This window comes from Strongylocentrotus purpuratus, unplaced genomic scaffold (genome assembly GCF_000002235.5).
Source record: "Strongylocentrotus purpuratus isolate Spur 01 unplaced genomic scaffold, Spur_5.0 spur5_scaffold_2, whole genome shotgun sequence".
Taxonomy (NCBI): Eukaryota; Metazoa; Echinodermata; class Echinoidea; order Camarodonta; family Strongylocentrotidae; genus Strongylocentrotus; species Strongylocentrotus purpuratus.
This window is the reverse complement of record NW_022145605.1, coordinates 33,698,563-33,759,713: the sequence shown is the minus strand read 5'-3', so window position 1 is coordinate 33,759,713 and position 61,151 is coordinate 33,698,563. Positions and strand designations below refer to the sequence as shown.

The 61,151-nt window shown below is 37.5% G+C and overlaps 2 protein-coding genes across 2 annotated transcripts; one reads left to right on the top strand and one right to left on the bottom strand.

The window, feature by feature from the left end:
• Positions 1-1,967: 1,967 nt before the first annotated feature.
• Positions 1,968-29,411, bottom strand: LOC578618 (probable nuclear hormone receptor HR3). The gene is made up of 6 exons (XM_778776.5): positions 29,068-29,411; positions 15,359-15,860; positions 12,665-12,753; positions 10,034-10,172; positions 8,260-9,210; positions 1,968-7,412 (listed from the first exon to the last, which is right to left on the bottom strand). The coding sequence occupies exons 2-6, from the start codon at positions 15,660-15,662 to the stop codon at positions 7,174-7,176; spliced, it is 1,722 nt and encodes a 573-aa protein (XP_783869.1). The 5' UTR covers positions 15,663-15,860; positions 29,068-29,411; the 3' UTR covers positions 1,968-7,173.
• Positions 29,412-39,654: 10,243 nt separating this feature from the next.
• On the top strand, positions 39,655-41,481 carry LOC115926488 (tripartite motif-containing protein 2-like). Its single transcript, XM_030991243.1, has 2 exons — positions 39,655-39,855; positions 39,946-41,481. Exons 1-2 carry the CDS (start codon positions 39,655-39,657, stop codon positions 41,479-41,481), a joined length of 1,737 nt encoding a protein of 578 aa, XP_030847103.1.
• Positions 41,482-61,151: the final 19,670 nt, after the last annotated feature.

Below are 61,151 nucleotides of genomic sequence, written 5' to 3'. Positions count from 1 at the left end.
TTTTTTTCCCTCTCTTTTTTTCCCTCCCCTTTTCTCTTTTTCCCGACGGCAGCGCAATTTTACCGACAATATCCTGACAGGTGGGGGGGGGGGTGTCGCACCCCCCCCCCCCCACACCCCCCCCCCCCTTTGGCGACGCCCCTGCCCAGGACAACTACCACCGTACAACTATCCCCAGACAACTACCTCCTAGGACAACTACTTCCTAGAGTAGTTGTCATAGAGGATTGCTGTCGTAGGGGGTACTTGTCTGGGGATAGTTTTCCTAGGGGGTACTTTTCCAGAGAGTAGTTGTCCGGGGGGTAGTTGTCCAAGGGGTAGTTGACTGGGGTGGTTATCCGGGGGTGAATGTCCAGGGGGTAATATTTTTTTTACACGCTGGCCTGGAGCCGTGCACTCAAGTGGCAATTTGTTCGAAAGCTGTATTTCGCCCTCTACGATGGCCGATCTCATTATCATCGTTATCAGGCGCTACAATAATCATAGTTTAGGAATAAAATTGCATACATGATATACAACATATGCGAAAATTAATTAGTGTGGTTTTGGGTAAAAAGAAGCTGTTTTAGTTTAGTTTGAAATGTTTCTAGACACTATGCTTCCGAAGCTATGCAGGGTAGCTAGTCTCAACAGAAGTTGTGCAACATGTCCAAAAGCGCATTCATGAACCTGACCATGGTGGGGGTGGGGGAGGGGGGGGGGGCAACGAGCGTCGTGGTTGTGGCAGACGAGTTGGTTTTTTATAAAAATTGAAAAAGGGAGAAACAGATTAGTGAACGTGTTGAGCAGTATTCGAGTTTTTGTAAGTAAAACACAAATTGGCAACACTGACGTATCTTGCGAGTTCCTCTTCAAGGCTATGTTCAGAAAATTTCGTACATTTTCATTTTCTTATTTATTGATGAAGGAATAGATTTGTTTCATACAGGGGTTGTCTAAAAACATAACTGCAAATATTATATTAAGGGTGATTGTAGGACTGAAAATTTTCTTGAGGTAAAATAAAATATTTAAGACAGAGCAAAGGGAAGGGGAGCTCGCCAGGGCGCCACCGTGAGTCGCCAATTTGTGATTAATTGATCGCACCTTCGAATATTCATAACTTTCAATAAATTTCAAATCGCTTACTCTCAATGTTATGCTTCTATTACAACCAACTTAATATCAGGGTGGCCTTCTTCTTTAAAGTGCGGGTAACATTGTTGAAGGTTGATGAAAAAACTGCGTAATTTTTAAAATAAAATGTCACTTATTTTATTCCTTCTTCTGTAGGCCTACTAACCCTCTAACATGCAAAAGACCCTGACAAAATTCTCAAACCACAAAGATATCTATGGTTTTCTTTGAAGGCGCCATTGTGCGACACCCTCTAACAGTACATTTTCCCAACCATTTTTTTAAATTTTCCCAACCGTTTTTCCATGAAAATAGGACACATAACAGGCTTTTTGATTTATTTCAACACATGTTTGGAATGGTATGCAGATCCAATTCATTGCTTTGTGACGATTAACATTCGCCTAGAATTATTTTTTCTCTCAATTGTTCTCATTAATAATGGTCTGTTTACACTCAAACTGTCATATTATCTTAAATGTACATCTTGCATTGAAGGCTCTAACTTAGCACCATTTTCTCTCATCTCAACAATGTTACCAAGTTCCTTTAAAGACCGTCAACACTACTGGGCCAGAAGGGATTAGACCACACAGCGAGGTCACTGGCAGGTGGCTATCTCATTAACTCAGCTCTCAACTAACATAAGAAAGAGAGGATCGTGGGGGACCAACAGGCACCGATTGGGGAAGTTTTCTATATAGAGGGAACAAGTAGCTTCAGTGGGACAGTGGGGCTTAAAGTAAGGGTATGGAATTGATCGCGGAACCCATTGACCAAGCTGGCTTTTTTCTTATTTGTAACTACTACGAAACAGATACACAAATGAATGATGTAAAGAAAACTTAGACTTGGGGATATAGCATATCTTTTAATTCACCACTGTATCCATTGTTATAAACCGTTCAGTTTCCCGTCGAACAATTTCTCCAATTTACACACGCTCACAAACGAACGAAGAAAAACAATCTCAAAGAACAAACGAACATGACGAAACAAAATAGGTAAAACGAGAGAGGAAAATAGAGAGACGTGGGGGAGAGAAAGGATGTGTGGGGGCGCGTGTGTGGGAGAGAGGAAGTGAGGAAGAGAGGGAGAGAGAGAGAGAGAGAGAGAGCGATAGCAAGGAGGGCAAAGAAAGAAGTAGATACATGTACAAAACATAACATTTGTTTAGTTAAATTGAAGTTATGTGATCATTTTTATTAAACAACAAATACAATTGAATGGAGTTCTTACATTTTGTTAGTCATTGAAAAAGTTAAATGGAATTCATTGAATAACTCTTATACAATGTGTGTTTTTTTTGTGTGTGAAGAAGGCTAACATACTGCAAAATTTATCCCATGGTATTTTTATTAAAATCTTTGGTAACTAGTTAGGATCATGTTCATGAGTTACATCGATACCATGGACACTGCATTAAGTTCAAAACAGGTTACCTATGAATTCAATTTTTGCTTCTCAATTACATTAAAAAAATGAAACCAAAATGGCAATGATACAATCAACGATCCCACAAACAAACTTCAATCTTTGACTGAAAATTATTTATTATCCAATCACCAACAAAAAAAATGTGGCCAAAAAATGGGAGCTTTCAAGTTAGAAAAAAAATCACATAAACTACCTAATACATTTAGAACTACCAAGAGAAATATGAAAACTACAATTCCCCCATGAAATTGTTATAAAAATAGCATCAACCGTAAACTTGCGATACAATTTAGAACCATCACATTTATGTAAACATGGCTTGACAAGAACCACGGTAATTTGTGTCATACACAAAGTCAAGATAATACTCTGAGAGTTGATCAAATCTCAAGTTAAGGCCTAAATATTTACCAAAATATATACAAATAATATACAAGGTATTATGTCAATAATCGCGTGTCCTTCACAAGGAATCGATTTGAAAATCATTAAACGTCAAACAGTACAAGAGTCGTGGACTATCGTTTTCGTTAAGGATGTGGCGAATGGGGTCGGGGGGTGGGGGTGGGGAGGGGCTATACACATTGTAGAAGGATTCAGTTAAAACATTTTTGTTTTTTTAATAAGAAGGGCATAAGCTGACGTCACTGTATATAATATAAACAGCTGCATTTACTTAAACACTATATAAGCGGGCGAATCATGAACTATTATCAATAATACATTTAGCAAGCGATAGAATAATACATTTTGTTTGCAATATCATACTCCTAATTCAAATATCGTATGAGTAAATTGCAATTAGAAACACACAAATATATAAAATTCCAATGATTTTACAAGGCATATGCAAAACACGATTATCCAATGTATTATATACATGTCATGAAGGTATCGCAATGGACATAGGGGGCTATTATGAGTATACATGTCCATTCGTAATAATACTATGGTTGTGAAAAAGATAAACGGGGGGAAAACGAAAGAAAAAAAGAAGAACACTTGGCTATTTTACGACAAAAGAACAACGAAAACAAAGGAGAATCAGAACATATAAAGTGTGATGAAGAGTGAAAGGGATCTAATTGCGTTGATACTGAAATGAATTAACTCAGTATGTTGATAATCTTGTAAACATGCACTTAATATAACACACACATGCAACATAATACTATCATAATACTGATAAGTCAATCAATAGAATATTTGGTATAATTAAAAAAATGTCGAACCGGAATAATCTGATTCTTTAAAAGATTTTCATAAGCTGCAGGGACAGACTACACCGAGATTGGGATACACGTACAACACACACACATTTATGTACAGAAATTAGAATTCACTTTGAATATATGCCAAAACCGCGCAGGCGTGGAAAGTTGAAACTTCCTAAAGCTCACACACATATCACATTATCAATACCCTATGCTCATACCCTGACTTTAAAGTGCATAATAATGAATATACAAGATAAAGGATATTCAAAGGTACCGTATAGTCTGTGAAAACCTGAACATTGGGATGCTTCACAACTCACAAGGTGAATTCCTACACATGCATGCACCCCCACGTTATGTTCCATTTGTTGCTTAAAAGAGTAATGAAAATAATCGTACCTACATTAGTATGGCGTGCATGATATTCTCACATGGGTGATCAAGGCCCTTTAAACAGTACCACGTTTATACATTGGCTTTTACCCAGCTCATCGAAGGCGCTGAAAGCATTTAGGGAACCTCGGACGGGTCAGCCATTTACTACACCGGGGTGGAGAGTGGCAAACGTAGATCGATGTTCAACCAAAAGACTTGAACCACGAACCATGTGATCCACATAGTAGTGACGTATCCACTGGCTAGATCATTACACCTCTGCACAATAAGGCGCGTTTACCAAATTTGAAATAGCAGTATTTTGAATTTTCGCAACAAAAGTAATCATATTTGGTGATAAAAAACAAGTTCACCTCAGAATGTAATCAAAATAGAACAAAAAACGGAAAAACGTGAACTCATTATACTTGCTTTTCAAGTTGTTAAGGATATTGTTACTCTACGTCTGTTCGATTATGAACTTAATTGATCTCTAAATCAACAGTTTATATTATCATATACATGTGTAAAACAGAATCTTTCAGATCGTAAATGGAAAATCTTATCCTTCACAAGACCAAAAACTATACAGTACCTTCAAAAGACCTAGAACGATTTATTTACAAGTTATACATCTTCGTATATATCTATATATAATAAACATTGTCTATAACTACACGCTCTACACTGTGCGAATCAGCGACTGTACGATCTAAAAACAAAACATAACTGAACCAGAGATATTTTACATAAAATTAAGTATTCAGCATAATAAAAATGATTTCAACAGCTGGTTCTTAATAGCGCTCATATCTGTCAGAGTTGACCCTCTCACGCTCCACAATGATAACCACCGCTTTAGCAAGGCTGTCAATAAGGCGCTCTAGCATTATTTATACATTTTAAAAATTAAGGAATTAGTCCTGCCGGGTACCCATTTACCTCACCTGTGTCGAATGTGGCAAATGTAGATTAATGTCTTGCCAAAGGAAGTTTGTGCTGCGGGCCTTGTAGTTCTGAGTCTGGAGACTTAACCACTAGACCACAACACTTATACATCAGCGTTGCAGATGATGAAGTTATTCATTTATTTATTTTCTCATCAGCAGTATATTTTTAGTTTTTTTAGTTTTCCATCGTAAAATGAGTTGCCACTAGGCTATATATACATTCAAAAATATTATCAACATGTGCATAATGTGTAAATTTTTCATTTGATCTAGGCCTTCAAAGTGTAAATATCATTGTCGGTTCCTCTACCACTTAGTAAATTGCATGGCGATGTCGCAATCGAACCCAATAACAGCTCCGACAAGTCGGTTTCCAATCCTATAATCTGATAAAGAGTACGTTCACCGCACACTGTACGATCCCACTACGATCCGGTTTTGAAAGAACTTGCAATAATATTCGATACGAACTTTCAATCATGTAAAATCTTCTGTCATAATGATTCAGAAAATAAAGGGATTTCTTGCCTCGTTGGAATATAAGTACTAAATCGGCTCAGAATCGTAGTGACGTCAGATCTGACCTTCATACCGACTCAAACAGTTCATTGGACTACAATTCCGTTTGTTAGTATTCTTATCATTTTCAAGAAGGTAATTCAGGTAGATGAATTTTGATTAGATTTCCTATCTATAATACAATTTTCATTTCTTCGAAAATCGGATCGCACGACGATCGTGTAGTTTGTGTTGGGCTTAATGCGAGGGAAAAGGCAAAATAACTTCTCCGAAAAAGATACAGAATATCCTGTTACCATTATTTTGTTGCTTTTTGGTCTCTTTCTTTTTTGGTCGGCCCACGAAATGGAAATGCTAAGTACTATACTGTAACTATCTATATAAATAATAAACGTTTAAAAAGTGAACATTGAATTAAATGCAAAAGCTATTATAGTAGGCAAGGGAAGGGACTCTCCAAAATAATTACATCATAAAAAAACATTACAAAATATTGTAGCGCGCATTACGAAGAGTTTAAACAAAAGTTAATTGGACATTTGAGACATTAATAGATTATAAAAGTGTAGACTGTCCACAATTAAAACACAGTTTGAATAAGGCTCAGAAGCATTCTGCAGGTAAGAAATGGCTTTTTGGACTAAAATTTAAGTCCCCGAAAACGGAACATGAATAGGCCTAACTCTTTATCAGAACAGATAGTTAAGAAATGAGAGTGTATTATTTCATAATAAAATAGAAATTCAGAGAGGTTGCGGGGATTACGAACTATGCATTTGATACATGGAACGTCCACAAAAGAGATAACCCATACACCATAAAATATGATCAAAAATCTATATTGTTAAACAATGAATAGTAATTTTTTATAACGAAATGTCAACTGAATTTCGACAATGAGTCATCCATAATTTTAATTGAACAAAACACCTTAAAACCAACAGAAGTGGTTTTGGTTAGGTCCTTGATAACCAGAAATATGGTCAAACATTCTTTGCCTTCAGTATATGAAATCTTCTATAAAGCAGTGATCATAATAACACAAATTCCAGCTATGGTTTAGCTGATAAAAACACACAACACAGGTACAAAAATATGATCGTCCGTTTTTTTTTACTAAAATTCGGCCAATTTTAGTCAATTCTAACAAAGGAATCTAGACTGAGGTTCAATTTTCCATTTGTTAAACATGACTTCCAGTGACGGCCACTAATTCGGGGCAGTGCCGAGAAATCAAAATGGTGACGAGGATGACTCACTCAAAGAGCCACCGGTTTACTCAAAGACCTCATTGGTAATACACAAAATGAAATAATCTGCTTGAGTATATCCTCAAATAACTCAAGGACCATTCAAGAAGTTCCAAGGACCATTCAAGAAGTTCCAAGGACCATTCAAGACGTTCCAAGGACCATTCAAGAAGTTCCAAGGACCATTCAAGAAGTTCCAAGGACCATTCAAGAAGTTCCAAAGGCCATTCAAGATGTTTCAAGGACCATTCAAGTAGTTCCAAGGACCATTCAAGAAGTTCCAAGGACCATGCAAGAAGTTCCAAGAACCTACTCAAAGACCTCCTGATGCAGATCGCTGAACATCCCCGGCATCTTCATCTTGAAGTTAGAGACGAGGTTGCGATGGGCAACGTTCATCTCTCGAAGCATGGGAAGAACGATGAAGAGCTGCATGAAGGTGTCGTCGGGGTCAACTCGTAGTGAGGACCTGATCTCTCTACGAAGGGCTTGCGCTACGCGGTTCTGTAGAACCGAAATCGTGTCGCGGTGCTCGATATCCTCACCGTCTGCAGAAACAAGAGAGAGAGAGAGAGAAAATTTTGACTTTTTAAAGAGTATGCAAGCGATGAGGCATTCTTTCAGCAGAAGATATTACCGCTTTGCCCATCATTTCGATTACCATATTATTACCCGCTAATCAGGCATGCAAAGGCAATTCGTGAATGTGTCAGTAAAACACGATGCTTGTATAAGATTCGAACACATGTATATATGAATGTTGTTTAAAATATTGTTTTGACTGTAAGATGAGATACTGCCAGTAACCAGGCTTTGGAATAGGAATTACCAGTTTACCCTAGAATAATCCATCGTTCGGATTAATTATACTAAACATACATCAGAATAATAACCCCTTTTCATTCAATCTTGTAGTCCCAATTCTGTCCGTTTGTACATATTTTTTTTGCTTTAATCATCATTTCCCCCTCCTTTACGTCCCGCACAAAATGTGAAGTCTCTACTGATCGCGCGATGCCAGAAAATACACCAGCCGTCTCCGTTTTATTTTTGAGGTTGTGTTATTTTCTCAGCTGATTGGGCGCGCGACACTGACACAGTCCAGGCAGTATATATTTTTTTTTATCTGGCAGCAAACCATGTCCTTTTTACCAATTGGTCATTAGCTCATTATGTGCCTTATACTTGACAAAAGAATGGATTGAATATTACCACTGATGTATTATTTAATATGAACAGGGAAACAGAGGAAGGAAAATAAACAACCTAGCTAAAGCAGGCTACTTGTGAAACGTCATCATTCATAGATGATGGAAGACAACAACAGAAAGAAGAAGAACAAAATCAGGTGTTATATTACCCGATTTTAATTGTATGACAAAAATTAGCTCTTACCTGGAGCGAGCATGACCATGGCACATAGCAGACTGGTTTCCCGCGATGACAACCCAAGACTCTGTATTCTGTCGTTGAGTCTAAAGAGAGGTACAATTGTGCCACTGAAGGGGACCATCTTCAGTAATTCCATAGGGAGGATGAGATGGGGGTCGCCCATGACGACGAACAGCTCGTTCCGTTCCACGAGATGCGAGGAGTGGACCAACACCATCTCGAACATGTTGTTCTTGATAAGTGCCGTGCGGTCCTGAATGGGAAGCTCTGGGAAACCAGGAATTCGCTTGCAGAAGGAAACGACCCTCCTGATGATATCGGTCATGCAGCCTAGCATGGAATCCATCAAGGACGATGTGGGCATTTTCACCACCATGTGACACCCTTGACGTACGGAATCCATGTCTATTGCTGGAGGCACCTTCCGTTTGGGTGTGTGGACGCATTCAAACATGAAACTCTCCAGTCGGATGCGATGGATATCCGCAGCAAACTTCTCCAACTGAGGATCGTCGATGACATTGAACCAGGCGCTCGTCGGCGACGGAAGCGGGACGGACGATACGTCTTGCCACTGGAGCGACAACGGCGACTTCAAGGACATTGTGTGGATGTCTTCATCGGTACTGTTGCGCTTCCGAGATTGTGGCTCACATTCGTCATGCGTAGAAGAGGTATCTGTTGGCGCAAAGACACTTCCGGCAGGGCTGTTCAGCTCCATGCTGTGCCGTGAAGACTTGGAGCTAGCATCGAAGAGCGGGGAGAAGTCACCGTAGCCAGACAAGGTTGGAGAGGAGATCTGCTTGGGTGTGTTTGGATGGGAAGAGCCATCGTTTGGACTGCAGATTGGGCTGTCTAGACCCGAGTCTGAAGATGTCGAAATTGGACCGGATTTGGGTAAGTGCTTCGCGATCTGGGCCTTGAGCTGTTTTGAACGGCGACCAAGTTTGGAGGCTAATGAAAAAAGATAACCACACACACATTTACATTTTTTTTATTTTTTTTTATTTTACAGCAATGACATTAAAAGAATTATAACCTTCAAAAATAGACTCTCACTTTACCTTTGGCTTGGTTGTCGGGTAACCTAGACAGCTTTTTTAGGTTGCCTAATGGCAGTTAAAGTGATCACAAATAGCGACGTTCATAATGTGGGAAAGATCTGTTACTCAATTACAAACAGTGGCGTAACTACGGGTCTCGTGCCCCCATTGATAGCATACAAAACCGAGAAAGGGGGAGCAATAGAGTCAGAGACAAAGAGAAAGAGAAAGAGAGAGACGAAGAAGGTAAGATGGGAAGTGGACAGATAAAGAAGATAAGTCCACACCCCATACCGCCCCCAATTAAAATTGGCCTTGATATTATCCTTGATTTCATCCAGATATCCACCTATTAAGACCGGTGGTCCCCCATGATGCATTTGCAACATCAATATCTAGGCTTAAGCTTAGCCGCTGGTTATATTTTCATTTTTTTTTTAAATGTTGTATAAGGATAATAATTATAAAATGGAAAAAAAAAAAAAAGTGAAAGATAACAATTATAATAATAATACGCATTCTTTACCAAGGGTAGCCTCATCAGTTTTAATACTGTTCTACCTTAGGTCCATGCAATCATTATTACCCCTGCATTATGCTAGTCATGCTTGTTACAATGTGTTGACTTGGTCTACATACACAAATAATGAGGTATTTATATTTGAAACACCCACATGTCTTGGACTTGCCTACAGCCACAAAAATACTGAGGTCTTTATATCTTAAACACCTACCTGTCTTGGACATGCCTACAGCCACACATTTCTTCCAGCGGCAGTACATGCAACGGTTCCGAGTCTCCTTGTTAATCACACACTGTTTGGTCGGGCAGTTGTAGCTGATATGGTTCGAGCTGGCACGAGCGAAGAAGCTCTAAAAAAAAAAATTAAAAAAAGATGAAGGATGATCATTGGACAGGCTCATAATTCAGATCAGTGTGACTTAAAGAAAAAGTTGAGTTCTGGTCATGCGATTGCATTGTGAAAGAAACGGTGAGAAATCGATCAGAAAAGGTTGATCATCTAGCATATAAGTATTGGTGTGTATTGGTATAAGTGTGTATTGGTGTGTACTGCAAGGTTCTGGAATCATCAAAATGATGACAAATTTGGCCCAGTCTTGGTAAAGTTACAAGCATTGTACACAGAAATATGTATATGGGACTACACGAACATGTGGCGAAAAAAATCCTTCCCGATTGTTATGCTGTTACATGAAATATTTAGAATATTAAGGCATTTGAAGAGCCCTGCTTTTCAGGTAACATTTGTTATCTGAATGTTCTTCCGGTAAGTTCCAGACATGCATAAATAACAATAATAACGCTCACAAATTATTGTTCACCTCTTCCCAGAACTCGACCTTCTCGTTAACTATATGCTAACAAAAAAGTATAGGGCTAGAGTACACTGCCACCCCAACCCCTACCCCATGCAGTGCATAACCCAAATACTGGACCCTCGCCGTACCTGACCCCTCTAGTTGCAAATGCTTTGCACAAACATCTAAATAAACAGAAAATAATTAACGGATGAGGCTTAATGGTTTTGATTTGAGCAATAATTAGAATGTATATTACAAATCATGTCGGCCCCGTTGTATAACACTTAGCATTGATGGTAACTTCCATGGAAACTTTGATTTGAGTGGTTGTTGAATGCTGTTGCCATGGTAGGTGATATTCATTTTATGGCAAAGTTACCATCAATGTTGATGCTAAAAGAGCGATTCATGTATTACTCTTTTTCATTCCATGCAGACCTATATCGAAGCTGTAGGGTTTTGTTTGCATTTCTTGTGCAGGATAACAGTTCCCAGGAAAAGCAAATCATCAAATCAGTATGTCTGACCTTCGACAATAGTGTACTCGGCACATCGAGCACAGCTCAGGAGGACATCAAGGCTCTTTAGAGCCCATCATACACTATACGATCTAACTACGATCTAACTACGACTTTTTTTCGGAAGAATTTGCAATAGCATTTTATATGAACATTTACACTTCTAAAATATGAATGATCGAGGATCTGAAATAGTCATATGATTAATAAAACTTAACTTTCAATGAAATCCAAGCCTCATTGGAGGAGTAAAAGCTGAATCGGCTCAGAATCGTAGTGGCGTCCTACCATCAGTAGTGCGATTGTCTACGATGTGAAGCCGATTCGGCTTTTATTCTGACTTCAAGGCTTTATTGCACTAAAATTACAGTTGTCAGTATTCTTATCATTATTCAGAACCTTAATCAGAACGACGATGTCTGTTTAGAATTCCATATATAGTATACATGCTATTCCCTCGAAAATAAAGGGTCGGGAAGGCTCAGCACTAGGGAAAACTGGACATCGCGCAGTTTCAAGAATCTAAGTGTAAACTCCGCATTGGACCTCTAAATAGCCTTTTAAAAAATTAAAAAAATTAACCACTTCGAATCTTCAACATTAATCTAATTATTAACGGAGTATATTAGACCTTCCTATCAGATAATCTTGAATATGGGTGTTTTAGCACGTGCTCGAAGCACTCTTGCATTGCGGGGTTTCGTGATATTCAGGATTATTTATTTTCTCCAGATTACGTAATATGTTATTGCCAAGTTCGTACATTTCAAACGGTGACGCACACGGCTATTGAAATCGCCTTTATTCTTAACTCTCTTTCCAATCGTGTTATAATGCATGTGCAGTTGCCATTAAAGTGAAGCGGTAAAACATTGTTGAAGTTTGATTAAAAAAACTGCGTAATTTTTGCCTTGTATGAAATTTTATACTTATTATATTCCTTGTTCTGAACTAACCCTCTAGCCTCTAACATGCACAATATCCTGAAAAAATTATCAAACCATAAATATATTTAGGGTTTTCTTTGAAGGCATCACTGTGCAACACCCTATAACAGTAAATTAGACCAATTATTGTTGAATTTTCCCTACTGTTTTTCTATGAAAGTAAGACATAAAACAGGCTTTTAAAAATCTGTCAACACTTAAATGTTTGGAATGATATAAAGAGCCAATTCATGCTTAGTGACGATTTACATTCACCTAAAATTTAGTTGACTTGAATTATAATAACATAGTTGGGAGAATTAAGGAATCGATCAGTTAAGTTTTTCTAAATTTCTATTATTAATAAAAATGGTCGGTTTTCACTCAAACCTTCAGATTATCCTTAATTGTACATCTTAGATTGAAGTTATTATCTTAGCACTATTTTTTCTCATCTGAACAATTTCACCAAGTCCCTTTAAGCTTTCATAGTTGACTAGGCCGCGGCGTCCAAGTTAGCCTGGATCTTAATCTAAGCAGCCTACAATTAAACTTATATTGCAATAGTTATTTTGACGAGGATACATTACAAACGTACCTTACAACCTTCACAGGACAATATACCGTAATGGAAGGTATTCGATTTCTCTCCACACACCCAGCATTTGTCATCGCTCCTCTTTTGACCTGAAGATAATCAAGAGTAAAACATGCGGAATTAAAAACTTAATGCAAGGTATAGTACATTTCAATCGAAAAAGTGTATATGGTCATGATGGTACATGATACTAGTATAAACACTAGTTAACATTTTATTATGTAGCGCTTAACATATTTATCGTTTCTCAGCGCTTTACATGGAGTAAACAACTTTTAGAGACTATATCAATACACGTGATAAGATGAGATTGTACATAGAAGCACAATGAGTAACAATACATCGGATGTTACATTGTATAAAAGATTCATGACTCATCATTCATGGCTGGGAGAAAAATATACATCGTGATATTAAAGACATGTTTACGGAAATAAAATCTATTTACATCCTGCAAATTTGTGTATGAAATGTTACTTATTATATTCCTTCTACTGTACTGACCCTCTAACATGCACAAATCCTGAACAAATTCTCAAGCCACAAAGATAATGGTTTTCTTTGAAGGCGTCACTGTGCGACACCCTCTAACAGTAAATTCTCCCAACCATTTTCGAAATTTCCCTACCTTTTTTCCATGAAAATAAGACATAAAAACAGGCTTTTTAAAAATCTTTCAACACTTAAAATATGTCTGGAATGGTATATAGAGCCAATTAATTTCTTTATGACGATTTCACTCACTTGAAATGGAATTCAATTGTAATAATATAGTTGGGAGAATTAAGGAATCGATCAGATAAGTTTTGCCCAATTTGAATCATTAAGAATGTAGTCTGTTTTCACTCAAACTCTCAGATTATCTTTAATTGTACACCTAGCATTGAAGTCAATACCTTAGCATCATTTTCTCTCATATGAACAATGTTATCAAGTCCCTTTAAGAGTCTCATAGAATATGTGCATATACATGTATTCAAATTATGTATGTTCTTGTCTGAAAATTGCAAAATTCCCCTGCCCATGAAAACAATTTGTCTCAAAATTGATGTCAAATTATGACGTGTTTATTTCTTTATAACGCCAATACTGTTTTCTAGGGATTCGGCCATTTTTTCTCTCTCATTTTCTCACTCGGCATCTTTCATCTACTTAGAGTGAGCAGAATAGCTCTTCCTTGTGGGACTTCAGAATACATACAGTAATCAGGAATTCTTTTGGATTCATCTCCGTCAATGACAACAGCATTATCATCTTTACTGATGGCAGCCACGGCTTTAATATAGGGATAATCTCTTCGTTTACATTTACCTCTTGCATGCATTAATATTGAACCGTATTTTAAGGGCTGCCTTTTCCAGATAACGCCAATAAAAGCAATTAGTTTTCATGACTCTTCAAGAGGGCTCAAATGCAGGCTATAAAGCTAAATGCCAGATAGGTTATCTGGGTAGTATAAAGGCCTTTGTCAAATACTTACATGAACTTCAATAATCAAGATATAAACATACATACACACATACAATTATTTTTTTATAAAGCGCAAAGTCCAATAAAATAACTATCAATGTGCTTTACATGATTATTTAATGAAAAGCCGACAGCGAAAATAAGGGGAAAAGAATAACATTCAGTAGATAAACTCCAGTACTGGTAAAAAAAAAAAAAAATAATTCTCACATAATTCTCACATAATTCTCTGGAAGAAAATGTATACTGGCTGAGTAATGAGCATAGAAAGACAAGAAAATCAATGTAGTACCAGCCCCGACACCATGTGTGTTGTCCCATATATAGCTTTCTATGTGAGTGCTTGTTACTTTACCAAGACTCGGTCAAATTTATTATGATTTTGATGACTCCAGAACCTTGCAGTGCACACCAATACTTACATGCTACATGATCAACTGTTTCTGATCCTTTCCACACCTTTTCTTTCACAATGCAATCGCATTACCAGTACTAAAGTTTATCTTTAATGGTTTGGTAAACATTTGCATAATCTTTTAACAATTTGATTGAACCATGGGCCTGGGTGTTGGAGATGTTGGATAGCTGCAAACCCTTTTTTTAAATTTGCCGATAAAGGTTCCAAAAACACAATCGTCAGGGCTTTCGAGAAATCAACTTCAGGGCAAATTATATGCAATTAGAAATAATGTTAGGATTACGTAATATTTAATGGTGCTGTACGCAGATTTATAAAAAAAATACGCAAAGCTAATTAAAATTGGGAGACGTTGATTTTTCGAAGGTCATTTTCGATCGCATTCAAGATGTATTTAAACGAAGAAAAAAGGGGAAAGAAACATTTTTTGGCGATTTGACAACAATGCTGTAAAAACGAGTCGATTGTGCCGATAGATATATTTAAATGCCCCCCCCCCCCCTCCCTCGCCTTGATGCCCATAGAGTGCTACTTTTGTTTTAATAGACTAATAGTGTATTGATAAAGATAGTAATTATGACATGCGTATCCAAGGTCAGGGGTTAAATCATGGAGCTCCGATTACTCCAAATAGTAATACTCTCCAGTCCCTACTCTCTACCATCATTATATTACATGAACAATACATTTATACATAATGTAGCATCTCTATGGGAGGGCGCTGTTTGAAGCTCCAGGAAAGGACTGACCAATCAGGAGCAACTTCCGCTGACGTAACTTTGTCTCTTCGTGAGCTATGACCATACCTGTTGAGTGTACTCCGCCAGACGGAGATAATGCATCGATGTTATCATTGGCGCTAGGCCAGCAAGGACTGTCTGGGACACCAGATATCACAGCAGGATGGCCATCGAGGGCTTTCAGAGACGACGATTCGCTCTCCATTAGTTCCATCTTCACATCGGGGGAGGGGGCCATGTGGGGAGCCGACATCGCCTTCATGTTGGTCTCACCGCCTGCTAGGGTGGTCAGGCCGGAGGACACTCTGGAAAGACCAAGGGATGCGATCTGGGAGAAGGCCCCAGATGTGACCACAGGAGTGACGTTCATTAAGGATGATGTTTTTTTGTTTCTCGTTCAAGTCAGCTTGATGATGATGTTGCAGAGAAATTCACATCTCCCTCCATAAGCTTAATTTTCATGTTCTAATGAAAAATATTTTTCTTGTTGTGTCCTCTCCAACGATTTAGTGTTCCATTGTAAGCAATCGTCTAGTCCAATAGGAGCAGTATGGAAATATCCTGAAACCTGAATACAGAGAGAAAAAACGAGAAGAGTATTACAACATTAAATTTTGAAAATTACGACGATAGTACATAAGGAAATGCCTTAGCATAACATTTTCGATAAAATAGCGGCAAAGTAATACCTGAAACAATTCTTATTTTATTGTATTAGTTTTATTCGTATTCTTATTATTGTATTTTTGTTGGCGGGGGGGGGGGGGGGTAGACACATAATACAACGTGGATGAAATTAAAGGATGGATTTATCCTCTACATTACTTTTGCTTGCTCCCCCCCCCCTACCCCCCCCCCCCCCCCCCCCCAATGTGCTACGCCAGAGGTTGACTCTATTCGGTTACACACAAGATTGATAATAACTTGACTTTAACCAGCTACATCTAATACGTCCAATACCTGAACCAAGGGGCGTAGCGAGAGGCAAGTCATAGGGGGGGGGGGCATCTTATAGGAAGAGAGCCTTGTAGTTTGAACGAAATCATGAATTTCCAGTTAACAAAGCCATTAGAGCATGTAGAGGAAACGTGTGGTACGGGGCAGTGTCATTCTAGTTAATATGTTCCCTTTCCTGAGATTTCCTATTCCTCCCCCTTCATTTTTCTTTTCGTCATTCAATTGGGGGGGGGGGGGAGGGTACATTTGCCACTTGCCCTTGGGACTATTCCCCAATGTGAACTTTTAAGTGTGCCATTTACTGACAACCGAAATGAGTGATTAAAAGAAAGTGTTACGTAAGGTCGATTTTAAGAGATTCGAAGGCTACCTCCTACCTCCAAAACGCATTATTGCTGGAAAAAAAGCATTTCGTTAATTGATCCTAGCCTGCTCAGCTGAAAACATATCTAGATGAAAGCAAATGAAGCATTAATTCTGTTTTCAATTTTTAATACGACGCAACAGCCGCAACATGCCACCATTGATTGTAATAATAGGAACTTTTAGATTTGCACGACGAGAACGTGGACTGCCACGTGTGATATCCTTTTAAGGCAATGTGACCTTAAAAGGACGTCAAGTGGCAGTCCCTGTTCTCGTCGTGCAAAGCTAAAATTCCCTATTAAAAAGGGCAAATAGATTACAAAATAAATGCCCATAGCGTCAAAAGGACGTATAGCGAAAGAAAAGAGGAAACATTATTGTCTAGACTCTAGACCAAAAACTATATTCATATCTTTTCTGGTCCCTAAAAAAATTATGACTTTACTCTCTCGCAAACACAGCGATGTTGTGCTCTCATAATATTTAAAAGCAGAAATGAAAGACATACTGAACTGATCAACAACTTTTCATCCCAATTTTTTTCAAGCAAATTTTAAGACGCTATAAATCAAGCTAATGAACAAAGGGTTCACAGACTCTCCGGAGGACAGCAAGAGGATGTTGATTATAGCAGTGACCCATAACATGTTCATTTGCTGCCATTTCTCCATTAATAATATTCAGCACACATAAATGCGATTTCCAGACCTCCGTTGTCAAGGGACAGTCACGTGGACCAGAAAAAAAAGAGGATAAAAGCTGATTATGAAATAGGTCTCTGAAAGGGAACCCAAACTTGTAATAAGTTCATTTGTATGGAAGCAGAACAAATAAAGAGATTGGGAAGCAATATCGTTAAAGTTTAAAATATTCAGACCAGTACCAAGATATTTGTGAGGATTTGAAATATGAGATCATTTTTTTTTTAAATCTCAAATTGGCAATTTGATCAGTGGATTGTGACGTAAGCACGGACAACTCTCATGATCGTCGTGTACAAAGGTATCGGTAAAATCTGTTTTCCTACTTAACAGTGCTTTCTCCCTCGGGGCTCTAATCAAAATGTATAATAGAAATCATATCATTAAAATGTTTTCGGAAAATTGTAATTTTTGTAGTTTTGTGTGTAGGACGAACGGGAAAGGTGTCCGATTTACCTAATCCCAAATTCCCTTACGTCTTTACGTGCATTGGTTGCAATTTATTTATTAATAAAATAGTAACCTAACTTATTTTATATGTCCTATTTCGTTCAAACTTCCACAAGTCTGTTTCTCTGATTTTTCTGCTTTCTTTTAGAGTAATTTGCTATTTAGGTTGGATTTTCTTTTAAAGTTTATATGACATGATATGGGTTTAAAGAATATATATATTTAGGGTGCTGGAGGCGCGTCAACATAAATCAATGAGCTAGGGATTGTACGACACAATCACAGTCTCACCAAATGCCTAATTTCAACCCTGGACCACTATACCTAACAATAATCATAACCCTTAACCTATAACCTTCTTTGTAAAGCTAGATTGCAACCCTAACCTCAAATAACGTTACACAAATTTACCTCTGACGAAATAAAGCCCGGACCAAGAATTTATCGCTAGAGCAAATATCGGATCATCGAGCTGGTACCTTTTCATTTTAACATGAACGTCAGTACACGTCAGCATACCGATTTTATAGTTATACGTGTAGTAATCGTCATTGCTATCGGTAAGGTGTGACCGACCCCTTGAACGTGACAATGACGGTGGTAGCGTCTCGTGAGAAAGGGTCAACTTACCGTTGGGGGTCTCTCTCTCTCTCTCTCTCTCTCTCTCTCTCTCTCCCTCTCTCTCTCTCTCTTTCTCTCTCTCTCACCCTCATCATCTCTCTCTCTTTCTCCCTCCTTCTCTTTCTCTGTCTCTGTCTCTCTGTCTCTGTCTCTGTCCCTCTTTCTATCCTTCTCTTTCTATCTCTCCCTCCCCTGTCTCTTTCTCTTTATCTTATCTCAATCACCCCCCCCCCCCCGAACAGCTAGTCTTACTGCACCGGTCAGTTTGTTGGTCCGAGTGTATTATTTACTTCCCAGGGTCGGTTACTGTTTGGCTTCGAGGATAATATTCATCAGTCTCAAGACCTACAATATTCATTCAGCGCTTTCAGGCATAATGATGTGTTACCTGGGCATGGACGTAAAACGCATGTTTTTTTTTTTCCTGTTGCCTTCATTATTTCATCTGTTAATTGCAACTGCAATGTCATTCAGAAATAAAACGTTGACCCGTAACAATTGGTTGTACGATAACTAAAGGTCTTAATTCTACGACAATTGCTCCGCGTCTATTTCCTTTGAACAGTAACCATGGCAGCGTCTCACGAAACCGTCATCAGTACAAGTTCACCCACATCCCGTTGAAATGCGTGTATTAAGTTTAGCACGCGTTTAATGGGATGTCGGTGAACTTGTACTTAAGATGGTTTCATGAAACGCTGCCCCGGTTAACACCATTCTCAATTTGAACCCAGGACCCTATCCTAAACCCAACCTAAACCGCAATTGCAGCCCTCCCTAACCGACCCTATACCTGTGATGAAGAAAAAAAGCCCGGAGTAATTGTTGCAGGAGCAAATGTAGGTCCACTCAATTATGCAGTATTTAACATTCTGACATCCTCTTAAAAGTCGGATTGTTGTTTATGAACATGTATCAGAATGTACAAGAAGCCCAGAAAAGCTGCAACACTGAAAGAGTTATTAGAACGATAACAATTCATTCAGGGCTGGGGATGATGACTAATGATGCTTACTTTAATTCAGAACAATTATAAGTTTATATTAATTTGAATTCGATTCGATTTAATTCTAAAATCATAATATTAACAATATTTTTTTTTTAATGTCATATACTGTAGTGATATGTCCGATTCACAACCGATCAAAGCGGAAAGAACAGTTTAACTAATACATAAATGCTCATGAAACATACTAAAAAATAAACACAATTAACTATAATGTAAATATATACACTTTTAAATATTTCTTAATGACTCGACAGACTGAGGTCCATATTCCATAAACTGAAAAAAGTGAACTCTGTCTCTGCCTTTGAAAATAAAATCAGGCAACATTTTATGACGCATCCCAGAAAACTAAAGGCCTCATAATGAACAGGCCTACATGTAAATACCAGCAACATAATAGTCCTTTGGACATGTTACATAATCAGTATAATAATTATTCATATCAGTGCTATGATGCCACCGGGTGGTAGTCTTCGTACTCATCAAAGCAAGCGTGGCGTTCATAGCAATATTTTTGTTTTTTCTAGATATCAAAGAGGCCGGGGGGGGGGGTACTTGTATACAAGATGGCTTACATTTAGTGTGATGTAAGAAATATAATTTTACTTACAGCCGTGATTGCAATATTTTGACACAAGTTTGTTACTCAAAATATCTGTCGAAACTGTCATAACTGTTATCGTACCAAGCATGATCCAATATAGTTCATAATTATGATTGAGCGTGATAAAAACGAAGACGTGAAGAAATTACTTCTTATAGTCTACCAGTACCACCAGCCAATAGGGACTTTTAGATTTGCCAAACGACAACGTGGACTGGTAGGATCGACGTCCTTTTAATGCACTGCCAAGAATGGACGTCACACGTATCAGTCCACGCAAATCTAAAAGTCCCTACTACTACAACCACTACTACTACTAATTTTACCCCTGCTGTTTATGACATCATATAGACAGGGATAAGGCGTATATTTTAGTCCAGATATCAACACAACTGTTGCAAGGTGCTGTTGCCAAAAAATAATGAATTAACATAGACACGGCATTATAGTAGACGCAAATGAGGAACCCACCGCGTTTCATGTTTATGCATGGAAACGTTGTGATCAAGCTTAGCTATGATACACGTCCGTTCTGCCAGTGGGCAGCGCGGCGAGACAGCTATAATTTCCATCGGTCAAGTATCTGACCATAGAGGCACTGACCCTTGGCTCAAATTATCATAACATTGGTGCACCTGGCCTGGGAATATGCGAGACGGGCTTAAAAAAAGTATACGTTGGGGGCATATGTGAGTGTGGGGGTGTGTCCAGCAAGATTCCGTTTTTTCGGAGGGGAGGGGGTGGGGGGGGGGGCGGCGGGTCAGCACTGCGGCTCAGGCTATAGCTGACGCAAGGTGTCAACATTTCAAGAGGGATTCGTTGACGAGGAGTATACTGTAATGTTATAAGGTTAAGTTTTTATTTTCAAGAGTACCGTCTTTGATTTTCATACGGGTGTTGTTGTTGCGGAGATTGTTGTTTTTTACGTGGTAAATGAGTACATTGGTACACACGTAAGTGTGTACTTGTGTGTGGGAGAAGGGGAGGGGGCGGGGTGTCCAGTGAGTTTTTTCTTCATTGGGGGTGGGGGCGGGGGGGGGGGGCTACAGGGTGTGTTTGATTAATGTGGAAGTGACGGGGGGGGGTCATGAAACACTCTTGATGGAGGAGTTCAAGGCTGAAATTTTGAAGTCAAGTGCTTTTTCTATGAATTGGCAAATGGGCCGTTATCTCGTGGCGATGTTTTTTTTATACAGACTATGAATAATTTGATTATTATGTACGAAGGGGGTGAATAACTATCAATTGCAAGGACTTTAATACAGGGGAAGTGGTTTTCATAGAAGCATACAAATGAGAGAAGAAAGCGGTCAATGAAAGAGGGGGGGGGGGGATGAATCTCAAACCCCCTGTTTGCCCGATTCTGGGTCAAGCCGTACAACACTGACCGACGTCCATCAAATTATGTGGAAACGCGTAAATGACCGGGTGAACGGACGGACGGGTCAAAATTAAATTATGAAAACAGAATGAGCGCGAGCGCCAGACAGACAGAGAGCGAGAGAGAGAGAGAGAGAGAGAGAGAGAGACCCTCTACTCGGCTGAGGTCAACTCACACTTTGCACTTTTCATATCCAGGCACTCAACCTGCTCAACAAACGATGACCTCAAGTCGATACGTCTGCGTTGATAACAATACCCCAGTCACACAATGCAGACCCAGACAACAGACCGAACCGATACCAAAACAAAAATACATTACCCACAATGGCCGAAAATCGAAGTCGGTTTAGCGGTGTGACTGCGGTATCAACCAATACACTGTAATAGGTGATTTGCGCAGTATGAAGAAGTGGAATGCATTTATATAGTACTGACCATACGTGAATTTATCTACCTGTGCCTGTATTCACACACTGTGCAGTGTATATGCTACCAGTAGAATACGACTGACTCGGTGATATTAATGGTTAGTTATACGATTCTCTGGATTGGTCTCTCTTTAAGCATGGATTAGAGTCCATTCCGGAATGCACTAGGAGTGGTATAACAAGTTAATACGACTAATATTGTAACCCCCCCCCCCCAATGTTAATCCTGAAGCATTTCAATGCCTAAGAATAGTGGCTTACTGCTCCTCCCAAAAAGCAAATCAATGACATTTGTGGCATGCAATTTATAGCACAAATCCCACATGAAAAGATAATACTGACAGATGATGACTTTTCCAATAATTAATAATATACATCTCATGTACAAGAATAATTATCACTTTTATTTTTGCTACAAAGATGCGGGTTGAATTCCCCTGGCCCTACAAAGTAAATATGGGTACGCGGGCATGTTTTGCTCCCCCTTAATCCGCCACTTGGTAATCTAATTATCGGATGACCATTTTTCATATGGAAGCATCCAGCAGCCTAACTAATCTACCTGTATCTAGTCCTAATCTATAGAATTGATCAATATTGTAAAGTTGGCTTGACTGAAAGGCTGAAAGCAAACAAACACCCCCAAATATAAATACATATTTTATAATTTATAATACAAACAAACAAACAAACAAACAAAATACAAGAATAAATACGATTTTGTAAAATTTCAAAAGATATCGGAGAAATAAAATCAATTTCTAGATTTCTCAAATTACTGAAGATCTGACAATACCAATAAAACGGGTAACTCGAGATTACTGATGGGGGAGGGGTGGGGATAATGGGGGAGGGGTGGGGATCTCCCATTGGTATTGGTATATCCCTCTTTGAATGACATATATGCTCACGAGAGTTTTCTAATATCTTAAAGGCTGCCATTTTTTTTTCTTAGGCGGTAACGCCCTACTGATGGATACGCCATTAGCCTTGATTGGCTGGCAGGTGTGATGCCATATGCATTTGTGACTAATCATGACTACAAGTAATTAGTTACACTTTCTTGTCCGAAAATCGTGAAAAACGTGAAAATCGTCTTCCTACATGTATGACACACGGTGTTATTGATGAGTTTTTGTTGTTTTAAAATGTAGTCTTATTGTTTTGCTTGTGATGCTGTTGATCATGTCAGTTCAGTCGTTTCCTTCAATGCCCATGAAATAATATTCAATGGTGTGCCTGAACATATCACCTTGAAGAATTTGAAATCATGGCATGCAAATTAGAATACTTTATAAAATGGGTTCAAGAATTGAAGCCAATGAGAAGCGTCAAAATGGATCATGTTTGCAACTTTGCATGCATTAATTTTGTTCATCATGCACGGGGAGTGCATTTTGTTGCTGATAACAACCATGAATTCTCGACTTTATACTCAATGTAGACCCATCGTACAAAACTAATAATACATGTTTTTAGCTCGTGCATTAGTGATATACACTCGCAAACATGTATTATTTGTATAATATAATGACTTTACAATACAGTCTGCCCTTTGTCTCAATACCAATCTTTATTTTCAGTCTTTATAATTAGCATTATCTCCCCCCCCCCCTCCTATAACCGTATTTCATTTCCATCGCCATTGTCTGAAACTGTAACCTCTGGCATAATGGACATGTTATAAAACAGTACAATATTTTGCTAATTAAAAAAAAAAGTGCAAACAGCACTGCAAACAACAAAAACCATTGCTTGAAGCTAATTGTATTTTGAAATAATAATCATACTCGGTAATAAGGTGATTATGACTTTTCTTTTCTCTCTTTGAGTTGTTTTTCTCAGGTATTCATCAAGCTATCGGCATTATGGACTCGAAGGACTCCACTCGACTTTTTTTTTTGCATCAAATTTTAAAACATCTCTTTAAAGCTAAAGACCAGTTATGGTCATGCGATTGCATTGTGAAAGAAACATTTCGAAATCGATCAGAAAAGGTTGATCATCTAGCATAGATGTTCTGCAAGGTTCTGGAATCATCAAAATGATAAGAAATTTGGCCAAGTCTTCATAAAGTTAGAATCACTGTACACAGAAAGATGTATATGGGACTACACACACGTGCGCGACACGTGCATTTGTATCTCTCAACAGGCAAGAGATACACTAATTTACCAAATATATCAATTAGTAGGCGGTTTCCCGTCAACATTTTTATCATCATGTATTATTCAAAACATATTCTTTCACATGATTGGTAATAAGAGCTTCCATTTCATTTTTTGAAATTGGGGCGTTTCCAATACTGGTCTTTACCTTTAAAGGATTAATTACCTCTTTGCTCATATTTTGAATATACTGTAGTATAGCGACACGGAACCTGTATAAACATACAGAACAAAATAATTTTTCGTGATTGGTATAATTACAAAAAACAACACTTAGATACATGTAGTATTAAACCGACATGCATTTGCATGTAATGCTAGGTCTATCTGATAATGCATTGAGGTTTTTAATAGTTTTCATTTTTGTTTAGTTTATTCTCAAAATATGCAATATTTGGGAGGGCTAATCTCACATGCACAGTGCAAAATCTTTAAAAAAAAACATGTAGCAACAGTAGCATGAATATATGGTCCACGACATGTAGTGTAGCTGTTACTTGTCATATTAAATATATTTCAAATAGGTCTATATATGCGGGCTGTTAAAGAGCCAACCTTTTCAGGGGACATTTCTTTTATGATACTCCTCCACACTCACATAAAAAAGGGTGAAAAAGCTAACAAATTATTGTCCACCTTTCCCCAAACTCAATAAATAAAATCATTATATGATGCGATGAAAGGAGTATCATTCAAACACACACAAAACGACCCCCCCCCTACCAAAAAAAACAAAAAAACAACAACAACAACAACAACAACAACAACAACAAACATAATTGAGGTCTTTTGTAGCGGTCCTAGCGGAAATAAACAAAAATAACCGTTTGCCCCCTTGCCCCCCCCCCCCCCCCTTGCCTGCTTTTTATGCTGATATTACAATGTAGGTGATCCGACAATACCGACATGCATCATATCACCCTGATCATGGGTATACAATGAGAAGAGCAAAGTATAGCGCATTATAGACTCAATCGGATATAACAAAACCTAAGGATAAAAATGGCTGACGGCACACAGAATTACGCAATATATCGACTTATTTGCACAGACAGGCTTTTCTCGGAAGCCAGGCAGACAATACGTGATCTGATCTCGATTGCAAGATTAAACCATGGGTGTATCATCTATAAGGCTATACCAGTAACCATATTCCTTTTTTTCTGAAATGCAAGAAAGCGTTAACTGCGTGAAGACCTCTCCCCCCTGTTTTGCACGCATGGTTTGATAGTTGCCCTAATGTTATTGATGTCTTCCTGTATCTGGGCTATGTCAGAACATGGTCAGAACACACGGATACATTCAAGGGGGTACTTTCATGATACTGAAAGAACTAACAGAATGACCTGCTCTATTCACTGCAAACTGAGTGAAATGACCTCCACAACATCATTTTTAGCAACAAAAACATTCCTTTCATGATCCTCTCATTTCCTTTCCTCTTCTCCATTTTCCTAAAAATGATCCCCCCCCCCCCCCGGCCCGGTACAAATTAAAGGTAAAGACCAGTATTGGAAACGCCCCAATTTCAAAAAATGAAATGGAAGCTCTCATTACCAATCATGTGAAAGAATATGTTTTAACTAATACATCATGATAAAAAAATTGCCGGGAAACCGCCTACTAATTCATATATTTGGTAAATTTGTTTCTCTCATGGTCTGTGAGAGATATAGGGTAGTCCCATATACATCTTTCTGTGTATAGTGCTTGTAACTTTACGAAGAATGGGCTAAATTTCTTATCATTTTGATGATTCCAGAACCTTGCAGATGCTAGATGCTAGATGATCAACCTTCTCTGATCGATTCCACAACGTTTCTCTCACAATGCAATCGCATGACCATAACTGGTCTTTACCTTTAAGCTTTGCCATAATGTATGCCTTATAATGTGACCCATTACTACATTTTATTTGGTATTTTGTGCAGGGTTTACAATGAGGAATTCGGTAGTGGCATAGGATATTGACCGCGGCAGTAGCGGTTTTAGAGGGCATACCCCCATTTCTTCACCCCCCCCCCCCCACTGCGCCCTCCCCAAAACCAACATTCGCGAGGCACATGTAGACAATTATTGCATGAACCTCCAAGAACCCCCTATCAAAGCTACCCCAAGAAGAAAAACAAAATCGAGAACCGCCCATGAGTAGTCCGAGAATGGATTTACTATGGTCAGAGCGAGTGTTGTAGAACCGTCCAACAACTACAGGCACGGGATTATGGCTTAAGCACAAATGGATGACAATGCCTAAATGGATTTCATGACATCACAATGGACCTTCAATACGACATGTATACTTCACAAGTCATATTAGCTTCTATCGATATATATAAACCATCAGTCAAACGTGACACAGCGCAACGATTTATTACGTAACAACGTCAGATATGGACATAGTTTCTGTTGAATCATTTTCAAGTATCAAAGGCTATCACACACCTTTCCATTCTGTTAAAAATGAAATCCGATATGAATGGATTGCAGCTATCTTCTTAAGTTATATCCGACTTGGTTTTCAGCAAAGTCATATTTTTTAACCAAGAAAGTGTACTGATGTTATTTCTGTGGTAAAAAGAGAGTAGCAAAATATATACATGTATTTTGTTTGAGACATGCGTGATAGTTTTTCTGATACCCCAATCACAGGAGCTTTGTCCAATAATTTTTTCCAAGGCTGTCTTTATATGAAGATTGAAGAAGCCTTACAGTCGGAGAAAAAGCCCCCCCCCCCCCCCCCAAAAAAAAAAAAAAAAAAAAATCGGCATCTACAGTCATGACGGTATTTCGAGGCCACGTCGTGGAACTGGAATGACGTCACTACGATACGAAGACGACCGGAACTTGTCTTTGACTAGAAGGCTCACAACATGGACCTACTACAATTTCGATGAACGAACAAGACCGATACAAAATTTAAAAAAAACGAACACAAATTATGGCCGAAGGATGATGATACGCACCCCCGCCGACTCGTACAATGCGCCAAACTTATCATGTGACTGAGCGACGATAATGTCACCGAGGTTTGCCGAAATGATCGTTTGTGAAATTAAATTCGATAAATATTGGGGTGAAATTACCATTCGGCAGCATAAACAGCAAAATTGGCATTAATTTGTCATTGTGCCCAACAAGTATTATAGTTTGCACTTTGCTCTTTAAAAGATCATTGCTTAGAATTAATTGAGCAATCGTCTATGTAGAAAACAACGTTCAAGAGAAGAAAGTGTCATTTTGCAGAGAGAGGAGTAAGATCAAATCGAAACTAGTGAACAAACCGTGAAGAAGAATGTTTGGTAAATTATAACGTGTCGTATTGTTTATTTGCAGACAAACTCATATTTTGAAACAGCTGCTATCAGAGTTAGGATAGATAGAGAGAAAGCGAAAGATAGAGAAAGAGAGAAATTGAGAGAAAGAGAGAGAGAGGGGGAGGGAGGGAGGGAGAGAGAGAGAGAGAGAGAGAGAGAGAGAGAGAGAGAGAGAGAGAGAGAAGAAGGAAAAAAAAGGAGAGAGAGAGGGAGAGAGAGAAACCATAGAAACATACAAAACTCATTTTACCTAGGACAAAATACAATACTGTTCAACAATAAAAATATAAGATAACCTACAAAAAAGAACGACCGTGATGGTCAATGTCATATTAACCAACACCCCCCCCCCCCAGTTATTTTAGATTTTCTGGGGAGGGGTGTATGGGTGTGAATGGGCGAGGGTCCTTCGACAAATTCTATTAATTTATAGTGAGAAATTCTGTAATCGTACCGACACGTCGCGACACCCTTTAGAAAATGAGAGAGAAGGATTAAGAGAGAGAAAGAGAGAGATAAAGAGAGGAAGGAAGAGAGAGAGACAGAGAGACACACATATAGACACAGCGAGAGAGAGAGAGAGAGACAGAAAAGTATTCTCATTATTAATAAACAAAACATTTTGGTTTACATAGTCCCAAATACCACGTCAGGAAATTTAGGGTTAACTTTTTCGAAATAAGAGTCATTTTGATGAGTGGAAATTCAAAGCAAAGTGAAAAAAAAAAACAGTTGTGCAAATCAATAATCATCATATAAATAGGAGTGATCAATAACATTCTCAATGTCATGCCTTCCTAAAATAAAATTCCTTCAACTGTCTATTTCTGAACGAGAGAAGCGTTACGAGACTGATGATTGGTATAAATATTACGCGTGGTATTATTTTAAGGGAAGTATGTAGCCCCATATGTTCAACGAGTGTTTATATGAAAAAAGGTACATGTTACCTCACAGAGAAATCATTATTATTATTATTATTATTATTATTATTATTATTTTAGTTTAATTTCAACAGGGTGGTGGGGTGGTATCATTTTAAGTCTATTTCTGGACCTGCTCTCCCAGACCCCAGAGAGCCCTGCATGAACGAGGTAATCATATTACATGTATCTTCTAATGAGCATCATAATATTACTTTCATAATATCCTTTTACACAAAAAACCCAAATAATATACGCCCTACAGTATAGATGACAGGTACGTGTAATTCATATTGGTTATTTGGGCATCTCTGAAATTAGTCGGAATATGTCTCCGCATAAATTGAAGATAATCATGAACTCAATGCCGATAATAATCATAACAATACCATCCCCACCATGAAAACAATATTGACAATAATAAAGATTGGATGATCTGATTAATAGATCATGCAATACGAATACATCTATTGACATGTTATAAGCACTTTAGTAAGATAAAATGATTCGTTTGAAGAGCGAATATCTATGACTTGAGCTTCGTCAATATATAAATCATCACGTACCAAATATGAGGCGAGTATTCACTATGGTATTTGCCTAGATGTGTTGAAAAATATAATATAAATATGATTTTATTAGTGATTAATGTAAACGAATATCAAGCGAATGCCTTACATGTAAATGACTAAGTAAGACCGAATACAAACAGAACATACGCATCACTACCTAACAAACACATGCCAACGATCGAAATGTATATCTAAATAAAAAAATCGAAGGTAATGCGGCTTTTGAAAAGCACACATAATACATAAGCCAAACTAAGCTAAGCTTGCTGTTGTATTTACCTCGATCCTCTGGCCAAAGTAGATCACATACTGCCCCCAAAAGTAGTTCATTCCTTAGTCCAAACTAGAGTGATCCAAACTATGATGTCATCACGTCACAGGGGATAGATTACCCTGTGTTCTGATGCAGCAACGTTACTTTTCCAATAGACAAAATGAAGTGAAATATTGTGACAAATACGAAGAATAAAATAGAGATGTTGGGTTGTGTTTCCGTTTACGTATCGAATACAATGTCCAGTTCGTACACAGTAGTGGTCACTTCGTAGAAAAAAACTGACCAGTGCTGAAGCAATGGTCAAGCTTCGGCCAATCTCGTCTGCCCGCACACCCAATGCATGAAAGGAACTCATGCGGAGTAGGTCACACACATTGTGTATGTAGCATAAATTTTAGTGTATAACGGTGCGCCGTTCTTGTTACGTAACACTTAAGGTCACCCAGAACGCGTAGAATGTGCTTTCAGACCCGGTGAGTTGTAGCAATATTGATTCCTTCAAAGTTATAGAAAAGGCAAACTTATTGACAATCGCGAAACTAGTGAAATAACATTTAAGTGGAATTATTAATCAATAGATATCTTTATCCAAATCCCTACAAAATGACAGATCACTTGTAGGCGTAGCCTTGATACAAAAAAAATAGTGAAAACATGCAATCAAACAGTTTGGGAAAACAAGTATCATGTATCACAAAAATAAGAGTTATTTTGAGATCGTATAGCTATGGTCATCTGAACAATGGTGAGCAACTCGTCAATTGATTTGTAAATAGTCCTGAATATTTGTTTTGGTCAGTAATAGGAAATCCAATGTTGTCCTGTAAATTAATAAGTGAATGAATGCATTGCATCTTCATGAAACAAATCAAAATGAAACATATTGCAAAATACATAAACAACATGTTAATGGAAGACCATAAAATAGCCGAAATGGTGACACGATCGCAAAGTCTTTCAAGAAATCAACTTAAAGACAATTTGAATACGCTGCTGTATTGCGCGTATACAATTGCTAATCATGTGTTCTGATTACGTAATAGGCCTATGTCTTTCAATAGGTGACTTCCAAGGCCATATTGTAATTGCGTTTGATCTTTGCAATACTTTGCGCTCGAGTTGATATCAGAGACACGTTAAGATTAATTCCCTCAAGATTAAGATTACGAATTCTTCAATACATTTAAACATATTCTAATCAAATGTGGTCTAATAGCCAATAATAAACTGAGTAAACAAAATGTTTTTTGTTATTGTTTAAACTGCAAATGTTGGCGAGAAGCACATCTACAAAAAAACTAACAAACAAACAAACGCCCCCTGTAATATCATTTAAATAATCTACATATTTATGATGGCTATAGTTTGAGATCGTTTATCATAATATTAATGAATCATAACCAACGTAACATTAAAAAGCTCTGGAAATTTAAACACTGGGACAAACAAGGATGCTGATCGATTCAAGGGGGAGGAGTGGAAGGGGGAGTGCTGAGGGTAAAGGAAACACTAGAATGTTCATCTAATATCATACAAGAGTTTTTATCGTTATTAGACTAGAGGTCAAAACGATTGGAAAAAAGCAAATGTCTGCGTTCAGCAGTGTTTAGTATTTGTAACTTTTTCGAAAGCGAGCTGACCGTTTTTCGTATATGGATCTGTCCTTATTACGAATTGAACTGTTAATAGCTGAAGCTCGTTGTTTGTAGTTAACTTTCATGTACACACAGTGCACCCTCCACTGTGGGTTTTTTTAAAGGCCTACTATTCTTTTAATTTTATAACAGAAAAATAAAAACATAAAACAAAGTACAATGTATAGCATTAGTCACGTTGAGTCAGGAGTATTTTATATTCATTAAGTTATTATATATTTAGATATAGATTTCATTGTATTTAAAGGGAAAGTCCACCCTGAAATTAAGTTAGTTTTAATAGGAGTAGAAAAATGAGAGAAACAAGTCAGTGAAAGTTTGAGCAAATTCCGATTAAAAAATAAGGAAGTTAGGATTTTTGAAGTTGTGATCAATCAAACACAAATTGGCAACTCTATGACGTATCATGCGAGCTCAACTTCCATTTGCTCAGTACTAAAAAAATCTAAAATTTTCATTTTCCCTCAAGAAAAATTTCAACCATACATGCACCCTAAATATAATAATTGCAAATATGTTTCTATACTCCCCCTGCAAGGAACAAATATATATTCCGTCATCAATAACGAAGAAAACATGATTTTATGGAATATTATGCACAAAGCAAATGAAGGAGAGCTCGTATAATAAGTCACAGAGTTGCCAATTTGTATTTGATTGATCACAACTTCAATAATTCATAACTTTCTTATTTTCATTCAGAATTTGCTCAAACTTTCACTCACCTGATTTTCTTATTATTCTGCCTCTATCGAAACAAACCTATTTTGGGGGTGGACTTTCCCTTTAAGATAACTTTCCGATTGGGTTTTCCTAAGAGATGGGTAGAGGAAGATACAAACGAAGAATATAAGAGGGGCAATTATGGAAACAATAAACGGTATGCGAAATAAGAAGAGGTGTGCCGATATTATAGGGTTAATCTTGTTTCATTTTGTTATTATTATTATTATCATCAGTATTATCTTTGATAAGTATTTTTCTTATCTGTCTGTAGATATATTACTATTTCAACTTATTAATTTGTACATGTATGTCTGGGACCACTACTGGACATAAGCTCTTGAGCTTTCGTGGGCTATCCTGTTCAAGCTAACTTCATTTTGATCTGTTGTTATTGTATGTTGTATGTTGGAAGTTTGGCGAATAAATATAAACAATCAATATAGGCCTACATGTATATTATTAAGTAGTAGCACATACATGGTACGTATCCACTCATCAAGTAACATCGAACAATGCGATCAATTCGCATATCAAACAAGGTAAATTTGTTGAAAATTGTAAAATATAGTGAGAAAGAGATGGGGAACGATGGAGAGAGAGAGAGAGAGAGAGAGAGAGGGACAGAGAGAGAGAGAGAGTGAGAGAAAGCTTGTGAGTGTGTGTGAGAGAGATATAGAGAGAGGGAGAGAGGGAGAGAGAGAGAGGGAGAGAGAAAGGGGGGGGGGGGGGTAGACAAGTTGTGAAGAGTGGCGGGAGACTGTTTTTTTTTACACGGATGGCCAGCCAGCGCCGATGACCACTGCATTCGTAGAACAATACAAAGTGACCATTGCCATCTAGACCTTTTCATTTCATGCCACATGTCCAAAGAAAGGCCTTTTGTTGGACTGTCCATGACCTCTTCGGATTAATTTTTGCCCAGTTTAGAAGTCTGAATAATAATGGAATAAATGATAATAACGATCCGGAGGGATGACGGGGAAAAGGGGGAAGAGGGGGGGGGGGTACTCTTACGTACTCGACCCCCCCCCCCTTTTTTCGCAGGGGGGCCTATTTATTTCAAATCCTAGAATCGCCCCTTAATGATGAAATTATTTATTTTATTTATTATATTATTTTATTTTGTTAGTCATTTCTTCTTTAAAAAGCAGGGTAGGTCATTTAGTTTTAAAAAACTGCTTTACAATGACGCCCTGCTGCAACATACAAAATACATGAAAAAAAAACATGTTAGGTGACATTTTAGAAAATATCCATATACAAATAATAAGTGGTATATACATGTTTAAACAATAACATTGCGAGAGTTACAAAGGTAAGGAAAATACTGAACACGTAATTAGTAAAGTAAGATAACAACCTTGTGATTACAACACATTTTTACTAGAAATTTCATTTTAAAGACTGAAATAGAAAAGCTTATGAATTTTTGAAAAAGTATGTAAAACTAAGGAACATGGAAATCACAACAAAAATTGCCAATTTGGTTATCAGTTTGTGACATCATGTCCTCACTATTTACCAATTGCTTTATATAGTTTAATCCCATTAATTTCCCTTTTTATCCCCCAAAACTTGATTTCTCCATTATTTTGCCCATGTTGTATGATTTGTATCATATTGCGTGCATGAAATTTTACAAAATCTTTGTTGAACTTTGAAGAACTAATAATATTTTTCTAAACATTGAATATTCACAATTATTGATTTTTATATAAATAGTTTATCAAAATTCACATTTTTCATGATTAAACTGGAAAACAAAATTGGCTATATTAGTGCATCCACACAAAAACACATTACTATCAATCTAACTTGGATGCTGGTGTGAAGAAATGAGATTCTAAGGGGGGAAATAGGAAATTTATATTATCAATATGAAGAAAATAATAAGTGGATAGTGAGGACATGACGTCACAGACTCATGAGTGAGTTGCGAATTTGCATAGTGATTTTCAAAGTTTTTCATGTCATTAAAAATTCATAACTTTCTTATTGGTTATCTGATTTTGCTCAAACTCTTTTTGATTGGTTTGTTTGATTTGTCTGCTTCTATTGAAAGTAAGTTATTTTTGGAGTGGACTTGCCCTTTAACATCTTTTGGGAGTTTATTGTACAAAGAAGGAGCTACGTAAGAAAAACGACCGTTTTTGTAATCTGTTTTGGGTTGGGGAATCACAGTCCAATAGATCAACAGAGGACAGTATAACAAAAAATAGCGGTTAGAGAAGTGGGTTTGGCTTACGGTGACCAAAGATTCTATGTACAATGGAATACAGTCCCCACCTGCATGCTACCGAAGTAGGGATGTGCCAAAGAAAAATATGAAAACAAAATACAGTGGGAATGAAACTAAGAAAGACCACCAAAATAGGGGGGGGGGGGGCGTCTATGAGTTATACTATATATATATAAATATATATATATATATATATATATATATATATATATATATATATATATATATATATATATATATTTGTATACATGTATATAATATCATTGTTTTAGAATAAATACAGTCCTGCGGCGTTTGATTAAAAGTAATGAAATAAATAAAGTGAATAAAAATTAAAGAACCCTAGGAGATATCAAAATAAATAGATAAATAAACACACCAAACATTTATGAAGAAAATGACGGGTAATCAATTAATCTTATTTATCTATTCAATTTGTTTTTGTAATCAAGTTGGTGATATTGAAACACGGAAGGCCTGTTGTGTAGGCGCAGAGGTGTCACGTAGTAACCCAAGTTGAAGGTTCGAATCCCAGCCCGGCACTAAACGTTCTTTGCAAAGATATTAATCCACATTAGACACTTTCTATCCAAGTGAAAAATGGGTACATGCATGATCTCTGCCGGGGTAACAACAATTACTAGGATCATCATGAAGAAACTACGTTAATGCTGATCGAGATTTCCCTATGTAAACTAAATATTTATTGGTATTGGTTTAGCTAGTCATTAATGAAGATTGATTTTCCTTCATGTCCGTTATCAGTCAGGTAGCCAAAGGCTCATTCGCAGCATTTCATTTTGAAACCATAGGCGATGGCTGATATGGTTACGTAACTATCTATTCATAGTTTGTCATTTCTACTCGCTATTACGTAATCGTAGATGGGGCGCATGTCCATATCGTTTCTTTAAAATATTTGATCTTCATTAATGACTAACATTATGGTGTATCGTGCAAGAAGAAGAATGAAATGATATTAGCACATTTTAAAAACACCGACCGAAAAGCGGACCATTAAAACACTTGAAAAGGCATGATTCCTCTAGATAATGTAAATTCACCCTTTTTGTGCGATTGTGTAAAGAAGGGGAAGGGAGTGCGTTGATTACAGGGGCGGCGGGTCGACGGCCAAAATTGGGGGGGGGGCACCAACAAAAAGGGCACTTTCTGGAGAAAAAAGGGACACCTACAAAGGGAAAATATACAGTCTTTTAGTCATTGGTATATACCACTATATTGTGAAAAGGGGAAGGGGGCGTTGATTGCAGGGGCGGCGGAGCAACTTCCAGAGTGGGGGAGGAGAGAGGGGGGGGGGGGTGGGCACCAACAAAAAAGGGCACCTACAAAGGGAAATCTCAAATCAAAAATATACATAGTATTGTACATAGTCATTGGTATATACATACAGTTCACTAAACCATACATTGTGATTACATTATCAGGGATGATTTGAATATTCGTTTATCTTTATACACCACAAAAGATATTGCTTAGCATCGATCATACTTTGCAGTTGGGTGTGATGGTCTGAAAATTACATCTTATATCTTGATAAGCACATCATTTTTCTCATACAGAAAGATTGAAAAGACCTTTGATAAGTAATATAATAGTATCATCCATAAATGCGAGCGAGCTTTAGGGGAAATTGCTCTTAGTCGGTTAAAATTAGGGGCGCGTTTTATGATGAGAGGAAACGTGGACACTTATCGAAAGTGATAAGATAGTTCTTAGAAAAGAAAAGGAGCACGTTTTAAAATACAGAGGGTAAATATAAGAGATGAAAATCGGGCTCTTCTTACACCTACAAAAAGAGGCACTCACCAGGGATGAAAAGGGCACTTATGAGAATGGGAAATCGGCATTTTTCGACGGAAAAGGGACACCCATAAGATTTTGATAGGGGCATTTATAAGAGGTGAAAAGGGGCTTTTATGAAAAGGGGATATATCCCTTATTAGAAAGGAAAAGGGGCACGTATCATTGTTAAAAGGGAAATTATCAGTGGTGAAAAGGGGCACGTATCATTGTTAAAAGGGAAATTATCAGTGGTGAAAAAGGGCATGTATCATTGTTAAAAGGGAAATTATCAGTGGTGAAAAAGGGCACGTATCATTGTTAAAAGGGAAATTATCAGTGGTGAAAAAGGGCATGTATCATTGTTAAAAGGGAAATTATCAGTGGTGAAAAGGGGCACTTATCATTGTTAAAAGGGAAATTATCAGTGGTGAAAAAGGGCATGTATCATTGTTAAAAGGGAAATTATCAGTGGTGAAAAGGGGCACTTATCATTGTTAAAAGGGAAATTATCAGTGGTGAAAAGGGGCACTTATCATTGTTAAAAGGGAAATTATCAGTGGTGAAAAAGGGCATGTATCATTGTTAAAAGGGAAATTATCAGTGGTGAAAAGGGGCACTTATCGCACCTAAAAAGGGGCACTGACCAGATATGAAAAGGGTCACTTATTAGAGGTGAAAAGGGACACTCATCAGATTACCCAATTACTGAAACAAACGCTACGCCACCCGCTAGGGCAATAAAGAATATTAAAGGTCTAAGGTTTTTTCTTTTCCGGATGTGTTTAGCATCTTTAGCGCCATCTCCAACAATTCAACGGTAATCTCGAAGGAAGACCGTTCCACGAGATTTTCATCCGGGCCCCAGTAATTTAACTTTAGTTTTTGAAATGGGGGGGGGGGGGGGTAACAGTTATATAATTCATACGATATACGATCATACTATATTTTGCTCAACAGACGCTTGACAAATTGAGATCGACTTTTTAATGGGCGATTAATTTTAGGACGATTACAACCTCAATCAGCGTGTCTGTCAAAGGTTGCTGGGAATTCCCAGTACCTAAAAATAGGTTGACAAACTAAATATTACATAGATCCTACATGTATATAGTTTTGATCAGTATACAAGTACATCGTTAAGCCAAAGAGTATACACGTTTTCTAATTTGACATAACACCAAGACCGATACGTAGTGACGGAAAAAGAGGTGAGTTAACTAAAATGTCTGTGTCGTTTCCAAATTAAGAATATGGTAACATTAGTCAGTTTATATTTATATCAGACAATATTTAATATTACTATAGGCAAACACTTTTGAGGCTTTGTTTTTATCTGGTTGATAAAATCATCGTTTTCCTCAGAATAGGTTTAACTATTAGTAGAGAGCAATTGAGCTAAGACCAGCTTTGTAAACCATGAAGAAACAGGCTGCAAAAATAAAACTTAAAAAAAGAAAGCTTTGAAACCCAACAATAAGAGTTTAAAGATAAAGTTGAGTTCTGGTCATGTGATTGTATTGTGAAAGAAACGTTGTGAAATCGATCCCCCCCCCCTAAAAAAAAAAAAAATTGATCATAATAATATTTGTATTAGTGTGTACTGCAGGGTTCTGGAGATATTAAAATGATAAGAGATTTGGCCCAATCCTGGTAAAAGTAACAAGCACTGTACACAGAAAGATGTAGTCAGGACTACACAAACATGTGGCATAAAAATGAGGCCCATATTTTTAAGCTGACACATGTCATATTTAGAATCTAAAGGCATTTGAAGAGCCATGCTTGGCAGGGAACATTTTTATCTCTGATGTTCTTCCACACTTGCAAATAACAATGAAAACGCTCACAAATTATTCGTTACCTCTCCACAGAACTCAACTTTACCTTAAAGTCGTTGATCGTGAACCCGGAAGTAACGTTTTGTCGCGTTAGAAAACTTGGGATCATTTTGATATCGTTCACAAGTAGAACTTCTCAGTGTTTGCTTGTCTTGGGGCGCGGGGGGGGGGGGGGGGGGGGGGGAGGATGGGGAGGAGGGGGGATGTGACGATTTTGGTATGTTATTGTTATTGTTATTTAAATTACAAATTTGTCATGAGTTATTATTCTGACATGTTAATAAGATATGAATGCGACTATTAAATATTTCAGGTGACTATGCGATTTTAACTTAGCTTACATATCATCTTGTGATTCTGCTAGAGCAGAGCAATTTACCAAATTTCCTCTCTACAAACATGATTAATTTTAAAAAGTAGCATATCCAGTGTAAATAAAATGTATATAGTACTACTTTTGATACTTCATCAGCTTCAAGAATCAATACGAAATGTTACCTACAACGTTTTAGAGTTGTCCAAAGCCTAAACTCCATGTTAAGAATAAGGTATGTTTTTTGCACCATATCTGACGGTAGATCACGGATCATATTTTTTTCGATCAAATTTCATGACTTTGTAATACTTGGTGTCATGTACTCTAAATTAAAGGTACACATGCAGATGAATACTCGAGACAGATAAATAGATTACGTTTGATACTTTTTGGTAAAAGATTCCAAATCAAGTTGATTTCGCCAAGCGCATGGGCAGCTATACAATTGTGACTCATGGTATGACATCATCATCAATATATGATACTTTCTGTAAGATTAGCATGACTTGTTGCGATACATGCAATAATAATAAATAATAATACATAAGATTTACAAGGCGCAAAATCCACTTGACAGTCAAATGCTCAAGGCGCAGCTTGTGTAAAAGATGAAATACATACATGATACATTTATACAAAGTGCGATAGGAAAGGTACAGACATGAAAGGTTATGGTAATCAATTATAAGCTAAATTAAAAAGATATTTCTTAAGATTGTTTTTTAACACTTCAGCAGAACTGCTATTCTTAATCCATTGAGGGAGAGTATTCCATAATGAAGGCCCAGCATGAGCAAAGGTTCGCTCCCCATCTAGAGGTGTTGTGGTCTATTCTAGTGGATAGGTTGCTTGATTGTGAATAACATGGTTCGCGGTTCGAGTCTCACCACTGAATTAATGTCCTCCCACAAAATAGTACTCTACATTGGTCACTCTCCACCCATACCAGGTGTATAGTGTCTGAATGGGTACCGATATAGGAAGAAATTCCGTGGATGATTATGGGTATATTGGCTAAAGCGGTAGTAGTAATATGATTGCAGGGCCCTCGGGGAGATCAGTATGTGTACTGATGTAGATCTGGTTAGAAAAATGCATCATCATTAGTATGATGATTATTGATATTGTTATTATAATTATTATTATTATCATCATTACAATAATTCGTATTATAAATATAATTGTCATCATCATTATTATTATTATGTTTATTATTATGATTATCATTTTTCTCCATTGGAATGTACATTGACTGAAGAGCGACCAAGAAAACAGTTAGTTTTTTAATTCATTTTTTATTAATACATTATATTCATGAATAACTTATATATTTTTTTTTATCAATATCGGAAAATCAAACTGGGTACTCGTTATATTCTCTAGAAGAAAGGCATGAGGAATATGACAAACACTCATCTTTAAGGCCATTTAGAGTGACTCGGTAACATTGTTGAAGGTTGATGAATTTTTATTCACATAAAATGTAATTAAATTGTAATAACATAATTGGGAGAATTAAGGAATCGATCAGATCAGTTTTTCCCAATTTGTATCATTATCTTTATCTTGGATTATCTTTAATTGTACATCTAGCGTTGGAGTCCTACTTTAGCACCACTATCTCTCATCTGAACAATGTTACCAAGTCCCTTAACAAAAAAATGTTTAGCGTCCCCGCTCGCTTCCTTTTTTGGGGGGCGCCTCCTTTTTAAAGAAAAGAACACCTGAAAAACACAATGCTAAAATGATCTATTTTTGATTTTTTTTTTTTAAATAAAAGAAATGCCGGCGGCCATCTTGATAAATAGCCCGGCTGTCAGGGAAAATGTACCGAGCGACCATTTTGAGCGGCCATTTTGAAGAAAAAAGAAAGAAAAAAAAAGGCCTCCTCCTTCCTATTTTTCAAAAAGGCAGGACCCTAAACATGTTTTTTATATGAATCAAAGCTACACTGTACTAATCATTATGTTTTTTCCTTTTCTTTTATATCGTATTCCTGTAGAATTCGAATCATGTCTGACGCATTAAAGAATGTTATTGCTCAGAGTCTGGAGTGTCCTGTATGTCTGAATACCTTCATCGATCCGAAGATCCTGTCATGTTCTCACACCTACTGCAAGACCTGTCTGGACAGCCTTTTGGAATTTCATGGTAATGACCAGATGCTCCTATGCCCTGTCTGCAGAGCTGAAACCCAGGTCCCAAACCAAGATGTAAGCAAATTACCGGCAAATTTAGCTTTAAAGTCTCTCATAGAGGACGTGAAGAATCAATATCAATTTTGCTCAAATTGTAAATCCGAGGACAAGCCCCAAGCTGTTGTCTACTGTCAAGACTGTGGCAAATACCTCTGTGATACTTGCCACAACACACACTCTCAGTGGCAAGACTTCATCGGTCATGAGGTCTTAGCCATGGGTGAGATCGTATCAGGGAAGGTGTCAGTACGTAGATACCGTAAATGCAGGAAACACCCCAAAGAGGATGAGGAGTGCTTCTGTTCCGACTGCAGGAGATTCGCCTGCTTCAGGTGTGTTGTCATGGAGCATTCAAAGGAAGGACATGGGGTCATCGATGGAGCTGTTTTTGAAAGCAACCATATGAAGAGTATCGAGGACTTCAAATCTAAGGCGAGCAAGAAACGCTCTTGCTTTCAAAAATACGTAGATTTCATTGATGAACAGAAAGAGCGTGTGAGCAATGTTCGGAAGCAGTGTACAGATGATATCAACAAAGCATATGAAGAATCAATCCGGCAGTTGACAGAGAAGAAAGAAATCCTCATTGGTGAAGTCAAGGGTAGGACCGAAGGAGTAGAGAAAGAACTGGAAGAAATGAAGAAATCGGCTCAGGAGCACATCACTCACTTGACCACCATAGCTGACGTGGTAACCAATATGACAAAGATACCGTTAGATATGGATGCTTTGGCTGCACACGACACTCTATGTCAAGACTTACAAGAGGCTTTGAAACAAGAAGATCCTGACTACAGGCAGCCAATCCAATCGAGCAGGAAAGGAAAAAGTGTCAGTTTTCAGAGAAACGTTGGAAAAGACGAGCTAGGTCTCGGTAAGATTGCAAATGCAGTACTTGCAAAGAACATCGCTTTGCCTACTAAGGATAGCATGAGTGCCATGGTTGGTACACCAGACGGTAGGATGGCAGTGGGATGTAGCACAGGTGGCTTGGAGATCTTCTCTGCTGATGGTCAGCACCAGCAGACAGTTTTCAAGGATGTTAAGATTCATGGAGTAGGGTTCCTCTCTGATGATCGGTATGTTATACTTGATCCCTCAAACAATATCACACTGTACACATTCGAGTACACAAAGTTGAATGTAATGTTTGCGACTCTGAGTGCCGGTGTAGGTGGAATGGCTAAGCTCACTGTAGACAGTGATGACGAGATCTATGTTAGCTACAGGAAAGCCATGAAGATCCAGGTATTCTCACCAGCAGGTGGGAAGGCGATCAGGGAGATATGTGATGGGTATACACCTCTGCAGACTACTGGTTATAATGATCACCTGATCATCACATCCTGGGAAACAATACGATTGACTGACAAACAAGGTGTTGTTAAATATAAATTAACGAAACCGGGTTACCGTCCATACGCTGCTGTGTCTCAAGGTAATACAATCCTGATTGCGAAGGTAAAAGACCGCGTAGGTTTGGTCAGCATTGATGAGTACACTAACGAGCTGAAGCATATCAAGAACCTCGTCATTGATTACAAGCCTGAGAAGCCCGAAGAAAACTGGTACTATATCCAGCAGTACCGGTCAGGTGAGATCGCTTTCTGCACTCCTGATAGACTTTATATATTCCACTGAAAATAATGGATGCTCGTCCCTCCTTCACTTGCACTGTATGATATCACTGTCTTCAGGCCCGTAGGAAGACGGGAGAGGGGAGGGGTGAGATGTGTGCGACTATAGACCCCAATTTCTGGTCAAAACAGGCACGCTGAACAATTTAGAATAAGATAATATTTCGTTGAAAATAGACCCATCCTCTTATAGCCTTTTTTAAAAGCTTCTAACATGCCTGTTTTCTGTGACTTCGTAAAGTGTGTATAACATATAGTGGAATCAGTTGATTCTTCAAAGGGCCACTTTAACCAAAACGGGCTAAAAAATGACCAAAAAAAAAGACATATAGAATAATTTTTGACGGAGATTCCGAACATGACCATGATTTTTCTTAGAAATCATCAATAATTCTGGAATCTAGCTTTAAAAATGACGACTCAGAACGCTCAGCGAAAAAGAGCCCAGTTTCGGAGCTGTATTGCGCAATAGCATATGACGTCACTGCAGGAGCCTCTCCGGTGAAAAGGAGGGTGATTTAGGCATTTAAATGTCTTTAAAAAGGCAAAGTATGATATTAATTTTTTTAAAGACATTTATCCGAAAAATAATGTGCACTTGATAATCCCAGTACGTTTCTGGCAATTTTGTCATTCCTAACTATGAATTACAATGATATTGTAAGATCCTTAGTTGCAGGACAAATCGGACATTCCCGCAATGACGTTAAATGACATCAAGCCACGTGACCGTATTACCTTTTTTTTCGAGGGTCGTAGCCCAGGAAGCGTGATAGCTGTGAAAAATGGATGGGTATTATCATATTTTGGTCAATTTAGAGATTTTCTGAAAAATTAGAGGCTGGAATATTAATCAGTAGAGATGTATTCATGTTTTGAAAGGCTATGTTAGTTGGGTTGGAGTGGCCCTTTAACTAGGTGAAATCAAGTTTTGGTGACATGTAGATCAATTCGAATGACTATTTTACAGTCGAAGATAATAATCTTAGTAATGGACTTTCAATGTATTGCGGTTTAGTACAAATTAATGTTCTTTTCTTAATTTACTACAGAAAGCACAATGCACTTCAGTACTGTCCGATTAATCATACTAAATTCTATTTTTTTACCCAGAATCATGAGAGGAAATACCCCCTTTTCAAAATAACTTCTACTTCTTATAATTTATCGAGTTGTGTACTAAAGAGTTTCAGAGTTCTGAAAGTCGACAAATTGATCATCGTATGATATATGTTTATGTTTTATTTCTATGGACTATGATATCTTGTTTTCTGTTTTCCATGCTTACTTTCCGTCTGGTAAAGTACATGTGAGAACTTGTCATTTATTCACTTTTTGGAGTGTTGACTGTGTTTCCATTTCTAATAGTTTCTGTTCTTGATAGACATTAGCGTCAGTCGTACCTAAATTCATAAAAATAATAAAGTATTTAGAAAGTAATATCACTGAACTAATGAAAGCAGACAAATGAGAGATATTGGTCTCTATACGTTTAAGAAAAAATTGAAAATTTGTGATTCTAAAGCTACTCTCTGTTAGTTTTGTTTTAAAGATTTCATAAAACATCATCCAGCCATTTTCATTGTTATACCTATTGCCGAAATATGAAATTGTATACTTGTTCTTATAGGTCCTCCTGTGTGTAAATCAAGTACATTGTCGTCAAAACTATTTTTAAAGGAGGATATTTTGGGGACATTTCCAAAAGAAAAAAAGGATAGGTGATCGTAGTTAGGGTTGCCGATATATAAGGGGCTTAAAACTTTACAATTGCATTAATTTCTTTTTTAAAATTTGTTATTCCCCTCCCCCCGCCTCTTAAGCTTTCTTCATCAACGTGATGTCAGGTGGACTTCCCTTTTTATTATTTATTTATGTTAATTTGGAAAGATAAAAGCATTTTCGTGTGAATAGGTATCCACCGGGAATGCTGTTCATTTCCAAATATTCTTATATCCATAATTTTGTATAAGTTTTTGTTTCTTTCATATTACATGTAGGTATTTATTTGACCTTGTTTACCTTTCTGCTCGTGCTATTGCTATAATGATCATGACGTTATACATGTACATGCGTTGATTCTTAAGTTTAAGCACCAGAGGAACTTTGGGGATTTGAAATCGATATACACATATATAATTATGCCGCAAGCAATGCTGATTGTTGTAGTTTAACTTTTGGTTATTATTAAGCAGTGGACATCGGTTATCTGCACTTTTTTCCAACAATAAACTCCAGTTCCTCCCTTCCGTGACAAAGAGTGGCCCTGTATTGAGGATCTATTGATTATTTCAGCCCCATATGAGACCATGCCGATTCTGCAGTCACACCGCCAAACCGACTCCAAAACAGCCTCACAAACCTGTCCAAATCGACCATTTCTTTTCCATTCTGTGTATAAGTAAATGCTATTTCGTGTTCAGTCTCTGGTCGGTCTGGGCGTCGTTCCACAAGACCGTTATTCCTTGAAAGTTCACCGACATCTCCTTGAAACGCGTGTTAATCATAATACACGCACTTATCTGGATTTCAGCGAACCAGTGCTTATGACGGTTTCGTGAAACGCTTGACTGACACATACAGGCCCGAATTCACAAAGCAAGCTTTGAGCTCAGACCAAGGTTTGTCGTCAAAACTCCTTTTGTTTCGCCAAACCTCCTTTTGTTCTTTACAAACTAGGTTTGTAAAAAACGCGTCATATGACGTACATAAACCTCGGTTTGTCGACAAACCTCCTTTTTGAATTCGGGCCAATACGTCTGTGCACTGCAAGGAGTAGGAGGAGTCTGTGCATGTGGGGGTAATAACTTCGATCTTCCGTCACGGTTTGCTTTTTTATCAACAGCAACCGAAGTCCGAAGAAGTCTATTAAAGAAAGATATTTCCGAGGGTTTACTAACTCGGCTTCGGACCAAGATAATGATGAACCAAGATTACAAACTAAATAAACACAAAAAGTATATAAGACAATAACAACTTACAGTTTTTCTTACAACACATTAAGGCCATGTAAAAAAATAAACATGTTTAGCGTCCCCGCCCGCTTCCTTTTTGGGGGCCGCCTCCTATTTTTTTTTTTTAAAGATAAAAACATGAAAACACTGCTAAAATGGATCTATTTCTGATTAAAAAAAAATGTTTTAAAAATGTCGGCGGCATTCTTGAAAAATAGCCCGACTGTGGGGGAAAATGTACCGAGCGGCCATTTTGAGCAGCCATTTTGAAAAAAGAAAAAAAGGGCCTCCTCCTTCCTATTTTTCGAAAAAACAGGACGCTATAAACATTTTTTTTTAAAATTTGGCCTAATCTGTTATTTCATGGATTTTTAATATTATGTCATACACTGTGATATGTATTTCGGTGGAAGGAATGTTGCGATTTGTCATTTCACTGTAATCTGTTACAAATATATACATTTCACTTTTGATTATATCTTTTTGTTATGTCGGCCACCTTTAAGGGTTGCTTCCTTTATGGCTGCCACCTTACAAGCAACTTTGATATCTTGGTACCGGTTTATAAACATGTTTTCTATTATTTTCATTTTACAATATGTTATTCCATGTACACGTTTGTTTGTTATTCTTTGTCAATTGAATTAAATTGCAACAAAACTATAGTTATTGATACATTTTATATAGTACAAATATGTGTTGATGACATTTATTTACAAAACATATTATAAAGTTTGTGGTGTTTATACTTTAATTTTGCTTAGCAATTAAATTTCTAGTTTCTCATCGAATTCAGTCTGAATTTTACACCAATGTTTATGGCACATTTTAAAGAGCTGTTATGCAAGAGAGTCGCATTAAAGGGCTATCCAATTAAAAAAAATAGACCCCGATCTCGTATTTTGACAAATTGATGTCTTTACAAATTTGTTGTATTCAAAGAAATTCAAAAATTGTCCGGCGCTATGTCAAAGCGTAGAAAATAAAATATTGAAAGTTCATGACCTGTATAATTTCTTTTTAGGCTGTTTTATGTTTCGATTAAATTCTAACGAACTTCCTCATGCCATCACGTCGTCATTCCAAAAGAATCAACAACTTCATAATTATCCAACCCGACAGTCTTCCTTTTTTCACTTACACAAACTTAGAACTTTACTAAAACAAAAAACTTTGATTTATACTGGTCCTGTGTACTGGAACTCCTTAGACATTTCGCTCAAACAGCTACCAAGTTTAATTACTTTTAAATATTACTTGAAACATAAACTTCTACTCCAGTACGATAATGTTTAAGGTCATCATGATAGAGACCATCGGTATTATTAACACTTGTTGGCTGGCTGCACCACACACCCGTTTTTGTTCTTTTGTTTTGTTTTTTGTTTTATATATTATGTAACATATGTATTATGTAAAAGGAACCTTAATTACAAGCATAATGCTTCCAAGGTTTCCCTCCTCATTACTGCAGATAATTGTTAGCATTATTTGTATTTAATGACTTGCCATTACATCGTTTTTATTACTGTTGTATCAATCGAATATTATGTACATGTTTTGTTACTTTTTATATTCCTTACTTTGTAAATTCTTTTCATATGCAGTTAATGTGGAAATAAAACCTAAATAATTTTTTTTTTTTTAAGCCCATTTAAATTGTCCATACGTTACTTAACGTAATTACAACTTGAAACGAAATAATCATAACTTTCTTTTTGGGGTCAGATTTCATTTAATATCATAAGAACTATGAAATAATTTTTTCTTGTACAGCTGGTAAAACCAAAGAGAGGGATATAAAATATAATTACAACAGAATATACAGGAGAATTTGAGGAAGATAGATGATGTGTAGACTTAAAAAGATAGACTGAAGGAAATATATGCTTTTATAGAGGAAGAAAGGAAAGGAGGAATGGTCGAAATAGAAGCTGAACAAGACGAAGAAATTGAAAGAACAAGAGAGAACAAGAATGTGGGTCTTTTATGTAAGTGGGTGAGTGCGTGTGTGTGTGTGTGTTTATATTAGTTGTATTTGTTTTAAGCTTCTTTCTTGTTAAATTTGTCAAATATCTGTAAAAACAGACAATCCTGACCCCTAGGAGATTGTGGCGTTAATTGCATCCGACTATTGTCATAGCAACTCAATTGCCGACACCCCATATCGCCACAACCAAAGACAATCAAATTAAAAGTACATATACCTTCATGATAATCATCAAAATAATGTACCAACACATACATTAATTAGTCAGTGCTTAAAATGTTTCAAATGTAGACAGGGGATCTGGAGTAACAGTGAGAGTTGAAGCAACAACAAAAACGTTTTAGTGAGAGCTGAACATGAGGGGACTCAATAAAAAGGAGTGAGGGACCTGAAGTCAGTGTGACACCCCCATTTAACCCCCCGTTTAATGTGAACCCATTTTCTTTTCGTTTGTTTTTGTCGAGAAATTTTACGATCGATAATTCGGTCCGTTGGGGGAGGGGGGGGGGGGGGTAAGGTCACCTTTTTGTGGGTCACCCGTTAGCACAATTTTTTTTTTTTTTTGTCCCGAAATTTGAAAATTTGACCACACACAAAACAAATTTGAGGGGGGGTTCGACCCCCCCCCCCCCTGCGTACGCGCCTGCCTGATGAGGTACACATTGAGAGACAGTCTCGTTCAGATGTGACGTGGCGCAACTGTGTTATCATTTTTTATGAAGATGTTAGCTGTAACATGCTTCACATTTCCTTATATTTTAACACAGAGCTCATTGAATATGCTTAAACGACCTTTGTTGCGTGCAGCTGCCGTTCATTTACACGTAAAAGAATTGCCAGGGTTTTCATGCTGCAGCTTAATTACCGCGCCATATCTGAGCAAGCTTTTAGTCATTTTCAGAGATTCCAAACTGTTACAATAATGGAAAGTCCGTTGACCCAGTGTGGATCATACTCTGTGATTCCGAAATATTATTTGTCACCTTGTAAGTTAATGTTAACCATCATACATGTAGGTTCAAATTATCCGAAACTATAATAAATGTTCAGCATGTTTTCGTAAAGGGGGGGGGGGGGGGGGGAAGGTACACAAATAGAATTCAAGTTTGACAAGGGCATATATTTTCCCGACAGACGCTTGACAAAATGAGATCGAGTTTTTATTAGGCGATCACTTTTAGGACGTTACAACCTCATTTTGCTCTTTTGTCAAATATCGGTGGGAATTCCCAGTTCGTAAAAAATAGATTGACGAATTAAGCACACACATGTACATAGTACTACCATACATGATCGGTGCGCCGTTGAATTGTACAGACAAATAGTATACACGTTTACTGATTAGATATATCATACAGGCTTTTACGTAGTTATACGGAAAAAGAGGTGAGTGATTTAAAATGTCCGTCCTTTCCAAAAGAAATGCAGTGACATTTTTGCTATATTTTCGTTTTACATTGTCGTAGTTAATTATATTAGGCTGATTCCCAGACATTTTGAGGCTTTGTTGGTATCTGGTTTACAAAATCATAATTTTCAAGACTCAAATGGTTGGGTCTGGGTCTATATGTCTTTGATGTGATGAATGGTGAGCGACTGAGCTAAGACCAAGCTGATACTGGCGGGTGTTTATGAATTAATATCAGTTTGGTAAACCATGAAATAACAGGCTGCAAAAACAAATCAAAACAGATCTTTGAAACGAGACCATGAGAGTTGAACGTCCTTGATCGTGAACCCGGAAATAACTTTTGTCGTGTTAGATTTTGTTTATCACGTTGATATCGTCCTGATATATAACTTCTCAGTGTTTGTTTGTCCTGAGGAGAAATTTTGGTATGTTATTGTGATTTGAGTTACAAATTTGTCATGACTAATTATTCTTAAATAAAGATATAAACGCACATGGTAAATATTTCAGATTATTATGCGATTCTATATCAGCTAGAGATTCTGCCAAACCAGAGCAATCTATATAATTCAAAATAATATATTCCAGTGTGTAAAAGTACATGTTTATAGTACTGCTTTCGATACTTCACAGGTTTAAGAATTGATACGAAATGTTGCCTACTAAGTTTTAGAGTTGTCCAAAGCCTAAACTCCATGTTCAGAATAAGGTATGTTTATCTGCATCATATCTGAAGGTAGATCACGGATCACATATTTTTCGTTCAAATTTCACGAATTTGTAATACTTGGTGTTGTGTACTCTTAACTAAAGGTACACAGGTGGATACTCGAGACAGATAATTAGTAAACGTCTGATACTCTTGGTAAAATATTCCAAGGCAAGTTTATTTCGCTCGGCGCATGCGCAGCTACACAATTGTGACTCATGGTATGACATCATCATCAATATATGACACTTAGTTTCAGATTAATGAAGAAAAAATGTAATGAGTATTGTTCCAATGACAAAGTGCTAAAATGTGAATGGTAAACTACACTTCTGAGACTCATGTTTACATTTTTGTTTTGTTTTTTCACCTTTTGCCTTTATTCCATGGACTCACCTAATGCAATGTATTATGCCTTGTACACAATTTAAATATTATGACTAGTTGCAATACATGTAGAGGTGTTATGGTCTTTTGTACTAGATATGTTGCCTGACTTTGAATCACGTGGTTCGTGGTTCGAGTCCCACCACAGAACCAATGTCCTTCGGCAAGACAACCTTTGTCACTCTCCACCCATCATCCCAGGTGTATAATGAATGGGTACCGGTAGGAATAAATTCCGTGAATGCTTATGAGCACATTATCATGGTAGGTGATTGGCTAATACTAAAGCCGGGGTAGTAATATGATTGCAGGGCCCTCGGGGAAAACAGTATATGTACTGATGAGGATCTGGTTAAACAACTTGAGGCATTATTATTACTATGACGATTATTGTTATCATTAATATTGTGATCATCGTTATTGTTATTATAAAAGAAATTCTCCTCTTTAAAATAAGATCAGATGAATAAGAAATACACTAATCATTATGTTTTTCCTTTTCTTTTATCTCGTATTTCTGTAGAATTAGAATCATGGCTGAAGCATTAAAGAATGTTATTGCTCAGAGTCTAGAATGTCCTGTATGTCTGAATACCTTCACCGATCCCAAAATCCTGTCTTGTTCTCACACCTACTGCAAGACCTGTCTGGACAACATCTTTGAATGCCATGGTAACGACCAGATGCTCCGATGCCCTGTCTGCAGGGCTGAAACCCAGGTCCCAAACCAAGATGTCAGCAAATTACCGGCAAATCTAGCTTTGAAGTCTCTCATAGAGGACGTTACGAATCAATATCAGTTTTGCACGAGTTGTAAATCCGAAGATCTACCCCAAGCTGTTGTTTACTGTCAAGACTGTGGCATGTATCTCTGTATCATTTGCCACAACAAACACTCTCAGTGGCCAAACTTCATCAGTCATGAGGTCTTAGCCATGCGTGAGATCGTATCAGGGAAGGTGTCAGTACGTAGGTACCGTAAATGCAGGAAACACCCCAAAGAGGATGAGGAGTGCTTCTGTTCCGACTGCAGGAGATTTGCCTGCTTCAGGTGTGTTGTCATGGAGCATACAAAGGAAGGACATGATATAATCGAGGCAGCTGTTTATGAGAGCAACCATATGAAGAGTATGGAGGACCTCAAATCCGAAGCGGACAAGAAACGCTCTTGCTTTCAGAAATACATTGATTTCATTGATGTACAGAAGGAGCGTGTGAGCAATGTTCAGAAGCAGTGCACAGATGACATCATCAAAGCATATGAAGAATCAGTCCGGCAGCTGACAGAGAAGAAAGAAATCCTCATTAGTGAAGTCAAGGGTAGGATCGAAGGAGTAAAGAACGAACTAGACGAAATGAAGAAATCGGCTCAGGAGCACATCACTCACTTGACCACTATAGCTGACGTGGTAACCAATAGGACAAATGTAGCGTTAGATATGGATGCTTTGGCTGCACACGACACGCTATGTCAAGACTTACAAGAGGCCTTGAAACATGGAGATCCTGACTACAAGCAGCCGAGGCAAACGAGCAAGAAAGGAAAAAGTGTCAGTTTTAAGAGAAACGTTGGAATGGATGAGCTAGGTCTTGGTAAAATCAAAAATGAAATTGCAAAGAACATCGCTTTGCCTACTAAGGATAGCATGAATACCATGGTTTGTACACCAGACGGTAGGATGGCAGTGGGATGTCACACAGGTGGCGTGGAGATCTTCTCTGCTGATGGTCAGCACCAGCAGACAGTTCTCAAGGATGTTAAGATTCGTAGACTAAGGTTCCTCTCTGATGATCGGTATGCTGTACTTGATAGCTCAAATACTATTACACTGTACACACTGGAGAACACAACTTTGCATGTAATGTTTGAGACTCTGAGTCACGAAGAAGGTGGATGGGCTAGCCTCACTGTAAACAGTGATGATCAGATCTATGTCAGCTACAGGAAAGCCAAGAAGATCCAGGTATTCTCACAGGCAGGTGGGAAGGCGATCAGGGAGATACCATGTGATGATGGGTATATTCCTGAGCAGATTACCGGTTATAATGATTACCTGATCTCCGTTTCTTGTGATACAATACGATTAATTGACAAACAAGGTGTTGTAAAATATAAATTAACGAAATTAGGTTATCGCCTACACGCTGCCGTGTCTCAAGACAATACAATCCTGATAGCTACGAAAAAGCCCGGTGTAGGTTTGGTCAGCATTGATGAGTACACTAACGAGCTGAAGCACGTCCAAAACCTCGTCATTGATTACAAGTTTGAGAAGCCCGAGCGAGAGTGGTACACTGTCCAGCAGTATCGATCAGGAGAGATCGCATTCTGTACTCCTGATAGACTCTATATATTCCACTGAATATAACGGAAGACTCCTCATTTCTTGCACTGTATGATGTCACTTTATCTAGGCCCGTATGAAGCGCTGGGAGGATATCGATATGTGCAACTGGACTCCTTTTTATCCGGTAAAAACTTGCACGCTGACACATTTAGAGTAACGTTTCAAGTTTCAAGTTTTATTTGTTCCATATTTTACAGAAAAAATAAATATACATATAACATTTTAAAAAATTATATAATATAATGGTAGTATAAATGAGCACAAGTCATATCAATGATTCTCAATTCATATAATAGATTAAGTAGAATATGAGGAACCTATTAAAAAGCAATGCTTGTCTAATATAGGTTCCTTAAAAAAAGTAGTGTAGATGAAAAACAGTAAGAGGGAGACGTAATTTAGAGGAGAGAATTTAAAACACAATAATATTTCGTTGAAAAAAGAACCTTCTCTGCCCCTTTTTTTCAAAGCTTCTAATATGCCTGGTTTTTTATGACCTCAGAAAGGAAATATGTCATCTGGTGGAATAAGTTATATCTTGAAGAAGGTGAAACTGAGTTTTGTTGACTCTTTTAGAAATGGCTTTCCGAGATCATGCAGATCATTTTGAATAATTGAACCTTTTTAAAAGGTCACGTTTCTTTTAATATACGATAATGTTTATCTTTCAAGATTTGTTATTCATGACGACTTTACACATGTGTATCTGACTTTTGGGAACTGTTGTAAATATTTAATTGATGTACACAAAATTTATTATTTCACACTAGGAGATAATCATCTTATTAATGGAAACTGTGTGATCGTGTCGCTGTTTGATACAACGTATTTTTTCTTTTCTGTATTTTTCTACATTGCATTTCAGTCCACCGTCCAATTGATCACAATAGATTCTATCTCTTACTCAGAATCATGAGAGTAAAAGCCACTAATTTGTTACAATTTCTACTTCTTACAATTTATCGAGTTGCGTTACTAAAAAAGTTTAAAAGTTATGAAAGTCGATATATTGGTTGTATAATTTGTTGTAATGGGATTGTAAAAGCAAATTGCAAAATAAGGGGTTATGTTTTAATTTGATGGACTTTGGTATCTTGTTTTTTGTTTTTTCATATTTACTTTCCGTCTGGCAAAGTACATGGGAGAAATGACATGGAACTTGTCAGAATTACCAGACTCATTTATTCACTTTTTGCAGATATTTCGTTTTGTCTGTGTTTCCATCTATATGGCGCGATAGCAATAAGCTCAGTTGGTAAAGCAGTGGTCTCGTAATCCGGGGACCCGGGTTCGAAACCAAGTCGATGCGCTAGTGCCCTTTGGTAAGGCATAGAGTACCGAAGCTGTGACGTCATAACAATCTATTTTTAGACTTTCTCAATATTTTCTTCATTTTCCGAAAGAACATCAAAAATAATGTCCAAATGTCGAAAACCAATTGAATATGTTAAGTATTGGCTGAGATATGACCATGTGAATAATGATATGTACTATATGAACTCAGTGTTCATATGCTCTGGCTCCTAACCATAGTTGTGCCATTTTATATATGAAATATACTCCGGTTTATAATGCAGATATGATGTATATACTGTGATCGAGTCGTTATTCTACCTTCATCAAAATTTAGCACGACTTAATTAAGCCTTTCTAGATCATTTTTTTTAGACAATATACAGCAATACGGTAGTCATCAAAACGTTTGTATGAAATAAAATACTTTTATTTTGCTTAGCAAATAAATTTTGATTCACATCGAATTCAGTCTGAATTTTAATTTCATATATTGCACAGTTGAAAGAGTGTTTGTGCAAGAGAGTTGCATGAAAGGGAAATTCAACCCTGGTAGTAATTTCATTTTTCAAAGCAAGAAATAATCTTGAATGTTGAAGAATTTTTGTTGTTGACATTTTCACTCATTTTTGTGTTGTCCGGCGCTACGACACAGCCAATTTGAATGCACATACGTAACGTGATTACAACTTGAACTTTCTTATGTTTTGTCAGATTTTATTCAAACTTTGCTCAGTCTGCTTCTCTGATTCTTTTGTATTTCTTTTACAGTACTTTTCTGTAAAGGTCGGATTGCCCTTTGATTTTGCACTAACTAATAAAGTTATACATGTATGTTGGAAATGTTGATAAAATAGCAAACTTATGGAATATCATAAGAACTATGAAATAAGTTTCACCTGTACAGCTTGTTACACCGAAGAGAAGGGAAACGAAATATAATTACGACAACATTTACAGGAGAATTTAAGGAAAGTAGATGATGTAGATTGATTGTAGATAGACTGAAGGAAATGCATGATTTTAAAGAGGAAGGAAGGGAAGGAGGGATAGTCGAAATAGATGTTGAACAAGACAAAGAAATTGAAAGAACTAGAGGATGTGTGGGGGCTTTATGAACATGTGTCTGTTAGAGAGAACAAGAATGTGGGTCTTTTATGTAAGTGGATGAGTAAATGTGTGGCTTATATTAATTTTACTTGTTTTAGCTTCTTTCTTGTTAAATTTGAGAAATATTTTCAAAACGGACATTCCTAAACCCTATGAGATTGTGGCGTTGTATCTAACTATTGTCATATCAACTCTAGTTATTGCCGACACCCCGTATCGCCCAAATCAAAGGCAAACATTGTAAGTTCATGTATCTTCATGATCATCATCAAAAGCACAAACATTAATTTGTCAGTGTTTAATTATTTTCAAATGTAGACAGCTAGGGGACTCAATAAAATTTGTCGGTGTGACACAGCTGCATATTTGATGTGTACACATCTGAAAAATGACAGCTATGACACTACTTTTTGTTTTCCTTGTTGGATACATTTTCTAGAACTTGAGGAATACAAAGAAAAAGAATTTTTCTCTTCTTGCCTCAATTATTCTCGACAAATGTTAAATTCCGAGACTTGTTTTTCTTCGAGTATTAGTAAAATGTTGAACAACTAAACTAATTAGATGAAATAGGGATGCACCAGAACTGACATATAGACCCATTGCAAGAGACAAACGCCATTTTGTATACGGGAGATAGATTTATTCTTGAATACATTTGTAACATTTACATATTCACATTTAGTACATAATTTCGTGTGTCGAATCTCCATGAAGTTAGATGAATAGACTCTGACTGGCATGCCGATATAAACAAACATTTCATCATAGCCCAGATACATACTCCAATTGTACATTCACAGAGTTACGGTACTTAAAAAACAACCGAAATAAGAATAGTGTGACAACAAGAAAGTGAAAGAGATAATGGAGAGTTATATAGGGGAATATGATGACATTTTCACAATTGTGAACAGAAGATAGCTACAGTGGTTGGACATGTACCTTGATGGAAGATTAGCTTGACAAACACCATCTTGCAAGGAGGAACTGATGGAAAAGGAAAAAGGGTATAGACCAACAAGGACATGGACTGATAACATAAAGTTGACGGGCATTTCATTTGAGCTGCTAACGAGAACAATTTTCTTTTTGTTAAGAATGTTGATATTACTTTCCATATTCTCCATGGCTTTCAAACAGCACAATGGACAGTCCACATCTAGCGACATGATGATCATTTTCTTTTATTTTTTCAAACAATCTGTACATTGATGAGGCCATCATTAGCCCGTGAGAATCGTACCGAGTCCAGGTCCAAACTATCTAAGTCGTTTAGGGATTCCAAACTGTTTGTAAAACGGCCTGCCCCATGTGCCATGGGAAAGATTATTGTCCAGATAATATGAATAATCTTCATGTATTCCAAACTGTTTGATGGTGAGTACCTTAATTGTGTCCTGATGATGATGATCATACTCGGTCCATCTTCTCAAGGTCATAAAGGATTCCAAAATCTTTGTAGAGTGGTCCATTTACTAGGTTACCTGATGAGGTACACACTGTAAGGCAATCTCGTTCAGATATATGAATACGCTTAGCGGGAGAAGAGTAAATTAAAACGTCCGTGTTGTTTTCAAAAGAAATGCAGCGATATTCTGAAATAATTTTCCATTGCATCGTTGTATGAAATTCTATAGGGCTTACTCCCAGACACTTTTGAGACTTTGTCATCAATGTCACTAAGACTGAAATACTTGGGTCTTGGTCTAGATGTTTTTGAGGTGATAGATGGAGACCGATTGAAATAAGGCCGAGTTGAAAATAATGTTTAGGAAATGTAACAGTTTAGTAAACCATGAAGACACACAAAACAAATCAAAACAGATCCTTATAACCAGACCATAATACTGTCCTTAATCGTCACCCCGGGAGTAACGTTTCTCACGTTACCGTCTTGCGATCATATTGATCAAAAACATGAATTATATTTATCAAGATATAACGGAATATTGAATTTGTGCACGTTATATTCTGTAAAGGAAAGGGCGTGAGGAAAATGATGAACACTCCTCTAATACGATCAGATGAATCAAAACTACATTAAACCTTAAAATGCTTTTCAAAATTGCTTTTGTCGTTATTGTATACACATTTTTTCACTTGAGTATAGTGTTGATATGAAAAGCAATGACAGAATGGGAGAAAATAAATATTTCTTTCAAGTGAATTGATTTTTTTTTAATATCAGGGCGTACGCATTAAGATATAAACATGTAGTTAGGATACTAGGCTGTTTAAATATTACGCATCTGTCAGAATTGGGGGGGGGGGGGGGGGAGGGCGGTTCCCAGTGCCCGAATAGGTTATTTGCTATGATAACTCGGGGGGTGCAGCCCGCTCAGCCCCCTTTCTTGTAGGCCTATGATCTTAAGGCAAAGTAGCCCCTAAACAACGCGAAACTATAAAAATTGTACATCTTCTTAGCGCCCTCAGCTAGATTATGGATGAGACAATATATGTTAAGGTCTAAGATTGGATATCTTCTTTCCTTTTCTCTTATCCGGACGTGTTAAGCATGTTTAGCGCCATCTCCAACATTCCACCTGTGATCTGAAAGAAGAACCGTTCCACGAATCTTTGACAACAGTAATATGACTCTTCTTACTTATGAATGTTTATGTAATGGGGGAGGGGGGGGGGGGGTAACAGAAATACAATTCAAGTTTGACACGGGCATATATTTGCCCTACAGGTGCTTCACAAAATGAGATCGATTTTTAATTGGGCGATTACTTTTAGGACGATCAACACATCAATCTAATTGTCTGTCAAAGGTCGGTGGAAATTCCCAGTACCTAAAAATAGACTGCCACACTAAATACCTGCATACATGTATATAAAGTACTAATAACGATTAGTGCAACACTTCCACATCGTAAAGGCAAGGAGTATACATGTTTACTGCTTTGATATAACACGTATTTACACAAAAAGAGGTGAGTGAATTAAAATGTCTCTAAAATTCCAGGAGAAATCTGGAGATATTTGTTAATACTTTCGTTTTTACATCTACGTAATATACTAGATTAGGTTTATAAAATCAAAATTTTCCTTATACTAAAATAATGAGACTGGGTCTAGATCACTGATCCACATCATACATGGTGTATAATTCGGTGGCCTAGATGTCTTAGTGGTGATTGGTGGAGAGCGATTGAGCTAAGAGCAATATGAGAATGGCGTGTGTATAGGAAATTGTATATGTTTAGAATTTTAATCATGAAGAAACAGACTACAATAAGAAAAGAAAAAAAAAAAGCTTTGAAACGAGACCGTAAGAGTTAAATGTCGTTTAATATTGTGAACCCGGAAGTGACATTTGTCGCATTAGAAACTTGGTACAAAGTATATCTTCTCAGTATTTTTTCCGGAGGGAGGGGGGGGGGGGGGGGGGGAAGGAAAGTCACGATTTCGGTATGTTATTTTGATTTGAATTACAGAGTTGTCATGAATGTTTATCAATATTGCATGTTACTTTGATATGAATTCACATGGGAAATTCTTCAGGTTATTATGTGATTCTTAACATAGCTAACATTTCAGCTAGTGATTCTGCCAATTAAACCAGAACAAAATAGTTTCCTCTGTACAATCATGATAATTTGTGTAAATAGTATACAAATAATGAATGGTTATGAGTTCAATAGTGCAAATATTTTCATGAGTTGAAAGATTAAAATTCTATTCAACGAGGCGTCAGCCGAGTAGAATAGAACTTTAACGTTAATCTTTCAACGAATGAAAATATTCGCACTATTGGAGTCATCATTTGTTTTATACAACATCGAAGAAGATCTAATAGAACGTTAATCAACAAATTATGCTTTACTCCTTATATTAAAGATAAATTAAAGTTGGAGTCAAGCCTTCTCGATTACATTCAGATTGCCTTCGCGTCAGATACACGCAGCGATACGCGCACGGCAGAGAGGTACGCAGTCTGCATATAACCAAAAATGCACGCCCGTGCAATAGTAAATCTATTGAATATCATGTGACCAACAATCCTCCAATCGATCAAATGACAAGGATCCACGTAGGTGTTGTATAATATATTCTATCCACTTTAAAGGGATAGTTGAGTTCTGTTGCAGAGATTGCTACACCAATTTTTTTTGTGAGATAAAAAACTAAGTATCAAATTTGAAAGAACATACAATTTAAATGACAAATTCATCTTTTCTTGATCAAAATCGGTATATATTCTAATATATTTCTAATTTCTATTTCTAATATTTGTGTATCACTATAAATATTTTTAACCAGCCCTTGAAAACTGGAAAAAAAAATCGGCTTATACGATGCATTTCAGCCAATGCCGATGTTGGCATTTTGTTGGTTTTTCGTGTTGGTTATAATACGCTCAACCAGCCGGCCCGTGTATTATTATTATGAATTAATTAATGAATTAATTAACGGTCACCGTATTTTTTTGAAGGTGGAGCTGAATTAGTATGATCATAATGGCTAAACTTCACACATTCTGGGGTCTAAAATTACCTTCATAGCAATATTAGGTCCTAAAAAGGCACTTGAAATTTTATAAATAAGAATAAGAGCAATAACAATGCACTTTGAAGGCATTTACGGTCTGAAACAAGAACTCAACTATCCCTTTAAGAGTGAATAAAAGATGCTGCCTACTCACTCTTTCAAGTTGTTCAAATCCGAACCCCCCCCCCTCAAAAAAAAAAGATAAAAAGAAAAAAAGAAAGAAAATACCCCTCTTTAAAATAAGATCAGATAAATAAGAAATACACTAATCATGATGTTTTTCCTTTTCTTTTGTCTCGTATTGCTGTAGAATTCGAATCATGGCTGAATCATTAAAGAATGTCATTGCTCAGACTCTGGAGTGTCCAGTATGTCTGAATACCTTCACTGATCCCAAGATCCTGTCTTGTTCTCATACCTACTGCAAGGCCTGTCTGGATAACCTCTTTGAATGCCACGGTAACGACCAGATGCTTCGATGCCCTGTCTGCAGAGCTGAAACCCAGGTCCCAAACCAAGATGTTAGCAAATTACCAGCAAATCTAGCTTTGAAGTCTCTCATAGAGGACATGAAAACTCAATATCAGTTTTGCACGAATTGTAAATCCGAGGACAAACCCCAAGCTGTAGTCTACTGTCAAGACTGTGGCATCTATCTCTGTATCACTTGCCGAAACACACACTCTCTGTGGCAAAACTTCATCAGTCATGAGGTCTTAGCTATGAGTGAGATCGTATCAGGGAAGGTGTTAGTACGTAGGTACCGTAAATGTAGAAAACACCCAAAAGAGGATGAGGAGTGCTTCTGTTCCGACTGCAGGAGATTTGCCTGCTTCAGGTGTGTTGTCTTGGAGCATAAAGACGAAGGACATCGGATCATCGAGGCAGCTGTGTATGAAGGCAGCCATGTGAAGAGTATCGAGGACCTCAAATCTAAGGCGGATAAGAAACGCTCTTGCTTTAAGAAATACGTTGATTTCATTGATGAACAGAAGGAGCATGTGAGTAATGTTCAGAAGCAGTGTACAGATGATATCAACAAAGCATATGAAGAAGCAGTCCGGCAGTTGACAAAGAAGAAAGAAATCCTTATTAGTGAAGTCAAGGGTAGGGCCGAAGGAGTAGAGAAAGATCTGGACGAAATTAAAAAATCGGCTCAGGAGCACATCACTCATTTGACCACCATAGCTGACGTAGTAACCAATAGGACAAATATACCGTTAGATATGGATGCTTTGGCTGCACACGACACTCTTTGTCAAGACTTACAAGAGGCCTTGAAACAAGAAGATCCTGACTACAAGCAGCCACGGCAATCGAGCAAGAAAGGAAAAAGTGTCATTTTTGTGAGAAACGTTGAATTGGACGAGATAGCTCTCGGTGACATTGTAAATGCAGTTGCAAAGAACATCGCTTTGCCTACTAAGGATAGCATGAATGCCATGGTTGGTACACCAGACGGTAGAATGGCAGTGGGATGTAAAACAGGTGGCGTGGAGATCTTCTCTGCTGATGGTCAGCACCAGCAGAAACTTCTCAAGGATGTTGTGATTTTTGGGGTAGGGTTCCTCTCTGATGATCGGTATGTTATACTTGATGGCCCAAACAATATCATACTGTATACTTCAGAGCACACGAAGTTGAATGTAGTGTTTGAGACTCTGAGTCACGATGAAGGTGGATTTGCTGACCTCACTGTAGACAGTGATGATAAGATCTATGTTAGCTACGTGAAAGCCCAGAAGATCCAGGTATTCTCACCAGCCGGTGGGAAGGCAATCAGGGAGATAACATGTGATGGGTATGAACCTCAGCAGATTACTAATTATTATGATCACCTTATCACCGTATCTTGTGAAACAATACGATTGATTGACAAACAAGGTATTGTAAAATATGAATTAGCGAAATCAGGTGATGATCTATACACTGCGGTGTCTCAAGGGAATACAATCCTGATAGCCACCGTGAAAGAAGATGTAGGTTCGGTCAGCATTGATGAGTACACTAACGAGCTGGAGCATGTTCAGAACATCGTCAATGATTACAAGATTGAGAAGCCTGAGAGAGAGTGGTACTATCTCCAGCAGTACCGATCAGGAGAGATCGCCTTCTGCACTCCTGATAGACTCTATATATTCCACTGAAAATAATCGATGAATCCTCCTTACTTGCACTGTATGATATCACTGTCTTAAGGCCCGTAAGGGGGGGGGGGTGGCCTCTTGTTTCTGGTCAAAACGGGCACGCTGAAAAGTTTTAAAAAACATAATATTTCGTGGAAAATGGACCAATACCCGCCCCCTTTTTCAAAAGCTTCCAACAGGCCTGGTTTTTCTGTGACTTTATGAAGTGTATATAACATCCAGTGGAATTAGTTCCCGCCCCCCCCCCCCCCCCACTCAGTGTAATTTAGGGTACGCGTATGCTCGTTCCCTCTTTTTGAAAGCACCCCCTATCTGAGGACTGCCAACATTACCGAACCCCCTTTCGCGGGCTTTTTGCGGGCTTTTCCTGCCTTGGAGACCCCCCTCAATACGGAAAAATGCTCAATGTACCCCCAAAAATTCGGAACAATTTCTCAGGAGTCCAAAGAATTGAGAGAAAAAAAGAAAAAACACCCCCTTTTTAAAGAAATCTCCGGGTGAAAAGTAAAATACACCTTTTTTTTTTTTTTACAATTCTCGGGCCGGACTTTGTCGCACAAAATATACCCCTTTACCGGACATTTTGGTAACACACATGCGGTCATTCCGACCCCGGAATGGGGGGGGGGGGGGGGGGGGAATCAGTTATACCTTGAACTAAGTGAAATAGAGTTTCTGTGACTGTTTCAGAAATAACATTCCTAGATCATGTTAATCAATTTGAATGACTGAACCATTCTAAAATATGTAAAGTAACCTTTCTTTTGATATATTTCTGATGTGTTTATCTTTCAAGATTTTGTTGTTGATGATAACTTTACATGTTTA

Coding starts and splice junctions, on each gene's coding strand:
- LOC578618 (XM_778776.5), bottom strand. CDS start 15,662: ATGAACGTCACTCCTGTGGTCACATCTGGGGCCTTCTCCCAGATCGCA. Junction 10,173..12,664: donor TGTCCTGTGAAGGTTGTAAG/GTACGTTTGTAA, acceptor TTTTTTTTTTAG/AGCTTCTTCGCTCGTGCCAG. Junction 9,211..10,033: donor TGTAGGCATGTCCAAGACAG/GTAGGTGTTTAA, acceptor TTTTTTCATTAG/CCTCCAAACTTGGTCGCCGT.
- LOC115926488 (XM_030991243.1), top strand. CDS start 39,655: ATGTCTGACGCATTAAAGAATGTTATTGCTCAGAGTCTGGAGTGTCCT. Junction 39,856..39,945: donor CCCAGGTCCCAAACCAAGAT/GTAAGCAAATTA, acceptor TGTAAATCCGAG/GACAAGCCCCAAGCTGTTGT.